General features: G+C 36.7%; 2 pseudogenes; both read left to right on the plus strand.

Annotated features, from left to right (window-relative positions):
* The first annotated feature begins 14,648 nt into the window (after nt 1-14,648).
* LOC132309123 (pyrophosphate--fructose 6-phosphate 1-phosphotransferase subunit alpha-like) lies at nt 14,649-27,822 on the plus strand (annotated as a pseudogene).
* A 43,981-nt stretch (nt 27,823-71,803) lies between these two features.
* LOC132310846 (small nucleolar RNA R71) lies at nt 71,804-71,902 on the plus strand (annotated as a pseudogene).
* Nucleotides 71,903-72,089: the final 187 nt, after the last annotated feature.

Genomic DNA, 72,089 nt, shown 5'->3' on the forward strand with positions numbered 1-72,089 from the left:
CCATGTTGGATATTTGACCTCACGGACAAACCCTACTTCAATCAATTTGTTGAGTTCTTCCTCTATCCTTGGAACTAGCTCTGGACGGAAGAAACGTTGAGACTGCTTAATCGGACGTGTCCCACGTTTGACAGCGAGATTGTGCACTGCAATTTTAGGATCAAGACCGGGCATCTCTTTGTATGTCCAAGCAAAGACATCCTTGTACTCAGACAATAATTGAAAGTAATCATTTTCTTCTGAGGGGTTTAGGAATGCATTAACAAAAACTGGTTTGGGTTGATCGTCAGTTCCTAAGTTAATTTCTTTGAGTTGATCAACAGTAGCCTACCCCCCATCTTCTAGTGTTGGTGGAGCTTTCTTGATATCATCTGGTTGTTCACAGTCAGGTTCCTCTTCAACAGTGATGTGGTATGAAGTAACACAAGACGATTCGCCAGTGTCTTCTATTCTATCCACTTCTGCTGATTGATTAGTAAATACAATGGTTCGCCTTCGAGCTTTCAATGTAACATCATTGGTGACATCTATCTCTGTCTTACGTTTCATTCGTGAAGGCACTAGGCTCTGAACCTCACTATTATTCACCATGTCGATGTTAGCTTCTTCTGACTTCACAATCTTGCTGTTTTTTAGTGATGCATCATGGATAATACCAATTCGAGAAAATATTGACTTTCGAGATTGAGGTTGTGTAGATTTTCTTCCTTGGTCATGAAAGCTCATTCTGTTAAAAACAGAGTTACGAGGCAAATTGCTGATACGAGAACTTGAAACATTTGATTCTCGGCTTGACAACCTGTTGAATACAGATGTTCGATCGCATGGAGCTCTTATACGGTCAAAGACTGATTTTTGATGCCCAGTCTGCTGATCTTGTTCATCCTCAACTTCTTCAAACCCAATGTATGAGGTGCTTGACTTCTTATCCCTCTTTGTGATTTGAATTCGAAGTGGCTCAGAAGTTATGAAACCGAGACCAGACTTAGGTGAAATGATTTTATGCCCTTGATCTTTCAACTTCTTCTGTGTCTCATTGAGGCCGTGCACCTTCTCACCGGTGACCTCAGCATTAAGTTTTCCAAGGCTTGCAGGATTTGTAAAATCATACCCCGACTTAGCCAAGAGTTGGTATGCTTTAGGATCGAATCCTTCGTCGGTCCTTTGTTTTGGAAGTAATAAATGATCAACCATAGATTGAGAAGGCCGCACGAACCATTTTAACGGAGACTTGGAAGGCGAAGACTTCTGAATCTTAGGGAAAGGAAGAGTTAACTCTCCTTTAAGCTTTTGCATGTCTTCTTTTTCCTTAGTTTGTGACATCTTTAATTTAAATTCCTTAGTTTCAATTATCTCGATAACAGGTGCCTGCCCTTCTTGTCGCTAAGATTTGGGAACATACTTTAAAATAGGTTTCGTCCGATGTGCTTTTATCGAGACCCCTCGCGTTTTAGCTACCTTTACAATGTCTGTCACTGAAACGTCTAGTGGATCACTTAATGCTTCTTTTGCTTTTATAAATTGAATCTCTTGTGTAGACGGAGGGCTTGGGATGGGCACTTCCGAAGGTGTATCATGATCGATGTAGAACTTGGCATCGGCAAAATGAGATTCTGCCTCTGTAAATGGCTTATGATCCGCCACAACCGTTTGTACGCCATTTTTGTAGAATTTGAAGCACTGATGAAGAGTCGATGGAATGACACCATTACTATGTATCCAAGGCCTTCCCAACAACAAATTGTAGGACGTCTTTGCATCAATCACATGGAATAAGGTTTCTGCTTGGAGCTCGCCAATAGTTAGCTTTGCCCGAATCATACCGATAGCTCTCTGTCCTCCTTGGTTAAAACCTTGAATAATAAGACGGCTACGCGATAACTCATCAATTATGATGCTAAGATTTTTCATCGTAAATTTTGGCATTAGATTCACCGCCGAGCCACCATCAACAAGAATACGAGTAACTCTTCGTTCTTTTATGTAACCGGAGACGAAGAGAGGACAATTGTGCGGCTTCGAACCCAACTGAAGATCCTCGTTCGTGAAAACAATTGGTGCACAACATGACTCAAACGTACCTCTGACCACTTCATCATCATCAGATTTTTCAATGATAGCTGTATTATGGTTCTCTACAGTCTGGACTTCATCTTGATCCTCGTTCTTCTCATCATTAAGGCTTGTTTTCTTAGTTAAAACCATGTAAGTTGTTACAACTTCGTCATTTAGGTATCCTTTTGGAAAGAACTCTTGCAAAGTAATAGGCTTCTGACTTTTTTTGCTTATAGAGGTGTGTTTAGTTGACTGTGTCTTCTTGACCCATTTTCTGTTATGGCCAGACTGTTTATGGTGATATTGGGGTTTCTTCTTCCTTTGCCCTCTGTCAGAATAATTAGTCTGAAAAATATCAGCTTGTTGCTTCCGTGGTTTCTTTCTTGTCACCAGAGTCCATCCTTCTTCATCATCCTGAGGAAAAACCCTTCCAAATGTTGAAATGTCACGTACACTCCCTTGGCCAATATAGATTGGGATTGGTTCCAATGAACCAAACTGGATAGTTGTGCAAATACCTCCGAAGTTAAAGGTTGAGAACGAGCACTCCCCATGACAGAGGTTGTCAAAGTAGCAGTAGTATGATTTGAAGTTACAACTTCGTCTGTATCCAACAAGATTTTTCCTTGTTTTGCCAGATTCATCACCACCTCCTTGAAGATAAAACACTTCTCAATTGGATAACTGATAATGCGATGATATTTGCAGTATTTTGGATCGTTGATACGTCCCATCTCTGGAGGACGTTTGCATTCAGGGAGTTCTATAACTTTTCTTTTAAGTAAACATTCCAAGATGCCAGGAACATCGGAATCGGGGAAGGGGTATTCTTTCTTCTCTAACTCCTTTAGCGTAGGACGCTGTCTCTCCCTCTCTTGAAACTGGTGAGGCTTTTTATCATCCTTCTTGTCATCTTTAACAGATATCTTGATTGGGGTGGTTGAGATAGCCATTGAATCTTTAGCCGCATTTTTTGATGACTTATCGCCCTTCTTCCAGTCCTTCTTATCTTTGCGTGGTTCTATAGTCACGGGACTTTTGCCGTCATGGGATTTCATACTGATCTCCATGTCATGGGCACGCGTAGCCAATCCCTCAAATGTGCGAGGTTTTATACCTTGCAGAATGTAGAGCAGGCCCCAATGCATTCCCTGCATACACATCTCCACAGCAGATACTTCTGACAAACGGTCCTTGCAGTCAAGACTGAGGGCTCTCCACCGATTAATGTAGTCGATTACAGGCTCATCCTTCCATTGCTTCGTGTTAGTCAACTCTATCATACTAACAGTATGACGAGTGCTATAGAACCTGTTCAAGAATTCTCGTTCCATCTGGTCCCAACTATCAATTGATTCTGACTTTAGGTCAGTGTACCACTCGAACGCGTTTCCTTTAAGGGACCGGACAAACTGTTTGACTAGTAAGTCCCCCTCTGTTCCGGCATTGTTACAAGTCTCGACAACATGGGCAATGTGTTGCTTGGGGTTACCTTTTCCGTCAAATTGCTGAATCTTCGGAGGTTGGTATCCTACATACATTCTCATACTGTCGATTCTCCTTGTATAGGGCTTTGAGTACATGAGAGTGCTCTGTGAGACACCACCATATTGAGCTCGGATTGTATTCGTTATCATATCTTGCAATTGTTCGACAGATAATGAAGAGACTGAAGAAGATGTATGATTGGTTTGACCAGTCGCCTGTTCTATCCCCGGCGTCTGGTTTTGACTGGTCGCTTATTCTGTTACCGGCGTCTGTTTGGGATTCTCCCTGTGAGTACCTTGTGCTGTAGAATTAGGATTCTCCGTTAGTATTGCTGTGGAAGGTGTAGGTTTCCCAGACGGTGGTGGTGTGAAAGTTGCACGATTCCCAGATGGCATTGGTGTTTCACCGAAGGTCTGAACTTCCAATTTATTCATTAGTGTAGCGATTTGCAAGTCCTTTTCTTCAATAGTCTTTGTGAGGTTCTCAATGGAATGAGCCATAGTTGCTAGTTGTTCCTCCACCGTAGCAGCTCCAGTCATCATATCAGCAACCACATCTGAGTATGATAGGCCTTGAGAATCCACGTTCCTTGAAGTGATTGATTGCTCCGAAGTCCGACGTGGTGACTCTGGGGGTGAACCGACATTAGAGTGAGCATCATAGATAGAACGAAGTGAATCTGGTGGTGGAGCCTCCTCTGGAACAATGTCAAGGTTTTTGACATGTTGAGTTTTCACGTTCGCCAGTGTTGCAGGATTAGTTTTCACCACATCTTGCTGAAGTTTGAATGACGCCATCGCCTGGGACTTGCTATGTGTCACAGGGCCCGTCAAGGTACTTCCATCGCTTAATTTGGTCTTTGTGCCACTTTTCATGGTGGCTTTAGCGTCGACCTTTGCAATAGTGATGTTCATTTGGGCTTTCTTGTCTGTCTGAATCTTAGGGGGAGCCATAGAATCTGATAGAGAAGAAACTTAATGGTAGGAGAAAGAGATGAGAGGCAAAGGTGGTCCCACCGGGCGTGCCACAAATTTGTACACACAAATTTTGTAAGTCTTCAATAGAAACAAAATATGGAGCAAAATAGAATTTTATTAATTTATGAATGTGGAGTACAGTCCTTTGTAATATCTTTTACAAAAAGAATGGTCCTCTGATTCGATCTCCTTGTTTTTGGTTGGTTGGATCCAAGGGCTGCACGAGCTTGTTCTTGAATCACTGTGGAATTTGATGAAGAACGGCACGTTGTTGGATGTGCTTGATATTCTTTGCTTTTGCGTTTCGATTCTGAATTTGTGTCTGAATTCTGAGTCTCTGGATTTTTGAGTCTCTGAACTTCTGAATTCTGAATTTGTGTCTGAATTTGTAGACTTCTGAATTCTGAAGCCTCCCCCTTTTTCTTCCTCCAGGCCTCTATTTATAAGCTTCTTGGATTAATAGGATGATGACACGTGTCATCTCCTGATAAGGATAAAACTATAACTGGGCCGGGCCGGTTATATTGTGATAATTATCCTTCAAGATAATTATTCAAAATATATTTTATTAGGAATAATTATCGTTTCATTTAATTATCTGGGCTGGGCTTAATTAAATAATTTAAGTGGACCAAGCCTGGTAAATTAAATAATTTATTTAAACATTAGGCCTATATTTAATTGGTCCATTCGTTAAAACCAAAGTCCACTAAATTTTAGTGTCTACACTACCTATAAAAAAACAGTAAAGTTTGAACTGTCATTCATCCCTCTCTCTTGTTATCTCTCTAACCCCTTAGTATTCTGCCACTTCTTTTGTTTAATATTCTTAACATTGATTTGTGGTACAATTCTCATAACATTGTTTTCTATGGTTTTTAGTACATCAAATTTTATAATAGAATCGTTTTCATAACATAGAATAGATTATTGTTGAGATTAAAATAATCATATTTATATCTTTATATTATTTACGAAAATTTAGCCACTTGGGTGCACCTAACAATAAGTGCAGATGTTAAGTGGATCAACTAGGTAAGGCAACGCTGCTCCTTCTTTCTGTATTTTCTCATATATGTTTGGGTGATTTCTTCTTGGGTCATATTTTACATATGTATGTTTATTTTCCGAGCCACCACAATGTATGCATAATGTAGGGTGAAGTTTTGAGATCTTCTCCGTCCATTTGTTTTTTGGTTTTGAATTAGGTCATGCACCTTGCTTACATGTACAACAAAAGGACTTGCAAGTAAGGTCCATTGACATTCACAAATCACCAGCGAATTCAACCACTAATGGTTCTTTAACAATCTGGAATGTATGTGCTTTCGGTGATATTCAATGTATAAAAGTGGATGTAAATGAAAACTGTGCATTATTTGGAGGGTGAGTTTATATATGTTTCATAACTCTATATTATAAGCTTGTTGGTTGTTTACAAAGTGATACAAGAGAAATGATCATTCCTTGCTCTCCAACTCAGGAAGGGAGTTGAAGTTAATGTGTGGGATCTTGACAAATGTACTAAGATGTGGATTGCAAAATCTATAAGCTTCCGTGACCATCCTTCTTATGCATTCCCACCAGGTCTTTGCTTTGTGTGCAACATGGTGTAAACTTCCAACTTAAATGGACTTCTAAAGCTCACACAATACAGTGGAACATTAGTCAAGCCAATGGGCTCCTGTGATTCTGATATTGATGAATGGCCTTCATGGCTTGTAAATTTGTAATTGCAATTAACTCTGATTGTATGGCTTTTGTTTTTGAATAATAATATTATTAGTATTGATTTGTGGTAGAAAAAAATAATTAAAAAAAAAGAAGAAATTCTGTGAAGATTTTTCTGTCTTCTTTTCAACTATATCTAATCTTATGTCCCATTAAAATTTTCTTGTAGTCCATGAAAGACTTTTGTGAAGAACAATATAATAATATTTACATAGTGCAATCCTCAATTTGGCTATGCTATCAAAATTTTCTTCTTGGCTGTAAATTATGTGAAATTTTATTTATTTATTTTCTTAGTTCAGAAAACCATTTTCAATAAATACAACCTAGTAGTTTTATGAAATGTCAAACATTGATTTGATGATTTAAATATTTTTATTTATTTTTAATAAGGCAAACAAGCTAAATAAAATATAAACACTCACAAAAAAAAATAACAAACACACTTGTACACACATACTAATAAATCAAGGATCAAATCGGGTTAAAAGATAAATAAATAATAAATAATATTACTTACAAAAATAAAAATAAAAATAGATAATTGTTGGTTTGGTAGTTGGAAATAGTAGTTGAAAAAGAATGGTAGTTGAAAATGGTAGTTGGGAATGGTAGTTGAAAAAAAAATTGGTGATTGTGTCAAAAAATAGCATTTCGGTTGAAATGTACCATTGGAGCATAATTGCTAAAATGTAGTATTTTGACACTGTAGCACTGTCAAAATACAGATTTGGCATCCAATTTAGCATTTGACCATTGGAGATGCTCTTAAAATGACATAACATATGATTAAGTTATAAATGAAAAAGCTAACATGGCAATTGAGGATTGGTCCGGACCACATTTGAGATGGTGGGTACCCGTCCATCTAATAATTTCTGAAACAAAAGATGTAATGAGGACGCGGGGGCCCAAGGAGGAGAGATCTTAGGTATAGATGGAAGATTCTAAAAGGAAAATTGACTGCCCAAAAAGAGAAAAACACCAAACACAACACACGCACACAAAAAAGAAGTGGTGGGTAGTGCATGTGCTCAAAGTTAGCAAGACGAACTTGTCCATTCCCGGCACTAAAGAGAAATTGCAATGGATTCAGATTTCGGCATACCTAGAGAACTCTCCCCTCTGCAAAAACTTCGATCTTTATCAACCGGAACTTCTTCCGTGTCTTCAGGTTTCTCACACTTCCTCTCTCTCTATATATATGTTTTTCTGATTCGTTTTATTATAGTTATTTCCCATGCAGTTTTGGAATAATCTTTTATAGTATATGGTAATTTTTATCAATTTTTATAGCATATCTTGTTGGGTTTTAAATAAATAATCCATAGGTAGAAATCAAGAATATTATAATTAATTAAATAGAGAATTTAGACTCGTACCTAATTGATGATTAATACACAAACACTTTTAGAATATCCATGTAATCCTTTATAAGTTCCTGCAAAACATTAGAGCGCTTTACCCCCTTCTTAGAGTTGTCGATATAATAGGACTGAATAAGGGTTTTAAAACTCTTATATATAACAACAACAGGGGGGGGGGGGACGACTTCTCTACAAACAAGCATATCTAAGTCTCCCTTCCTATCATGGAAACTTAGATATCAATGGTTAGAATTAAATCACACCAAATAAGTTGGAAAACTACAATCCAACGGTATAAAACCATACTCCCAATTAGACCACCAAATTGGAAAGTACAACCCAATCCATCAAGTATCACTAATCACATTGTAATCCTATTTTTGAAAACGTAGTACATAGGACCATAAAATAATTTTTATTATTTATATATATATATATATAAATTCCAACAATCTCCCACTTGGTCCATACACTCTAAGTTTTATAAAATGACACTATAGATTGCAACACACTTTATAAAAGTCGAGTGGCCACTCATTTTTATTTAAAAAACACAATTATCGAAATTGATGGATTGAAACTTTAGAACACTCTCCTCCATAAATTTCCTCAATTGTGGATCATGAATGCGTAGACAAGTAATATATTAGTTTAAACAGTTCCATGGTCTCAAAACTGATTCCATCTAGGATTCAAGCAAATATAGTGGTTTTATTGTATTTCATGAGATGTGTAAACTGCATGGGGTCTAAACGCACACCTCACTATCTGTCCTACTTCATACCATCGCGGTATGTCACCTGAACATATTACAGCAAATCGCCAACCTTCTGTTCAGTGTGAGGGTTTACCGATATGGAGCCAATCCCATATCTAGCCCAAGCTATCCTCATGGAGTGTGAAAAAACTCCCACAAGCAAATTTTAATATTTATGTTTGGATTTACCAATGTGGTGTCAATCTCACATCTAATCCAAACAACCTCATGAGTGAAATACCACTCCTAGAAAAATCTTATATTTGGATTTACCGATATGGCGTCAATCTCATATCTAGCCCAAACAACCGTATGAGTGAATTATCACTCTCAGACAACCTTTAATAATTATTTTGTATTTATCGATGTGGTGCCAATCTCACATCTAACCCAAACAACCTCATGAGTGAAATATCACTCCAAGTAAACATAATAGCACGTGCATAAACCATATATATCAAGATAATAATAATTATACATCATAACTTTATTTTGGATGCAAATAACTGTCACCATAAGGCGTAAACTGGAGGAAAAATAACTGTCACCACAAGGCGTAAATAAACTAACTGCAATATAGCATATATAAAAGAAATACCGGACATCATAACATAATGACTCTCGAACACCTATCCGAATCACGTGCTTAATTTATAAATACTTTATTATCTTTGGCTGAAGACCTTTAGTGAGAGGACATGTAACAATCTTTCTGTAACCATATGGGGAAATCTTAAAGGCACTTAAACCTTAACTTTCTCATGCTTGAAAATGAACTTTATGTCAATGGGCTTACTACGCTTGGTCACCGTTAAATTTTTTCATATACTTAATTAATATAAGCCTTTTAAGAAAGTCCAAATATTTCAGTAGCATGATCTGTGTGGATTCTAAAGCCAAGGACATACTTTGCAAACCCATGTCCTTCATGTCAAAACTTTACATAAAATTCTTAATATCATGTATCACATGAATGTCATTGCTACCTTGTAAAATATCATCAACATATAGGACAAGGAAAACAAAATGACTCCCACTGAACTTGAGGTATATGCATTTATCCATAACATTCTCTTTAAACATACAATTAATAACCACTGTATCAAAATTTTGGATACTACTGCTGTAAAACTTACTTAAGTCATAAATGAGTGTTTATAAAAGAATGACTCTTAAAGAGTTCTTTAATGAAGCTGGAGAAAATCTCAAAGAAATCAATACTTAACATTTGCTTAAACACTTAGCCATCAATTTTTGTCTTATATCCACCAGACATCTCAAAATTACCAACTACAGCATACTTCCAAGCTCTAGAAAATCTCCTAAGCTAAACTGGCTTAGGAACTAGATTGGAAACTGAAAGAAAGGTCTGCAAAGGAGAAATAACTGAAAAAGTAGGAATATGAGCTTTAACTGAAACCATTAAAGAAAATGGAATGAAGCTTGGAATAAATAGAATAGATGCTGAAAATACCTTTCTGCAAAAAGAAACTACAATATCTTAAACTCCCACTAGATTCACCACTCTCATTAAATATGCATGACATATTCCAATAATCTCCATAGGTCCACAGGACAGTAAAATCTCTAATTCTTTAATCTTTCAAGATGTCTAATAAAATAATCATTGGTAATGTGAGTGTTAAGCTCCTTAATATCTGCATTATATAACTATGTCTCTATAAGATATCCCTACACTTTCTATTTTCTACAACTTTATTCTGTTCAGGAAAACTAGGAATGGTGTATTATGGCACAATGCCTTACTCTTTAAGTATGTATTGAAAATACTACTTTTACACCCTCCTTATCATTCTCCTATTAAAACTCACCACCTTCGTCTGATCTTAAAACCATAATCTTTATACCAACTACTTTCAACTTTAGTCTAGTAGATTTTACACACATCAAGTGCTTCGGACTTCTGGTGGATTAAGTACACAATCATACCTTGAGAACCAATCAATGAAGACAATGAAATACCTTTGCTGCAAACGAGCTACAATAAGAAATGGACCACAAATGTCGGTATAAATATAGTCTAAAAACCAAATGACAAACTAGCCTCAAAATTGCGTTTCTTTGCATTTGTCCTTTGACATAACCAACGTATAAAATTTGTGGCCTAATAATCTCATCCTTGACCAAGTGTTCAAATCTCTTTTGAAAGACATTCCCCAATATCCTATGCATAACATAAATGAATCATCTCTGACCAAAACACGATTTTATTCGGATGGTATCGAGTCAATTGAAAAACAAGAAGCAAGTAGGATCACACCCGAATCCATCCACCATGTTTATACCTATATTTTTACCAAGTTAGGCTCAAATATTAATATGGTAATTTTCTTTCTTACTTTGTTTTTCTTTTTACCACAATAACCTTTTCTTTTGATGTCCTTTTATTTCTACATGATCAACATTTATCATTGATCAATGTTTTTATTCTGTTTAGCTTTATTCACTTTTTTGCCGCCTAGTTTCTTCATGAAACTATTCTTACTATCACCGCAAGATAAGCTGACTCAGTTTTAACACCCTTGAGTCGTTTCCATTCAATAACATAAAATGCTAACAGCTGGTTAATGCCACATTTAACTTCTTGTGAATTATAATTTACCTTGAAAAGCTGGAAAAACCTAAGCAGAGAATAGATCACCATGTGGACTAATTAACATATTAGCAAATATGATTTTCTACTACCTCAGATCATTAACCAACTTGCACATCTTATAGATGTACTCCCTCACTGAACCATTACCATCATATCTCACTAACATAATCCATGTCAGATAATAGTATTGTAGTTACTTCTTAATACCCATTAACTCTTTCTTGATCAAATCAAGAAGCTCCTTGGCAATATCAAAACTAGAATACCACCCTGAATAGTATCACCAATAGAAGTATAAATTAATCTAATGGTATGGTAGTACCTGTAGTTCACTTAAAAAATGCAACAACTTTTCTACCTAAGAAGACAATGCACTAGGCATATGGGTTTCTTTTTAAAACAACAGACACGTAGTCCAAGAAATCCAATATAATATCAAAACTTGTCTTCTAGGCAATATAATTTTAACCATTCAATGGTTCAATCCCTATGAGCTATTTTTAAATTGCAGAAGTGTCTGTAACCTGAATAAATGTTATATTGAATAACACCACATAAACAACATATAAAATAATATGTCATACCTTTAGGGATTATTATTTTAATTCGTGCTTGGGGTTTTAAGCCGAATTTCTCAGGGTGTTTTACTATGTGCAAAAACTATCCACCCTGCGGGAACAAATAAAATGCCATCGAAAATCACCTTGTGGCAGAATTTAGATTTTACTTTACCTCCCCAACCTGGGATAAAATCACACATAAACCTATTTGATTATACTTGAATTACTGCTAAACACTTCCACTACCTTTTGACAAGAGGGTTATTTAGTTATAATTCAAGAACTTTCAAATATTCTACTCACTTATCCCACACTAAGACATTGATCACCTTTTGGCAGAACAAACGCCCTTATGTAAGTAAGTACACTGTAAGACCTCAATACGACCAATGCCTTAAAAATTTAATAAAATAATAACTTCCATGAGCGTGTCACCTTTTGGCAGGCAGCACCCACTTTAGCTATTACATTTGAAACGGTCACTTTACCGGTCTTCCTAAACCCCAAGGAAAAACCTAAACTGAAGTTCCATTTATTTAAGTTAAACAATTTCTTTATAATGCACATAAACTAAACCCAAATATTATGGAACACTTAATTTCACCGTAATATAAATAGCTTTAACATAAATAATATTAAGCCTCCTCAACATATCAAGAAATTACAGTGAACAATATAATAACATGTACATCAATCAAGATTTAAAATCTTAATGCTTTATATACTTTAATTAAAATAAAATAAAATAACAAAACTTGATGCATGTATATTATATATTCTGTAAACAATTTAAAATACTCGATTCTTTAAATCAATCAAGTTAATACAATTTGTTTATGTCACATAAGTCCTATAAGTTGTTTAATTTAAAATTAAACAAATATCATGAATTACTTAATAAAAGTACTCAACATAGAGCATGGCTAGATGGCCACATAACTTCATATTAAACTAAAATTTATTTATACATGTAATTCAAGATATGTAACTCATATTGATACAAATAAAATATTAGATTTTAGTAAATAATACTAAAAATATTAATCAGTCAATTCTCCTCCTCCTCCAAATCGTAGGAATACAACCGCGAATATACTACATGTATCACAACATACTTTAGATTGAATATTATATTAATTAAAAAATTCAATCAAACTTAACACTTGAAATCTTCTCAAATAAGATATTAATGAACATATGTAATCCTGTCTATATATAAATAGATATGAAAATTTATTCAACATAGATGGCAAATCCAAATTGGAATTATAAATTCAAATATTTAGAATTTTCTTTTTAATTTGGTTTCGAAAGAACAATTGGGTTTTGATGGTGAAGAGAAGCTCATTGCAACTCAGTCCAAGGGCTGCTAAAGAGAGGGCATAGTCCAGCTTAAGCCCTTAAGCTCTGTTTTCTTGTTGCTCTGACAAGCCAGCTAAACCTCTACGAATCATTTGGTCCGTGAAGAACTTTATGAGTGCCCACTCACCACCTGACCCAATATAGTTACTATTGGAAGTGGTCACAGTTATAGGGCTCCAATCAAACCATCAATTCACTACATCGAACTATACCCAACCTATTCAAACTTTTCTATGCCTTAATGCTCCTCCTTGGGTCACAAGCTAAAGTAACTAAGCCCAGCAAAAGTAAACATATATAGATATATGTTTCCTCATTCGGCGTGCAGACTTTATAAAGAAAATAACTTATTCACTGCAAAACAGATTATGGTATTTAAATAGAGCATATGATTCATTGTATAACAAAGACAAAGACAAACTGATGATGAATTGCAAAACAATTTCATCCAAAACCAAAATCTTGTTTGGCGTGCACACTTGATAACAACATACAAAGGAAACCAACTGATATATATATATATATATATATATATATATATATATATATATATATATATATATATATATTCACTGCAAAACAGATTATGGTATTTAAATAGAGCATGTGATTCATTGTATAACAAAGACAAAGAGAAACTGATGATGAATTGCAAAACAATTTCATCCAAAACCAAAATCTTGTTCGGCGTGCACACTTGATAACAACATACAAAGGAAACCAACTGATATATATATATATATATATATATATATATATATATATATATATATATATATATATCAGTTGGTTTCCTTTGTATGTATATATATATATATATATATGAATCAATTGATTGCTTAAAAACCAACATATACATTATTTATTTATCCTGCCCTGACTTTAAAATAATATATATAATGTGTATTTAATTCACTGATCTTGATTTCTACTAACCCTAACCTTGCTCTGATACCAATTGTTGGGTTTTAAATAAATAATCCATAGGTATAAATCAAGAATATTATAATTAATTAAATAGAGAATTTAGACTCGTACCTGATTGATGATTATTACATAAACACTTTTAGAATATCCATGTAATCCTCTATGAGTTCCTGCAAAATATTAGAGTTGTCAATACAATAGGACTGAATAAGGGTTTTAAAACCCTTATATATAACAACAACAGGAGGGGACGGCTTCTCTACAAACAAGCATATCTAAGTCTCCCTTCCTATCATGGAAACTTAGATATCAATGGTTAGAATTAAATCACACCAAATAAGTTGGAAAACTAAAATCCAACGGTATAAAACCATACTCCCAATTAGACCACTAAATTGGAAAGTACAACCCAATCCATCAAGTATCAATAATCACATTGCAATCCTATTTTAGAAAACATAGTACATAGGACCATAAATTTTTTTTTATTATTTAAATATATATATAAAAATTCCAACATATCTTACTCAAGTTATTTCAAAATTTTAAATGAAATAATGGTAGACAATGCTTTAGTCTCATGCAGTTGTTTCCTATAATACTTTAAAAGAGCTTGGCATAATATAGGTTTTGTGCTGAGTCCAACGTTTTTGCTATTGAATTGTTTTAGTTATGAAGGTTAGGTTGTATTAATTTTTTCCAAGTTTAAAGGAATTTTTGATGGCATGGTCAAATTTCTTGTTTCACTGTCCTTGATAATTGTTCTAAAATGGATATCAACCCTTGATCCTTTTATATTTCTTGTTGATGCCTTCTAATTTTGGCATTGAATGTGTTGTTTGTGCAGAAACATTGATTGATATACTTGGATCGTTTGGTCTGAATTGGGTTCTTTGATATTTTGATTTTGATGTGTTGGCATGTTTGCTGAGCTCTTATTCTTGTAATTTCATTTCAACAGGGAACCGCTGTCAGGGTAGAATTTGGTGATACAACTGCTGCTGCAGACCTGTCTGGTGCCCACACCATAAGTCGAACCTTTCCGCACACATACGGACAGCCTTTAGCTCATTTTCTTAGGACGACTGCAAAGCTCCCTGATGCCCAAATAATTACTGAGCATCCAGCAATTAGGTACACATTTCGTGATCATCTTTGTTTCTTTGCAAAACATGTTCCTGCAATGACAGAATTTGAAATTAAAAAGGATGAATCCATATGAAGATTCTGCTGAGCACATTTGAACCTAATTCAGTCTGCTATTATTATTATTTTTTGGTAATTAGGTCCCCATCCTTTGGATGAGATTTGTGAGAGCAGTTCCCTCCAGACATGTGGCAGGCCCCAATGCGATGTGCGAAAAATCCCTCTCAGGCTGACCTCAAGGGAGGGCAATTGAACTCAAAACCTCCACCTCATAAGTGTACTTCTTAACCAACTCCTCCACCCCTTAGGGCTATTTCTTAATGTTGTGCTAGATTTCTTGACTTTTCTTTTATAGTGTGCTCTAATTTGAGTGGACATCATGAGAAGCTAGTTGCATTATAGAAGCAGTTGCTTTACTCTTTGCAATATTTCTGCATTATATATAATAATATATTGTAGCAGGAATGAATTTTTTTCCTAATTTACAGGGGTAAAGAGGAACGTCTATGTATATACATGCAATAATACAGTTAGCAATAGAAATTTGTAAACATTGTTGTTTCTTTTGGTTTCAGGGTGGGAGTGGTATTCTGTGAGAGACAATCTCCTGGAGGACATGATGTCATATGGGGTCTCCACAATGCTCTCAAAATTTACAATCCTAACAGCATATTACTTGGATTTTTGGGTAAGTGGTTTTCTCTTTTTTCAGTTCTAACATTTAGTTTTCTGTTTTATGCATGGACCTGTATGCATTTACAATTTCATACATATATTTGTTTGTTTCTCTTGAAAATGAACCTTTTGATTTCTATGGAAGTCCAATTTTGTTTATTCATCTTATCACCTATCAGATGGGCACTCTGTGGAATGTGTTTACATATCCTAGTTTCTATGTTTAAGCTCTAGCTTCCTTAGGGCTTCGTTTGGTTAGATAGAATCAACCAGAAAAGAAATGAAATAGAAAATTTTACTTTATTTTATTTTATTTTTGTAGTTTGGTTAGATAGAAAATGAAAAGTTCTAGAAAATTAGGATTCTCGTAATCCTTTACTTCCTTTACTTTCTCTAAAATGTTTGGGAATTTATTTTCCCGTGAAAGCATCGTCTTTTTATTTGGTGTTCCTATTTTACCCAACAACTTCATTAATATTATTTTATCCAACAACTTCATCAATATTTGGAGACAACAACAATTTTTTACTGGGTTTTAAAGAATTGGAGTCCACCGATAACTTTATCATTGATAAAATTTTAATTAACTTGACTTCCATTCCTAGTTGTTTTTCATCATATATGAATAATAGTACTTTGGAAAGTCTAAATTAATTGAAAACTTTTTCATTTTTTTAATATATTTTATTACTAATTCTCTATTGTTTTATTATTTTTATAAAATAAGGGTAATTTAAATATTGAAACTATAATATGATATATTCCTACAATTTTCTTGAATAAATTTTTCATCCTAACCAAATACATACTAGAAAATCAATTTTCTTTTCATTTACTTTTTTTTTCTTTTCATTTTCTATTTCGTTTCTTTTCCCTCTATTTCCATCTAACCAAACGGAGCCTAGGTGTTTATAGCAGTTTACAACCCAAATATCATTTGGTTTACTTGACAAACAGCACTCTCTTTACATATATCTTAATATTGGCTGGCATCTAAGAACTGTTAGAATGTTATATATATATATGTTGGGCCGTTATGTAATTACATTATGTTAGTAGGGCCCTTGTGTTATTAAGGTAACTTGTATCCCTTATATAAGCCTATAGCCTATATAGGCTTATTAGGTTTGTATATGTGTGGGTGTGATATAGAACAAGTCCTCTTTCTCCTTCTTTCTGTCTCTCATGATAAACAATATGGTATAAGAGCGCTACGAATTCATGAGTGTGAGGGTCTGTAATTGTGTGGTTTAAGATCAGAATCACGATTGGAATCGCGATTGTGGTGTTGGTGTTTCGTTCATCGCCGGCAGCTCCTTGTTCACTATCATCGGATCTGCATCGTCATTCGTCGTCGTCAGATCTGCATCGTTCGTCATCGTCGTTGCCGGCAGCTTCTTATTTTGGTTATCAACAAGCTCGTCATCAGATCTGGTATCAGATCTGCCGTCTTGATTTATAAAGGAGAGATTCGTCAAATTTTTTGTTTTGGCCAGAAGTTGCAGAGGTAGCTGTCTCTTGATTCGGCCGTTGCTTGTGCCTGAGTCGCCATTGTCTCCGCTGCTTTGTTCACCGGCGTTTGTGAAGGTGTGAAGAAGAAGACCCTTGTTTGGCTACACTATTATGCTATTCCAATCCTGGTTTACTAAACCTGGAATAGCTATTCCGACCCTGGATAGCCCAGATCCGGCCCTTTTGACCAGATCCGGCTCGTTTGACTAGATCATGCCCATTTGCCAGGTTCGGATCTGAATACCGATTCTGTTTTTTTTTTTTTTCCTTCTCTGTTTTACTGAGTACAACATGGCATCCAGTTCAGATTTGTTTTCTCCCACCTCTGGTCTTCATTCTCCCATGACTTCTATTAAACTCAATGGGAAGAATTACATACTGTGGGCTAAATCTATTAAAATTTTTCTCAAAGGTAGTGGTCTCTGTACTCATTTGACTAAAAAGAAACTCAAGGAAACTGATGCTTCTTTTTATGCATGGGAAAAGGAAGATGCTCAGATCATCTCTATGATGATAAATAGTATTGAACTCCAAATCAGTACAAATTTACTTTATTTGGATACTGCCAAGGAGATATGGGATAGATTGCAGCAACTGTATTATGGAACAGGCAATATCACTCGTGTTTATGAGCTCTGTAAGTAATATTTTAGTCTTGAACAAGGTAATCACAGTATAAAAGAGTATTATTCTACAGTTATAGGAGTTTGTGAGGAGCTGAATATGTATCAGCCCATTACTGCTAATGTTCGAAGTATGTAACAACAACGAGATGACTTTAATGTTGTCCGTTTTCTTACTGGTTTGTCATCAGCTTATGAGTCTTTTCCTTCACAGATTTTGGGCAGTCCCATACTTCCATCTCTTGCTGAAGTATTTTCTAGACTTCAGCGTGCTACACTTGTCAGTGATACTTCAACTTTGAATACTGGGCAGAGTGGTGAGCGTTCAGCATTAATCGTTTCAAAGGGTAAAAATGCTGCTTTCCGTGGCAGTCGTGGGGGACACTCTACACGTGGCGGTCGTGATTCACGTGGAGGACGTGGTCGTGACAGGGACTTACGAAAATGTACTCATTGTGGCCTTTCTAATCATACTGTGAATTTTTGTTTGGATCTTCATGGCAAACCATCTAGTTTTGCAAATCAAGTTTCCTCCTCTCCAAATGATGTTGTTTCTGGATCTCATAATGTAGCTGAATCAGATACGGTCCCTGTCCCACGTGACGAGTATACCCAGTTTTTGTCTTATAAACAAGCATCTAATTCATCTTCCACAGCTACTTTTGCCCAGTCAGGTACTGCACACACATGTCTATTGTCTTCCACTCACAGTCCTTGGATCATAGACACTGGAGCATCCGATCATATGACTGGATGTTTTTCTCTTCTATCTGATTTTACTTCTGTACCTCCTTCTCAAAGAGTTACCCTTGCTAACGGTTCCTCCGCTAAGGTTTCAGGTTTGGGGACAACTCAACTTAGTGATTCCTTATCTCTCTCGTCTGTTTTATATGTTCCTCAGTTTCCCTTTAATTTAATGTCTGTCCGTAAGCTTATTAAATCTCTTCAGTGCTCTGTTACATTTTATCCTACTTTTTGTGTGTTTCGGGATCTCAAGACGAAGAAGATGATTGGTACGGGGTATGAAGCTGGTGGCTTATATTACTTTGATGTGGCACCTTATCCTGTGGCTCTTTAGTCTTCTCTGTCTCCATTCCAGTGGCACTGTCGTCTTGGTCACCTGTCACTTCAAGTTTTGCAGCGTCAAGTTCCTAGTCTTAGCAATTTGAAATTCTTGTTATGTGAAGTTTGTCAACTTAGTAAGCACCATCGTGTGTCTTTCAAGTCTAGGGTTAATAATCGTGTCTTTAGTCCTTTTCATTTGGTTCATTCAGATGTATGGGGTCCAATAAAACATTCTTCAATTAATAAATTTCATTATTTTGTGACATTTGTGGATAATTATTCTCGCCTGACTTGGTTGTTTATGATGAAATATCGTTTTGAGTTATTTTTAATTTTTCAAAAATTTCAAAAAAAAATCAAAACTCAGTTTGGCTGTCCAATTCGTATTTTACGTTTTGATAATGCTAAGGAATATTCTTCAACACCCTTTGATACATATCCTAGTGATAAAGGAATTCTTCATCAAAATTCATGTGTTTATACTCCTCAACAAAATGGAGTTGCAGAACGTAAGAATCGACATCTCTTAGAAGTAACCCGTGCTCTTTTGTTTCATATGCGCATGCCTAAACGGTTTTGGGGTGATGTTGTTCTTACTGCCTGTCATCTAATTAACCATATGCCATCATCTGTATTAGATGGCAAATCTCCACATTCTATTTTATTTCCTGATTCTCCTTTGTTTTCTCTTACTCCTAGAGTTTTTGAATGTGTATGTTATGTCCACAATCTTGGTCCAGGTTTTGATAAACTTGATCCACGTGCCACAAAGTGTGTATTTCTTGGATACTCTCGTTCCCATAAAGGTTATCGCTGCTATAGTCCTGTTTCTCAACGGTACTTTATTAGCGCGGATGTGACCTTTTGTGAGTCCATCCCATATTTTTCAGATAGTGATTCAATTCTTGATATTACTCCTAAGTCGCCTCTTCCTGCAATTTCACTTCCCTCACTTTCTCTTCAACCTAGATCTCCTTTGCCTGCCCCGTTACAGGTGTACACACGAAGACCAAATCCATCTGCTGTCGTGCCTCTTCCATCATCTTCAGAGTCTTTAGATCCAACACAGTCCACTGTGTCTGATTCATTGCCTATTGCACTTCGTAAAGGTACTCGCTCGTGTGTCATTAATCATCCCATTGCTCATTTTGTCTCTTATAATTCCCTATCGCCATCCTTCTCATGTTTTTCCTCTCAATTGTCTACTACATTTGTTCCTAAGACTGTGCAGGATGCTTTGTCTGATTCGGGCTAGAGGAAAGCAATGCAAGATGAAATGGATGCTTTGCATTTGCATCAAAATGGCACGTGGAATCTTGTTCCATTACCTCCAGGTGTCAAACCGGTTGGTTGTCGCTGGGTATACACTGTGAAGTACCTTCCAGATGGTTCCGTTGAGCGTTTAAAAGCTCATCTTGTTGCCAAAGGTTCTACCCAGACTTATAGTATTGACTATAATGAGACATTTGCCCCTGTTGCTAAGATTTCTTCTATTCGTGTTTTGATTTCTCTTGCTGCTAATAGACATTGGCCTCTATTTCAATTAGATGTTAAAAAAGCCTTTTTGCATGGTGACTTAGTTGAAGAGGTTTATATGGAGCAACCACCTGGGTTTGTTGCTCAGGGGGAGTATCTTCACACTGCTTGTCGCCTTAAAAAGGCTTTATATGGATTGAAACAATCTCCACGGGGTTGGTTTAGAACATTCTCTGAGGCGGCATTAAAATTTGGTCTTAATAGATGTCAGACTGACCATTCAGTATTTCACCAGTGCACTAAAACTGGCTTCATCTTTCATGTGGTATGTGTAGATGATATTGTGATCACAGGTGATGATTTTGAAGGGATTGCTAAGTTGAAGTTGTTTCTGCAATATCGATTTCATAATAAAGACTTGGGTAAACTTAGGTATTTCTTGGGTATTGAAGTTGCTAGATCCAAGAAAGGTATAAGTTTATCCCAACGAAAATATGTGTTGGATTTATTAGAAGAAACAAGTATGTTGGGTGCTCACCCGGTTGATGCTCCTATGGATTTAAATACAAAACTTGTGTCTGATGAGGGTGCTCTATTTAATGATCCGGGCAGATTTCGTCATCTTGTTGGGAAATTAATTTATCTCACTATCACTCGACCTGATATTTCATATGCAGTTAGTGTTGTAAGTCAGTTCAAGGGAGCTCCTAGAATGCCACATTGGATTGCTGTTCTTCGGATTATCCGATATCTCAAGCAAGCTCCAGGTGTTGGGTTACTATATAAATCAAATGGTCATCTCAGAGTGGAAGGTTTTACATATGCCGACTGGGTTGGTTCTCCTTCAAATAGGAGATCTACTATAGGCTACTGCACATTTGTAGGAGAAATCTTGTTACATGGTGAAGTAAAAAGCAAACGGTGGTAACTCGATCTAGTGCTGAAGCTGAGTATAGGGCAATGGCCCATACTACTAGTGAGTTGACGTGGATACAACATTTTCTAAAAGAACTTGGGTTGACAATTGAAGCTCCTACTCCATTGTTCTGTGATAATCAAGCAGCAGTTTACGTTGCCTCAAATCCTGTGTTTCATGAGAGGACTGAACATATTGAAGTTGATTGTCACTTCATTCGAGAAAAGATATTGCGTGGGAGCATCTCTACTTCATTCGTGAAGTTTGAAGATCAATTAGCTGATATGTTTACCAAAGCATTGGGTCATAACCGGTTAAGAACTATCTGTTCCAAGCTGGGATTATTTGATATATATTCTCCAGCTTGAGGGGGAGTGTTAGAATGTTATATATATATATATGTTGGGCCATTATGTAATTACATTATATTAGTAGGGCCCTTATGTTATTAAGGTAACTTGTATCCCTTATATAAGCCTATATAGGCTTATTAGGTTTGTATATGTTTGGGTGTGATATAGAACAAGTCCTCTTTCTCCTTCTCTCTGTCTCTCATGATAAACAAACCTTTTTATTTGAACTTTTCAATTTGATTATTTGTGTATTTCTGTTGATAAAAATGGTATTGATCTATTTATCTTAAAGGACTCTTTTATGCCTGTAACCAGGTGGTTCTGAAGGTTTATTTGCACAGAAAACTCTTGAGATCACAGATGATGTTCTTGCAACCTACAAAAATCAAGGTAGTAATGAGCACCATATCGATTTCAGGATGAGATTTCCATTTCTCCTATCTAGACAGAAATTTATGATGCTGTAATTTGTTAGGTGGTTATGATTTGCTGGAACGGACAAAAGATTAAATAAGAATAACTGAGCAAGTTAATGCGTCACTGGTTGCATGCAAAACTTTGAAGTTGGATGGTCTGGTTATCATTGGAGGTGTATTGATACTCTTATTTTTTATTTTTTCCTAATTCGTACTCACTCGCACGTCTCTTCTTAGACTTGAGAGGTAAGAGGCCGATACCACAAGGTCACTCGCCTGTTGGTTATTGATGCTCTTATTTAATGTCTACCATACACATTCAACCCATAGTAAAGGCTGTTAGTATTAGCACATATTTGTCCCACATATGTGGGGTAATAAGAGGGGTGGACTCGTTATATACCTAATTCTTGGGTACACATATAATATAGTATTTCAAAAAATTTAATATGAAGTTGATGCGTCACTGGTTGCACGCAAAACTTTGAAGTTGGTTGGTCTGGTTATCATTGGAGGTGTATATTGTTACTTTTATTTAATGTCTACCATACACATTCAACACATAGTAAAGGCTATTAGTATTTCAAAAAATTTAATATGAAGTTTGTTGCTTTTGAAGGTGTAACATCAAACACAGACGCTGCTCAGCTTGCAGAAATATTTGCAGAAGCAAAATGCCCAACAAAGGTACTTTGTGCATTTTGACAAATTTATGTTAAAAGAGATTTAGTTTATGAATTGTATGGAAGTCCCAGTTCGTAATGAGATATTTATTTGTTACGTCGAACTAGTTTTATTCAGATCCTAAATGTTTTTGTTAATAAAACTACCATGATGTTTTTGCAACTTTGTCCCGATATGTCTCATTCATGATAATTTGGATTTTCAGGTAGTTGGGGTTCCTGTTACTTTAAATGGAGATCTCAAGAATCAATTCTTTGAAACAAATGTCGGCTTTGATACAATTTGTAAGGTATTTAGTCTTATGGTCCTGACAGTTTGCATTTAATTATTAGTTTAAGAAATTAAATTTTGCAATTGAATGAAGTCACATGATCTCCATTGTTTTCTTGCACCCTGTTTTTTGATTTATCCAAAAGCAAATGCAAACTATATACTCTACTCCATCGTCTCTTCCAAACACTGAAAGAACAATGCTGGCAAATTGTCAAGATCTTTTTTAACAAGTAATGTGATCACTCTACAGGGCTGAGTAGGAATTACAACTTTGGAGAAGCCTATCATCATCTATGTTACATGGACTCTTCAAAAGTAGTTAAGTACCCGTGTTGGACACATATTGCTCGGACATGGTATGGAATATGTGTCCGACACTTTTTGGTTGGACATGTGCTTATAAAGCATTTCCAATCATTCAATTATATATTATTACTTTAAAATGAGTTAAACGTCGATATTGAACGCTAACGAATAAAAACTCCACTTTACTCTAGAAAATAAAATAAAATCATTAAATGGAATAAATATTTAGCAGTCATGTGTCCTTCTGTTTAGAAATTTGGGATCTCCAACACATGGATACATACCCGCATCTGACACACGTACCTGAGTACATGTAACATACATCATCATCATCTATATATATATTTCTCCTTTTGATTAGTGTACCTATCAAGTATCAACTTTTCAGTTTTTGTTTTATTCCACTGTATTTGTCGTGGAACATTAATACATTTTGCCAAATTATACACCACTACTAAATTTAAGAGTGGTGCCATAATATGCTTTGTGATCTAAAAGAATTCCAGACGACTTCTTGTTCGCTTTCATTTTTTTCCTCCTTTTCTGTTTATTATTGTTGTTATTATTGTTGTTGTTGTTGTTTGATTCTACATGCAATTCAACATTTTTCTGTCATATTATATTCAGGTTAATTCGCAGCTTATTAGCAACGTATGCACTGACGCTCTTTCAGCAGAAAAGGTAATTTTCTAAATTCATGTAATGCAGATACTCCTGAGAGGTAACTGCTCGTAGTATAAGTAAATTATCAAGATAACCTCATTCAAACTGTAGTACCATATGCACCTTTATCCTGCATATGAGTTTTGTGCCTTTTACTCTGCTTTTCTTTTCTTGTCTTTTTGTTTTTGTTACCTTTTTCACAAAAACTGATTTTTTTTTTTCGTTCTTCTAGTATTACTATTTTATCCGACTTATGGGCCGGAGGGCATCACATGTTCCTTTGGAATGCACTCTTCAGTCACATCAAAATATGGTTTGTATTCCTTGTATTTCATTCCCTTGATTTGATATTGCTATTAAGAGGTGCTGCCTCCTAGATATTCCTTCTTCCTGAATAGCTCTAGATGCATTCTTTGTAGGTCATTCTTGGCGAAGAGGTTGCTGCATCAAAGCTCACTCTGTTTGACCTGACAAAACAAATTTGTGATGCAGTGCAAAGCAGGGCAGAACAAGGTTTGGAATTCTAGCTTGATGCCCTTTCTTATCAAATCTTAATTATTGTTGTTATCCGATCCATTTTTGTGTTTATGGATCAGACAAAAACCATGGTGTCATTCTACTACCAGAGGGGCTTATAGAAAGCATTCCTGAAGTGTATGCGTTATTACAGGTAAGCTTTGCAGTTTATTTTCACAAGAAGCTGGCAACTTCTTGTAGTTGCATTTGATATAGAATGCTTTACTGTTAACATTTTCTGTATTTTCCAGGAAATTCATAGTTTGATCAGGCAAGGTGTTTCTATGGATAAAATTTCTTCTCAACTATCATCATGGGCATCGGCCTTATACGAATTTCTGCCACCCTATATCAGAAAACAGGTTATTATCCCACATAGTTTTTTAGACCTTAATTTAGTAAGAGTTCTCATCTAAAATCATTTTCTTCAATGTTGCAGCTACTCCACCCCGAATCAGATGACTCTGCACAATTATCTCAAGTAAGGGAACCTTCAATCCTTTTGGTTATGTAAAAGCTTCGCAAATTTGTTTTTTCCAATTATTATTTAGGTTTTTTTCCTTTTTCAGATTGAGACGAAAAACTTTTAGCTCATCTTGTGGAAGCAGAACTGAACAAGAGATTGGTAAGACGTGGTCATCTCTGGCTGTCCAAACTTCCATTTTTTTTTCTGACGTTAATTTTGTCTAATAATTAACTTTGATTGATAATTTCTTACAGAGAGGCCAATTCAGCTGTCATTAGTTAATAGTTAATACAACCACTGAAAGTCATGTTAGATGCTACATTTTCTATTTCAATCCCTAATGCTTTTAAATATATTATTGTAAATGGCCATAATTATGTTGCTTTTGGCTAAGCCAAAAAGGAAGTGAGATGAGAAAACTTGAATTAGCTAGCTCAGAACTTAGTTGACTCCAGTCAATATGTTGTACTTAATTCAGTAATGTTTTTAACATCTCTACTGTTTGAAATAAACAGAAGGAAGGTACATACAAGGGGAAGAAATTTAATCCTGTCTGTCATTTCTTTGGTTATCAAGCTCGGGGATCTCTACCGTCAAAATTCGATTGTGACTATGCTTATGTATGTATTTTCTTAAACAGTATCACCTTTTCTGCTATCTAGGTTTTATGTTACATAGCCCTTCTTATTATTAATATTCATGCAGGTTCTCGGACATATCTGCTATCATATTCTGGCAGCTGGTCTAAATGGTTACATGGCAACTGTAACCAACTTGAAAAATCCTCTAAACAAGTGGCGTTGTGGTGCCGCTCCAAATACAGTAAGTTTTACATTACCTTTCTATATTGTAGTGGTTTTTTTTTTTAATATATATTTTTTTAAGGAAGAAGAGTGATTCTGGTTGCTTTTCAGTTCTCTCAAGTCGTAAGCTCACTCTATTTTGTTTCTTGTTTGTTCAGAAAGTTGACTTCTTGGATTGTATCAATACATGACAGGCAATGTTGACTGTAAAGCGTTATGGTCGTGGTCCTGGGGCCTCATCGATTGGAAAACCTGCTCTATATCCTGCTACTGTTGATTTGGAAGGCAAAGCATATGAGTATGTCTTTATCATAATTTCCCAAAATATTTTTTGATGTTAGATCTGGTGAAGCACATTAAAATTGGACATGCGCTATCTTAATTTTACGTTTTCCATGGGTAGTTAACGTTCATGGTTCTCCTTCTTCTCCCACTTTTTCTTTCTTCCCTTTTTATTTATTTTTATTTATTTATTTTTTCATGGGGATTGTTTAGTTGTTCTTCATAATGGATTCGAACGACCTAACTTTAAATGATTTAATGATAATACAGCATTGTCTCTTTAACTGCTCTATTGCTGTTTGGCCTTGCTGCTTTCAGACAGCTGAGGCAGAATGCAACAAAATTTTTGGTGGACGATCTCTACAGAAATCCAAGACCTCGTCAGTTTGATGGTCCAGGTGCTGATGCTAAGGCTGTAACTCTGTGTCGAAGACCAGGATTACATGGGTCGTATAAAAAAAAGGTGCTGAAACTTTCCTATAGCTGTTGATTTTTGTTCTTCTAAACAAATGCAGTGGCTTCATTATGGCTGTTCTTATTCTGACATTGCTACTTGATCATATTTGCATGTTCATTGAGATTGATTTCTCCATTTTCTGTTGCCATCTTCTTTGGTTTCGTGGTCCATTTCATATATGAATTGTGATGAGATTGGCGCACAGCAATGCACCTCAGAATTAATGGATTGGATTGATTTAAAATACCACTATTTTTCACCTTGTTTTTAACAAATCCAATTTCTGGCATGTCTTAAGCTAAAAAGATCTTGAGGTTGTCATGCCATTAGTTGTTCTTTTATGGCTCCATTCTAGACAATAAATGTTGCCTGTTAGTGCAACGGAAAATAATTGAATTTCCGAAATGCATACTGAAATTTTATTTTATTTTGTTATTATTATTATTTTTTTTTTTTGACAAAAATGCATACTGAATAGAAATCGTTTTATTTGTACTCAATGAAATTTTGAGGATCCTTTCCTGTTTCCCTCTGTACATTAACTTCATCTTTTAGTGATTACAAAAATCTATTGTACAGGAATTTATTCCTTTTCTTCTGGTGTTACTGCTCATATTACAATTTTACCTGTATTTTATGCATATTAAAGTTTGTTTAGACAACCAAAATAATTATTATTAAAAGAAGTCATGGCATAGTGGTTAATGGTTATCTTAGGGGATAGAGTTTTTTGTTGTGTCGTAGTTTCACATATTTTCTTAGTGGAAAACAATATTTGGGTGTATTGGGTAAATTGAGAACGGGCTTCGGATCTGCCAAGTCAAGGCATGAAACCTGGATCAGCATTTAGTTTCTGTTGCAAATGAATAACTGTTTAAAGCTGCTCAAAAAATCTGATTTTCGAGCTGTTTAGGAGTAATTAGTCCCATGGTTGGACAAGTGGAAGATCAATCAGTTTGAGTTGCCTACAAGAATTGGACAATGATGATCTTCCTCCAATTTGATGTCTTACACAAATACAAAAAATAATAAATAAATAAATAATAGTAAAAGCCACCATTAGAATTTCTTTGACTTGTTGAATGATAGATATATGTAGTATCTATTTATATGACCAATCTCTCTTTGGTATTTATTATTGGGTTATGGATTGTTTCTTTTTCATGTAATACATATATATATATATATATATATATATATCCTTTCCCAGGTGCGGACCATTGTTAAACCAGGATGTTCACAGGATGTTCTCAAAGCTGCATTGAGTGCGATGGCTTCTGTGACTTACATTCTTTCTGTGATGTCCTCACCCTCAAACAGCGTGCAGACACCCTTTTGAAGTACACATTAATAGCATTTTATGTATAAAAATTAATTCTCAATTACATAAAGACGAAGGTTTTAGCTCCAAATCTAATTGCCACTTAAAGGGAAAACAAAACAGATCATCCCATTCACATTTAAGTGTTACATAATGCTAGAATGGCTAAGTAGTTAGCGTTATATACTATTGAGGTGGGCATACTATTATATACTATTATACCCAGAATGCTTTATTTTTTTTTAAAAAGAATATGATGGATCATGAATATTGGAGAGTTGCATTTCTTTTTCAATGTTAAAGACATTTTATAAATGTTTTGACTTCTTTTACAGGGCTTTTGTGTATGAAGTGCTTGGGTGTTAAGCTGTTGGAAAGAACTATTTCATCTCTACTTAGGTCCCTATGCCATATAAAAAAGGGTAAGTTCCTATATGTGATTAGTGTTGGATTCTCTGACCAAAAAAAATGTGGCATAATGAAATTTGATTCTTGAATCAAACTAATAGTGACACATTATGTAAATCCACAGAATTAAAGATTGCAAACTTTGTACATGAAGAATCAGCATCTTCACTCAATATTACCCATCTGCTGGTTGTACCATGCCCTTCAGATATCATAGAGGTACAATTATAGTCATCACTCATTTTCTAGTTGTAGTTGTCTTTAATTGTCTGCTAGTCTTCCTTCTGTTGAACTGTTCCTGGTGCTGCTGCCCCATATTACTGGGGTTTCAACTTCTTTTTGTCTCAATTTTTTATTTTTTATTTTTATATCTTAGGTGGACGTGTAGATGCTAATAACGAACTTGATTATTTCTTCCTTTCTTTTGGAATTTTTTTTTTCTGTACTTATGTTGTGAAATAGTTGAGAGAATTGTGTTGTGGTTTATGAAAATATGAGATTTTGTCTATGTTCTATGAAAAATGTTTTGACATTTATATGCACCCCTTCAATTCATCAAGAGATAAGGGATGGCTTTATGTTTCTTTTAAACCGTGGATATATATTTCTTTCTCTTTATATGCTTAGACTATACAAGAACTATATTTTAGCAACACTTAATATGTATATATATTTATGTTTGGTCAAATTGTAATTACGTATAATTTGTGGCCATTATGTAATTAGGCTTTTCTTATGTTTGTATAGAATCCCTTTCCTGTTTAGGGTTTACAGTAATGAGAATACAAAGATTACAGCATCCATCAGTACTCTCTCTCTTTCTCCTTCTATACTACACACACCCACACACATAACTTGGACATGGCTACTTTTTTTTTATTATCTCCATGTTATTTGTACTCAGCTGACACTAATGAACAAGAATTTAGCTGTTTCAATCATTTAGAATCCTCTAAGGCACATATGACCCCAAGATTAAGCATAATACATATGTGGTTCTGTGTTGTGTTAATAATTGCTTCTTATATATATAGTGGGCTTCAAATATGATTTCATTATCCCATTGTGCCTCATTGAATATGGAACTCGAAGTCCATGTAATTGGATTTCTCTTGCTCAAATTCTGTTGTGATGCATTAGACATATCATGTAGCATGTTGCATGCCCTCTTATGTACCTGGTTTTTTAGTCAAACTAAGAATGAAATCATATTCGGGAATATCACTAAAACAGTGCAAGGTATACAGAAGAGTGGATTGAGGGAGAGAAAATCAGCCCAATCTAGGGATTGAAAAGAATGGTAGAGAAGAATGATGCCTGGGCCCTTGACAGAGCCCGATTCTTCACCCTTATCCTTTCTTTCAGCCACCACTTTATAGCCCTAGGTCATCAAGATTGTATCCATTGGGCCTATGGATAAAGTGAGTTAGGGCCCATATCCTTCTACGGATCATGATGCCATAATCCCAACTTTTTCGGACCTGTTGCCAGATGTACATACCTTCCTTTAATGTCCTAATTAGATGGATGTGACGGCCCTGGTTTTTCAAGCCAGTGCGTCTTGTGATGAACCGAAGATTGACCCGATAGCAGATCCAGATGTGGAAGCAAGAAATAAGATAACGGTCTCCCAAGGCACAACACACCTCTAAGACATTTTGATGACCTTCCATGAGGTCATGGAATCCAATGAGAACCGACGCGGAAGCAAAAGATCGAAAAAATAACAATTAAGCCCCTAGGGGCAAAATAGTCATTTTACATGGAAAATGACGTCCCTCGAATGTATATCATTCCCGAGACACATCCGTAACTTCCCATAAAGTCACGGAACTCAAAAGAAAGTAGCGGAAGCAGAAAATAAGAAAAAAATCAAACAAAAATAACCCCAAGGGCAAAATAGTCATTTATGAAAATATGAATTCGAGTTCCACCAAGCATACTGCTGAAAATACAATGAAAAACTAATCAAGATGGACTCAAGAATGGCATGATTCGGAGTTTGGACGAAGGAGAAACGGCATGACGAAGAAAAACAAGCACTTAAAGCTAAAAGGGTAAATAGGAAATTATCCAGGAAGATTCGGGTGCTACCGAGCACACCGTTGGAAAGACAGTGAAAAATTAGTAAAGTTCAAAAAAAAAGTTCACTCGATTTGGAGTCCGGACGAACGAGAATGAGCGAAAACAAAACTCAACGAGACACAACGAGCACCCCACGAGCATCCTGACATGCTAGGAAAACAAAAAGGTTCAGCCAGAACTGTGAGCCGAAACTGTAATGACCCGGTCATTTTCTTCCTTTTCCCTTTTTCTTCAAATTTTGCGGATAAATTTTTTTTTCATTATCTTTTCCTTTTCGGGTTCGATTCCCGCCTCTTAGTGTCATCTCGAGTGCTCGGAAATGGTTTCTGAGACTCTTTCCTTTGGATTGACAACTTCCTTTGAGGACTGAGTCATTTTCACATTTTTTTGTTTTTTGACACTATTCATTTTTCGTCTTTTCCTTATTTCGTCCTCTTCTCGTTTTTCACTTTTACTTGCATAACCTCATTTTTTGTGCTCGGATTTGATTCCGGTTTTGCATACGTTCATGATATTTAAATTCCATGACATCTACATTTTTACTTTTGTAGAAATGCATATTAAATGCTTACTTTCTTTGTAAAAGTCATGAAAACAAGACTTTTTGCAATTATCCATAACTTGAGGGGTTTTTGGATAATTAAGTAAAGTAATTATTTTTCGTCTTAGGGACTATTTTGCAATTAAATTTGGAAGATATTTTTAAAAAGGACCTTTTTGTAATTTTTGAAAAGTGTGACATGTGTCACACTCTCATTGGTCCACTTGTTGACATTTGTGTGGAAACACTTTAATGCATTGGATGATGACATTTGGAGGGTGATGATTCACCCACTTGTTGTCTTAGGATTGGTGCACTTGTTGGCATGGATGGTTGACAAGTGTAGGGTTAATATTTAATCTTGGAAGCTTACTTGGATTCATGACAAGTGTAGGACTCACATTTAGTCTTACATTAGTGTGTGTGAGAGAGGTAGTGCAAGAGCACCTAGTGAGTGGAGAAGCCCACCAATTTAGCTTAGGGTTTACACATTTTAATTCATTCATCACTTTCCTCTCAAGAACCCTAAGGAAGCCACCATTGGAGAAAAGCTTGACTAGTAGCTTTGACTTCATTTTTGGTGCCCTTTCACTCACCTTAGAACTTTGAACTTGGAATACTTTTTGTTCCCCTCATCCTCCTCTTTAAAACCCTTGAAGGATCTAGCCTAACTCCTAGTTTTGCTTTGGTATCTAGAGATTCAATTCTCTAGTGAGGTATTGATCTATTATTTTGAAGTATTTTTATGTCATTATTGAGTATTTTATATGCATGGAAGAGAATGACTTGTATTTTGCCCTTAAACTGTTTTAACTTGAAATTAATCTTGTCAAATTAAATATAGAATATGAAAATATACTCAATTAGCTTTCATTTAGTTTTGGTTTCATGCTGTTCCATAAGATGATAAAATTGTAAAATGCTAGGTCGATGCATGCTCATCTCCTACGAGTAGCTTTATGTTACTCACCCCTACGATACTGGGGCATATTTCAGGTACAGGACTCAGGATTTGAAGATTCCATTGCTCCTTGGATGGCTTACAGTTTCTAAGTTTCTATTTTATGCAAGTGTTAGCATAAGATGCCTCTTTGTAGCCTTATTTGTTTAAACTTGTATTCGTTGATTCGTATATGTAAAGTGTACGTAAGTGCACTCTTTTCAATGTATTTAACATGTATGAAATGAGGCCGGAGGCCAATGACATGTATCTCGTTTTCTATGCACTTTTGTTTTTAAAGTTTATTATGAAAATATTAGAAAATGTTAAGTCATTGTTTCATAACTTTGGCATCGGGTGTTGGAATTTCATATCTTTTCTGCCCGGACTCAGAATCAGACGATTCTTGAGTCTAATTTTGTTCATTTTTCGTTGTCCTTCAAATGGTGTGCACGGTGGCACCCTTTTCAGTGAGAAATGACCATTTTGCCCTTAGTTCATCTCTTTTCGGGTTAGGCATTCTTGTTTCATTTGCTTGGCTCATTTGAGTTCTGTGGCTTCATGGAGAGTCATTTTGGGGCCTTAGGGATGATGTACATCTTTTGAGATCATTTGGCTTCTTTCGCTTCCTCATTTCGGGTCCGTTATCAGGTCAACTTCCGGTTCATCACTAACGCACCAGGTTGAGAAATCCGGGTCGTTACAGGTGGTATCAGAGCTCCTAGGTTTGAATACCTTGGACGACCGGTTTTGGGTGCATATCATGCTTATATTGCCATGCTCTATGTGTTTATATGCTTCATGATAATATGTTTTGGTTTGATAACATGTTTATGTGCTTACGTGTTACATATGGTATGCCGTTTGTTTAGCATGATTTAATTATTATGTAAAGAGTGTGATATATGATGTATTCTAGATCAGATTTGTATATGCATAACTGTGTTGTATATTTAGCATGACACGAGATTGGTCATTGAGGCTCGAGTTGAGGTTGATGGTGATTGTAGTCACGGTTGTATTGTAGTTTAGGTTGTTGTTGACCTAGAGTTGGTTTTGAGTTAGGTGGAAATACACCTTTTGTTTAGGCTCTCGTAGAGTGAACAATTGACACAACCATAGTACTGGATTTGTTGATTTTAGGCCATGGTTAGGTTTTGGACCTTTTGGGATCCTTGGTTGTTTTGGAAGGTTCCTCTGAGATTGCAATTTTCGTGGGCGGGTACGTTGTGGGTGGGTGCATGGCACTGTTATGCTACCGTACTGGCAAGCTACGAGTGCAGTTCGGATGGAATCAGCGTTGGGTTTTGTTTCGACAAGTGTAGTCTTTTTGATCGATAATGATAATGGTTGTTTTGGGGATCAGTCGTAGTGATCAATTTGGTTGTCTAATTATATGGCTAGAGTAGCCATTTCATTTAAGTTCTCTTTGCATGATAACGCTTTTGGGATCAAGTTGATTGATTGATGTTTTGGGTAGAGAGAGCATGGCACTGTTAGTGTCACTTGTGGTGTCACCTTTAGATTCAGAGATGGATTGTAAGAGTTTTACCATTGTGGTAAGGGCTCACGTTTGTTTTGAGACAGGTTGTTGTTGCATTGGTTTTTGGAGTCAGTGTATGGCTAGGACTGGTCCTTCCTTTTTACCTAGGCACTCTAGGACACGATGTCCATAGGGTTCATTATTGCATCACTTTTGTTTTCTGCAGTTTCATTTACTACCATGTTAGTAGTATGATTTATGATATTGTGATGTATGAGTATGTGGAGGTCTATCCACGTTTGTCTTCTTGTTATGAGGCAATAGCATGCCTTTCTTATATGCTTCGAGATGCCATGTTGTTACTGCGCTTTAATGACATGTTTTTGTGTTTATGTGGAGACGTGCAGCATGTGCTTTTGATTTTCATCTATGTAAGTAGATTTTCTTTCTGGTAGTTGCATTCCTTGTCATACGCATGACTTTCAGGTTTGGTTTTCCCATTCGTTTCCCTTGGTTGCACGTAGTCTGTATGCGGGTTTCCACAATGGTTTTGTGCTGGTTCGTGTTAAGGACTTCACAAGAAGTGAGTCTCTTCCCTCCGTTGTGTTGTGCACTGTTTTGGGGTTGGTTGGTCCATGAGGATCATCGTTGTTGTCTTGAGTCCTTGGTGAGGATTTGATAGATCTTGGTCGACTTACTTCCATGTAGGGGGTGAAGTCGTTGACTTTGTTGTCTTTCATTTCAGAGATGGAGTCATGGTGTTGTCCTTTTTAGGACTGGTGGTCCCCTTTCTTTCGTGTCTTCCCTTGGGGAGTTCCTGCTATGGTTGTTGACGGTTGTGGTGCTCAAGTGAGTTGATTGGTGTGAGATCATTTTATGGAGACTTATGTCCATATCTTTGAGGATTATTTGATTCGTGAGGTGAGCTCGATGCTCTTTTGAGAATGTCTTTTGGAGACTTGTTCCAGTTTTGGAGGCCTGGATGTGGTTGACTCTTAAGAGGAGTTTTGGAGGATCGTTGTTGGATATGGCTTGCTTGTGGAGTTTTCTCGTCCTAGTTATGGCTAGGCATATTTTTGAGGAATTGTAGTTCCAGTGATTGATTGTGAATTGAAATTAAAAAATTTTGATTTAGCTTGGTGATGCCAAACACGGTTTTGAGAGATTCATTTTGTGACTTTGGTTGTCAGGACTTGATGTGTGTACCACTTAGTGGACTTGCATTTCGAGGATTTGGTCACCCGTAGTAGGGATTGTGATCCGATGTTTGATTTCGGTGTGGTTTCGTAGTTGATCTGTTTCAGGATGATATTTGGGATTTCGGAGATGATGTTTTGTTTGTTAAGCTTTGGATTCGTGATTTAGGTTGTTAACAAGAGTATTTTGAGGCGTTGGAGTGGTTGGTTTTGTTATATTGAGGACTTTGGATCTTAAGCTTAGCGGTGCCTGTGACATTGTTGTCAGAGTTTTGGGATTAGCTACCCCAACTCTCACAAGATGCCTAGTTCTCGTAGTGCTTTTGGTAATGATGATTCACGACATTAATGTCAATTGTATCGAGAGGTTTCATGGGTAAACCTAGTGGGGGGCAGGTTATGAATTAATGCCTTATACTGTCATGCTACCTTACTGACGAGTAAGTGTAGCCGGGTTCTGGTCGCTATTCATACTGTCACGTTGTCCTTGTTTTGTACTTTGATTTGATCTGTGATGATCTTGGAGTTCTTTTTGGGTTATATTTGGATCGGTATGATGGTTCATCAGGAGAAATGCTTACGGTTGTTATCTTCCGTTCCTTTGTCTGGCGTTGGGTTCTGTGAGTGACCTTTGACTTATCGTGTGGCCATGCGGTCATTTTTCTTTTGAGAGGTTGTCCAGTCGTAAGCACGTGGGTGCAAATGTCATGGGCTTGAGCGTTGTCTTTCAGCCTTCGGGTTGTTTTCGTTACATATTGTTTGGGGTACTCGGAGATGTACTCCGTAGTTATCCTGGTGTAGCCTTTTTATTTTGTTTGGGCTGGATTTCGGGGACGAAATCCCTTTAAGGTAGGAAAGTTGTAATGACACGGTCATTTTCTTCCTTTTCCCTTTTTTTTTTTCAAATTTTGCGGATAAATTTTTTTTTCATTATCTTTTCCTTTTTAAGTTCGATTTCCCGCCTCTTAGTGTCATCTCGAGTGCTCGGAAATGGTTTCTGAGACTCTTTCCTTTGGATTGACAACTTCCTTTGAGGGCTGAGTCATTTCCACATTTTTTTTATTTTTTGACACTATTCATTTTTCGTCTTTTCCTTATTTCGTCCTCTTCTCGTTTTTCACTTTTACTTGCATAACCTCATTTTTTGTACTCGGATTTGATTCCGGTTTTGCATACGTTCATGATATTTAAATTCCATGACATCTACATTTTTACTTTTGTAGAAATGCATATTAAATGCTTACTTTCTTTGTAAAAGTCATGAAAATAAGACTTTTTGCAATTATCCATAACTTAAGGGGTTTTGGGTAATTAAGTAAAGTAATTATTTTTCGTCTTAGGGACCATTTTGCAATTAAATTTGGAAGATATTTTTAAAAAGGACCTTTTTGTAATTTTTGAAAAGTGTGACATGTGTCACACTCTCATTGGTCCACTTGTTGACATTTGTGTGGAAATATTTTAATGCATTGGATGATGACATTTGGAGGGTGAGGATTCACCCACTTGTTATCTTAGGATTGGTGCACTTGTTGGCATGGATGGTTGACAAGTGTAGGGTTAATATTTAATCTTGGAAGCTTACTTGGATTCATGACAAGTGTAGGACTCACATTTAGTCTTGCATTAGTGTGTGTGAGAGAGGTAGTGCAAGAGCACCTAGTGAGTGGAGAAGCCCACCAATTTAGCTTAGGGTTTACACATTTTAATTCATTCATCACTTTCCTCTCAAGAACCCTAAGGAAGTCAGCATTGGAGAAAAGCTTGACTAGTAGCTTTGACTTCATTTTTGGTGCCCTTTCACTCACCTTAGAACTTTGAACTTGGAATACTTTTTGTTCCCCTCATCCTCCTCTTCAAAACCCTTGAAGGATCTAGCCTAACTCCTAGTTTTGCTTTGGTATCTAGAGATTCAATTCTCTAGTGAGGTATAGGTCTATTATTTTGAAGTATTTTTATGTCATTATTGAGTGTTTTATATGCATGGAAGAGAAGGACTTGTATTTTGTCCTTAAACTGAAATTGGAATTGGAATTTTGAAAACAAAAAATATAAACTGGAGTCAAATTACCATTTAGCCCTTAGCCACACTTCAAACATGATTAATGAGACTCAATGGAAGAATAAAATTGGATTTCCAACACCCGATGCAACCATAGTGAAACAATGACTTGTGATTTTTCAATATTTTCATAATATTTCATGAAGTTAAAAGTTACATAGGATACAAGATACATGTCATTGACCTCCAGCCTTATCTTATACATGTCAAATACATTACAAAAGGTATACTTATGTACACATTACATATATGGAATCAAGGATACAAGTTTTGACAAATAAGGCTACAAAATGACATTTCATGCTAACATTTGCATGAAATGGAAACTTAAAAGCTACAAGTCATGCAAAGAATAATGAGCATCACCAACCAAGTCTTCGTACCTGAAAAATGTCTCCGATAACTTTGGGGTGAGTAATATAAAGCTACTCGTAGGAGATGAGCATGTATAGACCTAACATTTTACTGTTCATTAAGTCCATGCCACCTAGCATCTATGTCCAATGTGAGAGTCAAGAGCATCCTAAGCTACCTTAAAGCATTTCTAGTATAAACCACATCATGCATGTAATTTAAACAATGTAGAAACATGCAGTACACACAACAAGGTAATCAATATACAAGTATACATACACAAGTATACAATCAATATTGAAATGCACTTAAGACAAGTATACAAGACACAAGTATACTAGGTTATCTAGAAGGTAAATCATCTATATACAAATGTACACACCAAGTACGCTAAGCAATATTGAAATGGAAATGCAACATTTATATAAGTATACACTCACAAGTATACTAAGCATTTTTGATTTACGAGGCATACAAGTATACAAATCCAAGTATACTAAGTAAAAAATGAGGTATCATGCATCTTAGCACAAGTTAAAAGCAATCCAAAATTTCAACTAGGAATTGAATGCGAAATCAACAATTGGTGAAAATACAAAAGACAAAAAGTCTTAATGACTAAGCAAGTGGTTCCGGGTTACTACCCCGCAAGGTACTACCTAGTGCGCAACTAAACCCGGAATAAAACCGTTATATTAATGATTTTGGGTTACTAGCCCTTATGGTACCACCCCGTACGCACTATATAAAATAAAGGGAACTCTCATCCCCCGTACTAGAGCCATACCCTAGCCGTAACAATTTCCAATGTCCATACAAGCTTTCCAAAAAAATCATTAAGTTGTGCAACAAGTATATCACATATACACAATGCACCAAAATCAATTACCACGCACAACTAAGTTGTGGAATACACACAAGCCATGCTCTAGGCATTCAAGCTACAATGGCATATTAAATGTCATATAAATAAAATGTGAATACTTATAAGTTAAATTATAACTTCAACTCATGGAATACTATTATGTAATCATATTACAAGTTCCAAACTACAACTTAAGCTAGAATACAATATCAATGCCTAATTACCTCAATGGAAGCATAAAAGGGAATTTAATTATCTTAAGTAATTAAATTCTCAAGATTACAAAATAATTCCAAATATTCTACAAATCATATATGTCAAAGGTCATATCAAGGCCTATCTTAATTTCATGTTGCAAGTTAATTCTACACTAGGCATCACTAGGTGAATTAAATTTCATACAAGGAAATAATTAAACAAAGTATTCAAGGCTCATTCAAATATTCTCAATTCAAGGTATGTTAATGAACATATCAAGGACTACTTTAAAACTACATTACAAGTTAATTATACACTAGTTACAATTAGGTAAATTAAACTCAATGCCAAGAAAATAAATTAACAAAGTTCTCTAAACTTATCCAAATATTCTCAATTTAGTATGTATGATAGAACATGCCAAGCTCATCAACAATATCAAGTTAAAAATCCATTCAAGTAACTAAAACACTTAAAATAAAATTAATTAATCTAATTAATTAATTTTCTGTAGATTTTAAAACAATTTCAATTGCTCTCAAATTAACATAGGTTAATGTACATACCAAGGCCTGTTTTAATATCATAATACAAGTTATTTTCATGCTAGTTACAGCCATGTGAATTAAACTTTCATACAAGTGAAAGATTAAATAAAAGTTTCAATACTTATTCAAATGCTCCCAATTTAATATATGTTAACAAACATATCAAGGCCTAATTTAATAGCATGCCACAATTTAATTCTAAGCTATATACAACCATGAGAATTAAATCTTATATAAAGAAAATAATTAAATTAAATTCTAAATAAAATACCTAGGCATGCATTCAAGTTGTATAAGCTTGAAATACATTCAATAAAACATTTATATAAACCTAAAACATCCCTTACCTCAATTTGAGATGAAATCTCAAATCCCCACCGAAAAAAAATGTTCTGAATCCGATGATACTCCTAGGTTATGTCGGGGACAATGAGGCAAACAACTTTAACCTTTGAGGCACCATGAAAATCCAAACCTGAACTCAAAATTTGAACTAAAAAATGGTCGGAAATGGTTTCTAATAAGGGGGAAAGGTGCGTCTCGCTAAAGCCTTTGATAAACGCTAAGGCACTATGACATTTTACACGAGGGAAGAAGATGGAAAAGAAGAAAAGAATGTGGCAGCCCAAGGCTGGTCTGAAACGTGGGAGAAGAAGAGGAAAAATCTGATTTAATTTTATAACCCCTATTTATAGAAAAACCCTAAAAGTGCCCTGAAAGGGCCTGGCCGAGTCCGAAAAAGTGGAATTTGAGCAAACAAGCTCAAACAGCAAAACTCCATGAACAAAAAAGAACCACAATGAGAAAAGATGAACAACGGAAGAAATGACGTCGAAAACCGAGTCCCAAGCAGAGAGATATGTCCCAAACAAGTTTTACGCTAATTGGGGCCGAAAACCCGAAAACTGTAGGGTTCGACCACAAGAAAATTCTTAGAGTACCCGACTCGACGACATGTAAAAATGAATCCCGTATAAGGATCTAGGCTCAAAATGAGGTATTTTGCAATAACTTTCGTTAATTGTATAATAGCCCCTACAAAAGGGATAATTGTAAAACTGCCGAGAACAAAAGATATTTTCTTAAAAACCCCCGAAATAAAATATCTCCAAAAGATATTTATGAAAAATACCCCAAAAAACAAAAATGTTTCTGAAGAACTTTGCATCCATGCCCCTATGGACACCAGGAGCAACCAGAGTACTTTCCTACAAAAGTAAAGATACATATTTCGTGGAAACCACTTAGGATGAAGGTACATGAAGTCAAAACTCAACTTTGAACACAAAAAGTGAGGTTATTGCAACAAAGTGACAAACGGGGAAAAGACAAAAAGTGAATAGTGTCCAAAAAGTGAAAATGTGGAAATGAGTCGGTCTTTAAAAGAAGTTATCAATCCAAATGAAAGAGTCTCAGAAACCATTTCCAAGTACTCGAGACGACTCTCAGTGACTAGAAACGGAACTCAGAAAAGAAATTTTAACGAAAAAAAATCTATCCGTAAAATTTTGAGGAAAAAGGAAAGGAAGGAAATGATCGGGTCATTACAACTTACCCTCCTCAAAGAGATTTCGTCCCCGAAATTAGAAACATCACCGAAAGAACCGAACAAGGACCGAACACAAGGTCACACCAAGGAAAGGATCATAAATCCCTAAAATACATCTCCAGAAGGCTCAAGATCCAACTAAAGGGACGCGAAAGCACGAATCGAGAGACAACACCTTATTAAACAAATTGACATATAACCAATGTCAACTTCCCAAAGGAGACCAAGGCAATAACACACCGAAACCAGGAACATGACCAGAAGCAACATGGTAGCATGAATAGCCACTAGAACACGCATAATGCACTCAAGGTGCGGTAGCATTGATAACGTCTGGTGCCCGCCCACATTTACATTACTTGCTTGGTAATGCAAGGTAGCATCGACGGCAACTAGCACTCGCCCACCACACACAACTTGTATGGTAGCATGACAGTATAAAGCCCTAATTCATCACCTGCCCCAAACAAGCTTACTCGTGAAACCTACCGATACAAATGACATCAATGTCAAAACGATCATTACCTAAAGCACCATGGAAACCAGGCATTTTGTGAGAGTTGAGATATGGTCTAAGATGTCCGGCCGGACCATCCCGGCCAATCCCAAAACTCTGACAACAATGCCATAGGTACCGCTATGCTTAAGGCCTCGAATCCTTAATACTAGAAAATTGATTACCCCCAAGTCTTAAAACACAGTTGTCAACAACACTAGTCACGAATTCAAAGCCTGACAAGTCTGTGCCCTCAAGCCAATGGATCGAACTTTATAAAATCAAACAACATCAACATTGCCCTAGTCACAATGACTCTTAACAAGGAAATCAACCCAAAATCCTCTACGTCGTCCAAAAGCTGACCTACTACATGGCTACGCCTAGGAATCCAGACATCGAATCAAGCTCACACACACAATCCCGACAACCAAGGTCACAAAACCCCAGGCACAGTATAGGAATGAAAACAAGAACGAACTATATAAAAAAATCAGTAATAAGACATACATATATAAGGTGACCATGTCACGACTCATAAAATCAAATTATGTAGACCAGATCGCACCATACAACTAAACATATAGTGTACAAGGGCAATCAAATATGCTACATATCAAATAGAGGTCAATTATCAAGGGCACGTTACACATCATCTATGATGCTAGCATGCTAAACAGATATAGTAAATGAAAAACAAATCGTCTATGTCATCACATAACTATAGATGGTCACGTATCCTAAACATGTTTTTAAGGCATGTTCAAAACAACATGGCATACGTACGTGTAAAAAGTACTATGCAATTAACAATCCCGCAAGTCAAAAGTAAGAAGGGATGAAATGCCTCTCAAAAGGATGAACTCACTAAAAATGAATCCCAAAAACCCAGATGGTTCCAATCTCTCACCATGAGGAAATGAATCATCTCCCAGAGTGAACACTAAGGTTCTCGAAACAAAGAGTCTACAAGTCTTTCCTAAGACTAGCTCAAACCCAAGATAGAATCCGAACGCCACATAAGATGAAACAACAATGCAATGGATAGTTCTAACACTAGCCATTACGAGACATCAACAGGGAACTCAACTCAAGATGCCAACGAGTTCGATGAGAACTGAACAGGATTCTAACCGACAAGGGAGAGTAATTAATTGCACTAATGCAATTAATTACACGAAACCACGCACACCCTAACAGTAGCTCGTAAGAGCTATCCGGGGCAATACTAAAAGGATCCTAGGTCAACACATCTATCCAGATCCCGAAACCATCACCCTAAGAAGGCAAGACGCGAGAACCTCACCGTTGAGGCTCACAAGGCAACTTCCTAAATCCCCAAGGAAGGACTCGAGTCAATCCTGACTCATCGCCCCATGATGATAGAAACAAGACCCCAATGATGTCATCACATCCAGTTCACTACGAAACCCCAAGAGACGAAACCAATACCCCGGACACTCCCTGGCCACGTCGTGAAGCTACGAAGAAAAAAGGAAATGAAATGGTGCCTCCCTAGCCCACGTCTCACTCCTCCAAACAAGGACTATGATTCCACACTCACATGAGCCTTACTCGTATCAACCATCAAACCAAGGTCTCGAAACAACCAAACCAACAAAAGGGGCAAGAAGGTTCCCGTCGTGGGTTCCTTACAGAATGAATTTCTCCTACCCAAGGAAGAAACTCCTCAAAACAATAATATATCCAAGGGATACAACAGGCCCCAAGATCTCTACCAACCAAGCTGGAACAACAAACAATGTCAAAACAAGATATAAAAGTAAACGGCTAGTATACAACATAGCGACGGACTACTTACTTACACAGGTAGTAAAAATCACATAAGGCATGTCAGTGTATATGAAAGATAACGTAAAGCATGACGATATACTACATATAATCATGCTAAGATGAACAAGCATATATAACACGCTAAAGCAGACAAGCATATATGACATGCTAAGCAAACAAGCGTAAATAACATGATAATTCAGATAAGCATGGACAATGTACTAAAGCCTACAATCACATACAACTTGCTATGATAAACAAACATATACAACTTGCTATGATAAACAAGCATATATCATATGCTAAGATAGACAAGCATAAATCATATGCTAAACCGGTTAAGGTAAACTTCTAAACAAGTTGCCACATAAGCAAACATACATGTTATCAATTCAAAACATGCTATCAAGAAGCAATTAAACACATAGAACATGGCAACACAAGCATGATATGCACCCAAAACCTGTTATCCAAGGTATTCAAACCTAGAAGCTCTGATACCATCTGTGACGGCCCTGGTTTTTCAAGTCAGTACGTCCTGTGATAAACCAAAAATTGACTCGATAGTGGATCTAGATGTGGAAGCAAGAAACAAGACAACAGTCTCCCAAGGCACAACGCACCTCTAAGACACTTTGATAACCTTCCATGAGGTCGTGGAATCCAATGAGAACTGACGCGGAAGCAAAAGATTGAAAAAATAATAATTAAGCCTCTAGGGGTAAAATAGTCATTTTATAAGAAAATGACATCCCGCGAATGTATATCATTCCTGAGACACATCCGTGACTTCCCATAAAGTCACGAAACATAAAATAAAATAGCGGAAGTGGAAAGCAAGAAAAAAATTGGACAAAAATAGCCCCAAGAGCAAAATAGTCATTTCTGAAAATATGAATTTGGGTGCCACTGAGTACACCACTAGAAAGATAACAAAAAATTAATCAAGATGGACTCAAGAATTGCATGATTCAGAGTTCGGACGAAGGAGAAACGGCATGACGAAGAAAAACGAGCACTTAAGGCTAAAAGGGTAAATTGATAATTATTTAGGAAGATCCGGATGAAACCAAGCATACCATTGGAAAGACAGCAAAAAATTAGTCAAGCTCAAAAAAAAGTTCACTCGATTTGGAGTTCGGACGAAGGAGAACGAGCAGAAACAAAACTCGACGTCAGGACGTCGAGACGAGGCACCATGAGCACCCCATGAGCACCGAGTTTTCTACCTGACAGCGTAAAAGAAAATGAAAAGAACTCACTGTGATTCCCCAAAATGCCCTTAGATCAGAAGAGGTCAAGAGAACTAAAAAGCTGCTACATGATCTATCCATAACTGAGAGCAAAAATAGGCTACCAAACAAATTTTTCTGGAAAAACATGAAGAAGAAACCCCTTCCGAAATCAAATTTTTTACCCAGCTACGTGGGAGAAAACAAAATAAACACACTGTGAAAGGGCCAAAATGCCCCTAGATCAGTAAAGACTTAAAAACTTAAAAAATGCAACTTTGCACCAAGTATGCATTTGACCCTAAATGCATTTCTAGGTTGAAACGAATGTGCACACAAGTGTAATAAATGATTCTAAGCTTGCTGGAATGGTCCGCGGCTCTCGAGAAATCCTGACTCAAAATCTGAGCCCCCGATGGCCAAAAATGATAAAAATGAACTTGGAATCGGAATTTTGAAAACTAAAATTATAAAATGGAGTCAAATTATTGTTTGAACCTTGACCACACTTCATATATGATTAATGAGACTCTATGGAAGAATAAAATTGGAATTCTCACACCCGATGCAACCATGGTGAAACAATGACTTGTGATTTTTCAATATCTTCATAATATTTCATAAAGTTAAAAGTTATATAGGATATAAGATACATGTCATTGGCCTCCGGCCTCATTTTATACATGTCAAATACATTACAAAAGGTGTACTTATGTACACATTACATATATGGAATCAAGGATACAAGTTTTGACAAATAAGGCTACAAAATGACATTTCATACTAACATTTGCATGAAATGGAAACTTAAAAGCTACAAGTCGTCCAAAGAATAATGAGTATCACCAACCAAGTCTTCATACCTGAAAAATGTCCCCGATAACTTTGGGCTGAGTAACATAAAACTACTCGTAAGAGATGAGCATGCATAGACCTAACATTTTACTGTTCATTAAATTGATATAAATCAATATATAAGGTCCATGCCACCTAGCATCTATGTCCAATGTGAGAGTCAAGGAGCATCCTAAGCTACCATAAAGCATTTTTAGTATAAACCACATCATGCATGTAATTTAAACAACGTAGAAGCATGCGGTACACGCAACAAAGTAATCAATATACAAGTATACATACACAAGTATACAATCAATATTGAAATGCACTTAGGACAAAGTATACAAGACACAAGTATACTAGGTTATCTAGAAGGTAAAACATCTATATACAAATGTACAGACCAAGTACATTAAACAATATTAAAATGGAAATGCAACATATATACAAGTATACACTCATAAGTATACTAAGTATTTTTGATTTACGAGGCATATAAGTATACAAATCCAAGTATACTAAGCAAAAAATGAGGTATCATGCATCCTAGCACAAGTTAAAAGCAATCCAAGATTTTAACTAGGAATTGAATGCGAACTCAACAATTGGCGGAAAGATAAAGGACATAAAGTCTCAATGACCAAGAAAGTGGTTCCGGGTTATTAGTCCGAAGGGTACTACCTAGTGCGCAACTAAACCCAAAATAAAACCATTATATTGGTGATTTTGGGTTACTAGCCCTTAAGGTACCACCCCGTACGCACTATATAAAATAGAGGGAACTCTCATCCCCCATACTAGAGCCATGCCCTAGCCGTAACAATTTCCAATGTCCATACAAGCTTTCCAAAAAAATCATTAAATTGTGCGACAAGTATACCACATATACACAATGTACCAAAATCAATTACCGCGCACAACCAAGTCATGGAATACACACAAGCCATGCCCTAGGCATTCAAGCTACAATGGCATATTAAATCTCATATAAATAAAATGTGAATACTTACAAGTTAAATCATAACTACAACTCATGGAATACTATCATGTAATCATATTAGAAGTTCCAAACTACAAATTAAGCAAAAATACAACATTAATGCCTAATTACCTCAATGGAAGCATAAAAGAGAATTTAATTATCTTAAGTAATTAAATTCTCAATATTACAAAGCAATTCCAAATATTCTACAAATCGTATATGTTAAAGCTCATATCAAGGCCTATCTTAATTTCATATTACAAGTTAATTCTACACTAGGCATCACTCGGTGAATTAAATTTCAAAGAAGGAAACAATTAAACAAAGTATTCAATGCTCATTCAAATATTCTCAATTCAAGGTATGTTAATGAACATATCAAGGCCTACTTTAAAACCACATTACAAGTTAATTATACACTAATTACAACTAGGTAAATTAAACTCAATGCAAAGAAAATAAATTAATAAAGTTCTCTAAACTTATCCAAATATTCTCAATTTACTATATATATAGAACATGCCAAGCTCATCAACAATATCAAGTTAAAAATTCATTGAAGTGACTAAAGTACTTAAAATAAAATTAATTAATCTAATTGATTAATTTTCTCTAGATTTTAAAACAACTTCAATTGCTCTCAAATTAATATAGGTTAATATACATACCAAGGTCTATTTTAATATCACATTACAAGTTGATTTCATGCTAGTTACAACCATGTGAATTAAACTTTCATACAAGTGAAAGATTAAATAAAAGTTTCATTACTTATTCAAATACTCCCAATTTAATATATGTTAACAAACATATCAAGGCCTAATTTAATAGCATGCCACAATTTAATTCTAAGCTATATACAACCATCAGAATTAAATCTTATACAAAGAAAATAATTAAATTAAATTCTAGATAAAATACCTAGGCAAGCATTCAAGTTTTATAAGTATGAAATACATTCAATACAACATTTATATAAACCTAAAACATCCCCAACCTCAATTTGAGATGAAATCTCAAATCCCCACCGAAAAAAAAGTGCTCCGAATCCGATGATACTCCTAGGTTATGTCGGGGACAACGAGGAAAACAAGTTTAACCTTTGAGGCACCATGAAAATCCAAACCCGAACTCAAAACCCGAACTCAAAAATGGTCGAAAATGGTTTCTAATAAGGGGGAAATGTGCGCTTTGCTAAAGCCTTCGATAAACTTTAAGTAACTACGACATTTTACACGAGGAAAGAAGGTGGAAAAGAATAAAAGAAGGTGGTAGCCCAAGGGACTGCCATGGCTGGTCTGAAACGTGGGAGAAGAAGAGGAAAAATCTTATTTAATTTTATAACTCCCTATTTATAGTAAAACCCTAAAAGTTCCCCGAAAGGACTCCATCAGGTCCGGAAAAGTGGAATTTGAGCAAACGCGCTCAAACAAAAAAAATCCATGAACAAAAAAGAACCAAATGAGAAAAGATGAACAACGAAAAAATTGGCGTCGAAAACCGAGTCCCGAGTAGAAAGATATGTCCCAAACAAGTTTAGCGCTAACTAGGGCCGAAAACCCGAAAATTGTAGGGTTCGACCTCAAGACAATTCTAAGAGTACATGACTTGACAAAATGTGAAAATGAATCATGTACAAGGATCCAGGCTCAAAACGAGGTATTTTACAATTACTTTCGTTAATTGCACAATGGCCCCTACAAAAGGGATAACTGCAAAATTGCCCAGAATGAAAATATCTTCCAAAAGATATTTTATTAAAAATCCCTGAAATAAAATATCTAGAAAAGATATTTACGAAAAATACCCCAAGAAACAAGAATATTTCTGAAGAACTTTGTATCCATGCCCATATGGACACTAGGAGCAACTAGAGTACTTTCCTATAAAAGTAAAGATACGTATTTTGTAGAAACCACTTAGGATTAAGGTACATGAAGTCAAAACTCAACTCCGAACATGAAAAGTGAGGTTATGCCAACACAGTGACAAACGGGGAAAAGAGAAAAAGTGAATAGTGTCCAAAAAGTGAAAATGTGGAAATGACTCGGTCCTTAAAGGAAGTTGTCAATCCAAATGAAAGAGTCTCGAAAACTATTTCCAAGCACTTGAGATGACACTCAGTGACGAGAAACGGAACTTAGAAAAGAAATTTCAATGAAAAAAAATTCATTTGTAAAATTTTGAGAAAAAAAGGAAAGGAAGGAAATGACCGGGTCATTACAATGGAGGTTTTAAGGGTCTCTATACTTACTGCATACCGCCTTTCCATTTTTCCCCAAATTGGTTCTGTCGTTGTAGGACTAAAAGCTGATTCTCCATCCTCCATTCCAAAATCCCTTTGGTATTCCCAATGAGTTGGTCGGATCAAGGTTTTGTGCCTATCGATCGGCGGTTTGTGGCTATAATCGAATCGTGGTTCTAGGCCCATCGATCCAAAATTAATGGCTTGGTCGGATTAAGGTTCTGGGCCCATCGATCGACAGTTTGTGGCTTGGTCGGATCAAGGTTCTAGCTTGTTGATCGATGGTTTGTGGCTATAGTCGAATCGAGGTTCTGGGCCCATCAATCGACAGTTTGTGGCATGGTCGAATCGAGATTTTAAGGCTATCGATCGATTGTTTGTGGCTATGGTTAAATCGAGGTTCTGGGCCCACTGTTCCACAGTTTTTTGAATCTAAGTTCTTGATATAGGCTTATCAACTGGCTGCTAATGCTTTTGTTGAGCTGGCCAGAGTCCATGTATATCAACCAAGTGTTAAAATACTTTTGTTTTGTTCTTAATTTCTTCCAAAGTGGTTAGCATATACTGACTACTTTGCTAACATGGCATAACTTACATCCATATTTAGTCCCCCTGCACATGCTATTTTCCTATAAAATAGGTGCGTGCATAAAGTTTCATTTTTTTGTTGGGAAGCGTGGCCTTTTCAACTTTTAATGGTTAAAGGCAAAAAATTTAAAGGGACGTGACCCTTCTTCTTCTTCTTCTTCTTCTTCTTCTTTCCTCTTTGAAACTATTATATATGTCTTCTTTAAATAAAGACGATTCAGTGGAGAGTTTTGAAAAGAGAGAAGATGGTTAAGAGGTTTTCGAAATTCCCCGAGTGCTAGAAAAAATAGATATGTGTTGCTCATTTGAGGGGGTGTGTGCGTGGGTACTACTATTGCCAATTTGGTGTGATGACGAAGCGAAAACAACTAAGCAAGCCTCATGAAACAGTTCCGACGGTGCCACTAGAGTCGAAATGAAGAAGGGCCCCTTTATTTGGTCATTATGATATTTTGGTCATCCTCGGGGATGTTTCAAAAGATCTAATTGATGGTGATATGGCTCAATTAATGGAACTAGAGTGCCCCATTGATGAGGGGGCAAGAGTTTTGGCAAGCTTTGTTCATCGTTTTACCATTGAACAAGGTTATTATCCCTATTCGTGGTGGGAGGAATGGACCGAATATATCTTTTCACAAGACCATTATGTGGAGTTGCTGTGAAGGGATTATTTCGCAGACTGCTGGTGCCTATAGATGTGCAAGGGATGGAGTTGTTACTGTCCCGATGGTACAGTTCTACTCATTCGTTTGTTACTAGATGGGGGGAAATTTACACTTACTTTGGAAGATGTGGTATATCTGCTGGGGCTGCACATCCTTGGAGGCTACTTTTGTGTGCTCCTCGTTCTGGATGAGGCAGAGAAAACATGCTCGAGGTCCTTAAGGAAGGGCTACAGAAGACAAATAGTTATGGGTCCTATTTTGGTCCACGTGGTGTGATATGCAGCGAGAGGAATGTAGGAGGAAAAGTACAACTGACGCTTAGATAAGGTACTTTTCTAAGGATATGTAACCCTTTTATAAGGGTTCCGACAAATCAAAGCATCATTCATTCATTAGGGACAAAACTAGGTATCCTACCAAATTGGCAACTTATGTAATGTGTTAGTTGTCCAAGTATATATTCCTGTGAACACTGGATAATGCACTATTTGGTTGATGGTGTCAGGTAGCTATCAATATAGCCAGTGGTGTTCCCCTCCGTTTATGGCCTCTGTTCCTGGGGACACTCTATCAGTGATTAGATATGGTAGCGGAGGATTATATGCAGTCAATAGGTTGCTACTCGGTGGTGTCATGTGTATCTATTGTGTTCTTGCAGCTTTTCTTGTATGAGCACTTTCAGTCCTATGGTCCTAAGCCTTTAGTGATGGATAGCCTACGTGTGGCCAGGGGTGGGTGCTGGTCTGGTCAGCCGCGGAGGGTGCCTTTGTGTAATGTGATAGACTCAGAACGAGAGTTCACATTTATGCCCTACAGAGAAGTGGTTGCTGGGACATATGATGGTGGGCTATACTGGAGGGTGCTAAATGATTTAATCTAAGGTAGATGCCCTATAATTGAGACGAATGAGCTTATGCAGTGATGGTCACCCTGTACGTCCTTCCTGGACACTTGAAGATAGGTGATGTTTTGAAAGTATACAATCCTAGGCGCTTGCTTAGACAGTTTGGGTTTTATCAAGGTGTTCCTTTACCCTATGTTCTTGTGGAGTTTGAAGGCTGGTTGGGGCAAAGCTTGCGGTGTTTCTTTATGTTATATGATCTTGTTGAAGTGGGCCTTGGTGACATTTTAATTCCCTCTCGCCTTCGGATTGGGGATGTAACGGGGAATATCATATGCTTTGGTCATTGTGCTTGGATGCGTTCAAGGTATTCTGCTTGCAGGAGCCTCCTCCTTACCTGGCCCTTTCTACAAAGATGATGTGTCACTACGCATGCCGCGAGAGGAAGTCCGAGGCAATAGGTCGATAATGGTTCCTTTAGCCTCTGAGATGAATAAGGTTGCTTATGCTGCTGTTCTTGAAACCCTTGTAATAGGGTCTCATACCGAGCCTCGAATAGATAGAGGGACTACTAAAGAGACTCCTTCAGACAAAGAGGGCGACAAGGAGCCTATCGCTAGCCTAATTCGGAGAAAAAGAAAAGCTATTATGATTAAAGTTTCAAAGGGGGAAAGCTCTGAGAAAGTGATCGATGCTGACGAGGAGGAGTCAAGATCAGTTGCTGACTCGAGGATGGATGATGTGTTTAGCATTGAGGAAGTGTTAATGGAAGAGTTAGTTCGGCGCTGGCCGCTGGTGGATTAAAAAGAGAAATTATAAAGTGCCTGATGACTATTGTCTCTCCTCTTCCGCGACTGAATATGGTGATAGGTGAGTGTGTTATCTTGTTAGAAGGTTAATGTTGTATTTGACTTATGCTTTGTAGTAACTGATTTACTCTGGGCAGGTTATCAATCTATGTGGGACTCGATTCGCTATGGGGTAGTCATTCGATTGCCCCTACTCTAGTCAATCCAGTGCCTAGGGTGTCCAGGTCAGCTATTGTGTCTATTGGCAGAAAGCCTTTAGCCAAAAACAATCTAGTGATTTTGATGATTACAGACCATTAATGGTATTTATGGACTAATATTTACATTGAGTGTTATAGATAAGTCATATTCCAAGAATGACCTCAATGAAGCAATAAAGATTATATCAATGGAAAACAATGGATGCAAAGAGATATGAAATTGCAAGGAACCAAATGCAAGTACATCTAAAGATAGCTTGGACTACAATGAGCAAACAAGTAACTTAAAGAAAGGAAGAAAGCAAAAATACCTCCAAGCCTAAATGATCATAGACAAAGCTTGAAGAAAGAGGTAGATAGCTTGGTGAATGTGTAGGATTTAATGTCAAAGTATTTATGAATCCATTTGAAGCTCATCTCTTATAGGACCATACATATCATATCATCATTCATATGTTCCTATATCTATTAGTAATAGACTATAAACTTCATCATATATATTTGTGATATAAAGTCATTGCTAAAGAATGAGTTAGTTCAAGCTTGCATAAGCTTTGAAATAACTCATTACAAGAGTTAGAAATGCTAGGACCATGCACATCAATCATATGATTCATATTGGCCACTAGAATGTAAAGGTTAAGGCATATGAAGCCTTTATTACCATGACCTAGTAAAGGACATTAGGACCCATGAATGCGCCTCATAAAAAACAGTGTTCTTGGCTAAGTGTGAAAAATGAATTTTTGAAATAAAGATATTTTCAAAATAAATTTTCCTAGTAATTACTCCTTATACTTCAAATAGCTTAAATTGATTTTATGGGATTTTTTCATCATTTCTATATTGGCCTATACAGAGGATCAAGTTTTACAAAAACTATTGGGAACCCCAATTTGTCCTAAAACTGATTTTCCACATTTTTATTTAGTTTGATTTCAATTTTCTTATATTTTTTATTGAATTCAAATAGGAAGGTACTTCATTATTTACATTGTAAACTTAAAGTAAATGGATATTTACTTAAATGTTTTCAATGAAAATATGGTATACAAAAGTGACTGTAGAAGTAACAGACTATGATGTCTGTCAGATGATCAAAATAGAGAAATATTATTTATTTTTCATCTAACTGATCAGATCATCATATAACCGATTAGTTGTTGTCATCTAACTGATCAGATCACTCATACAATCGATAGGATGACCAAAACAGTGAGCAAACATCTTTTATGCATTTCATTATGTAACCGATCACTTCACTGGTCTAACCGATCAGATGATCCAAGTGATTGATTAGATGATCCAAGTATTCAATCAGATGACATTTAGATCTGAAACTATCAATCAGATCAGTCATCTAACCGATCAAATGACTCCAAGTGACCACACAAATTGCTTATGTGACCGATCAGATGGACGAAAATTTCAGATCTGGAAAACAATTTCACCCCTAACGGCTATATTTTTCAAAGGGGTTATAAATACACAATGTTTGGACATTGTGGGTACGCATTGGAGAGAAATAGAGAAATTTCTTGAGTATCAAAGAGCTTTCGTTCTTCATCTTCTCATATATATCATTCGTAGAGTATTGAGCTTCATTTGTATTCATACTCTAGTTGTGAGCTTTAATTTGCATATCAAACTTTAAGAGATATATTATTGTGCAACAACTTTCTATCTACAATCAATTGTAAGGGTTGGTGTGACCTAGCAAAAGTCTAAGAGAGGATTGTTCTCTTAGCAAGAAAAATTAGAAGCGGAATGCTTCTCGTACCGGTTTGCTCTCCACCCGTAAGGAGGTGCCATAGTAGGATTGGGAATGTCTTAAAAGGGATCTTAAGCCGAGGAGTAGGAGTTACCGAATCTCGCTAAATCGTTGTGTCAAGTGTTTACATTTCTCTTCCCTTTTCTCTTTTTACAATTGTGCTATTAATTGCTTAAGTTTATATCGTGATAATTGCATAATTGTTATAAGGTGTTTATTAGAATTTGTTAACAATTAAAAAAAAAAAAAAAAAAAAAAAATTGGCCATTGTTTGCCATAGACTCTATTCATCTCTCTCTAAAGTCAATACTTGGGTAATAATTAGTATCAAAGCCTAAACTCTATTTAAAGGACTTAACCGTCTTAGAGTACGATCATGGCCAACAATGGCATATTCACACACCTAGAAGGACAATGTATTGATATACCTCCATTGTTTGATGGAAACAACTATAGCTATTGGAAAAACATGATGATAGATTTTATCCAATCCATAGACTATCAAATACGGCTTGTCATAGTTAATGGACCATGAAAGAAGTCTAAAAGGAAATGGTTCCTAAAGAAGAGAAAAAATGGGATACAAATTACAATAGATTAATTCAATGCAATGCTAAAGCCATAAGTAAACTGTATTGTGCATGGTGGGTGTCGACCACCAATTACACAAAAGTGGTGTGATAAAATGTGGCCAAGTTTGAACTTATGGAATGCCACTACCACTACTAACTATTAATGTAGCTAGAGTAAATAGGGATCGTCCCAAGGGAAATGGAGCGTATTTTTGTTTGGAATCAATGTTGGATTAGTAGGTCGAATGATCAAAAGATGGTTTGTTGATTGAATTAGACTACAATTTAAATTAAATAAATGCAATGTAAAACAACTAAAACAAATGAGGTGTAGAGAATATAAGAGAGGAGTCTTGGACATAAAGTTCACCACTAAGCATTACCTTCCTAGACATTCAATATTTGATGGATTAAGGGGATTATGTGTTGTAAATGAAAGTGTGTGCCATTAATTGAATATCAAGCATGGATGGCCAAGTAAACATATATTGTCTAGCCAATCTAGTGAATAGTACAATATATCAAATTAAGCCATTAATCCTTCCATAAGTCCACAATTAATGCACACTCATTAAATTAGAGAAATATACTCCTTGCATTCATAAGCATGGAACATCAACAACAAGCATGGATTGTTCACCTATCTAAGAAAATAAGGCAATAACACTACAACTAAGCTAGTGACATGGAAATTAAACTAATTAAACTAAGGAGGTGGCACAATCTATCAAAAAACAAGTATAAACCATCAAATAAACCACAAGAGCAATCTATTTAAGCATCATGCCTCGACCATCACTAGATTCATAATATCAACACATATAGACATGCATTAATCTCACAAAATCTAGAGATAAGCATAAGAACATTCATTCTAGCATACATAGACTTATTGATAGAATTAAATGATCAATTGGAAGCATTAAATCACACAAATCATTGGTAGAAACAAGATTTTTATATATATATAATATGTCAAGACAAGAATTACAACACAAATCCCCATTAATTACAAAACATCAAAATCTAGGAGGCATGCGTAGGGCTATCTCTAGCCCCAAGATAATAGTTTAGCCACTCATTGATGTTGTCATCCTCATGGGTAATCTCCATGGTAAAATTCATCCTCCTCCTCTTGTGTTCTTAGTAGAAACCCTAGATGAGTAGAAGAACTTTCCCAAAATGTGTATTTCTCCCTCTAATCTTTAGCCTCTTGCCAAAACTAATCAACCTCCTTTACTCAAAATAGCCAAAATCCTTATATAGGTGGCTCAAATGTCACACCCAATAGTCAGACCTCATGCATTAAGACCTCCAAATGATTACACCACGAGCATACCTTTAATTTGGCTAGAACTCTATTTTTCACTCACTTGAGGCAGATCGATCGATCACAAGGTTGCTTGGATCGATCGAACCATGGCGGCTAAGATATTTTTGGGAAAAGGACAAAAGTGGTAGGTAAGGATAAGATCAAAAGGGTTCGATCGATCGAAAGGGAAATTATCCTGAGGATAGGGACAAAAGGCTCGATCCATCGTGGCATGGTTGGAACGATTACAATGTGATCGATCGGAGCTTGGTTTGATCGATCGGAGAAGGCTTCTTTCACTACTTTGCTTACACTTTGCTCCTTTCTTCCATTTAGCTTAAGATTGCTTCTCTAAATGCTCTAATTCAGCTGAATTGACTTATTTTAAGGATAAGTGCCTGAAAAGGGAAATAACATGAAATTAGACTAAAACAGGAAAATAAGATAGAATAAGGTCCTCAAACATTCAAGCTTAAGGGGTTTAAATGTGCACTTTTCAGCGCTTATCACACCCCCAAACTTAAATATTGCTAGTCCTTTGCAATGAACTACAAAGAAAATAAAGAAATGAAAAACTATACTTCTATGAACTAGAAAGTAATAAATAGATAATGCCACTTTCGTAAGGAACACTATTGCATTTAGCACATGCAATAGGCCTTTTAAACCCCTAGGTTACCCCTAGTGGACGAGTGAAGTCTAGTGATGGTTTCCAAAAATAATACCCACAAACATTAAGCTCTTTTTCACTAAAGAGACACCAATATTCTAAACAAACATCGGGAGAAAACTACCTAAAGTATGCAATTTTTCAATCATTTCTAAGCAATCTGCCAAAATTTCAACATCAAGCAAGCAAATATGGTCCTCCACACATCAAGACAATGATCATGCAAATCAAAACAACCAAAGAATCCTTTTTAAGTGAACCAGTATAAAAAATGTTGTTATCTAAGCCAACCAAAGAAATGATCACATCCGGCCTCAAGATAGCACACAAATCTAGTACCGATCATCAAGATAAAGAGTGAATCTTTTATTAAAGCTTTATTCAACTAGGTGTGCTTATTCTTTTCACACAAATTCTTTTTTTTTTTTTTTTTTTTTTTTTTTTCCAATCCTAAGGATAAAAAATGGAAGCATAATGCAATGTGTTGATCTAATAAGCTTTCTAGGGATCCATGAGGTCGAACGTTTGGTCAATGACTCCCAAACCGGACGGCTTTAGGGCATTAGGTGTTTAAACACCCCTAAGGACTTACAAGCTCAAATCAACTAGGCTACAAATCAAAATAACCTCCATCTAATCATTTCCCACTTCCCACCTTTTAGAAGAAGTCCTAACTTTTTAATTTATAAATTTTTTTTTTTTTTTTGGTCAACTTATTAACCTAGAGTTTAGGCCTTCCACCTTTCGGCGCGAGAAATTCAGTGCTTGATGAGGCTAGAATCCCTGCTACTTAGTGAAAGGGGATTGTTATCCACCTTTATCAAGAATGAAAGCTTTCAACACACTACTAGCTCAATTGGGATATAATCAAATCAATAGTCAACAAAGCATATACCCCATAAATGACTACTAGTGTGTGCCTGTGCAAGTGTAGAATCCTAAAGTGAATTTCAAAACAATCGCAAAATCAAGATGATGTGGACCACAAGTGCAAGCAAGATATCAATCTTTAAAAAAATTTACTCATAAATGGTATCCACAAGGCGTACAAGGAATATTGGACTTTCAAGTCAAGCAATTTTTATATTTTAAGCAATATAATCCTCAAAAGATTAAAATCATAGCTAGTCATGGACCAATCATAGAAAATCCCTCAAATACACAAGTCATACTCAAAATCTTGAATTGAATGCAAAGAACACACATTACCCCCCCCCCCCCCAAACTTAAACTGCACAATGTCCTCAATGTGCAAAGAGAACAAAAAAATGAGGAAAGAGTATGGCAATGCATGGTCGGGACACAGGTATCCGAAGTGGGTGGTAAAACCCCCCCAAACTTAGGATTAACTGTGGTCCTGAAAAGATAGCACTAGAATAAAACCTCATCAAATAACAAATGGGATAATAATGGTGCACAGTGGGCATGCAAGTGTAAGTAGGATAGTAAATAAAATAGAGAGAGAGGGATAAGGACGGTCCTGAAAAATATAGGCAGCACTCTCTCACTGAAGTCACTTGGATGCACTTGATAATGGAGTCAATCATCAATGGCTATATCAATATAAGATCAAAACATCCATAATATCTAAAAATAAAAACAGTATAATGTACATCACAGTAATCAAGCCAACAAACTGGCCGTAAAAATGGAATAACAGTATCAAAGTACCAGTCTAAGAACACAGGTATATATATGAAATAAAGAGAGAGAGGTCAGGCAGGGGATGACGATCTGGTAGGGTAGGAACCCCGGATATATTTAAAAATATCCTGCAGTGCTGTCGTGACATCCGTGCAGAGAGTGGCCACCTTTGCTCTGAGGGAGACGACTGCATCCTCTAGTGTCTGGATACGCTCCCCTAAGTGTGTGTCTGAGCCTGAGTGTTAGGAATGACTGGATCATCCCGACGTAGCAGTCTGGAGTCATCAGAAGACTGATGCTTATCCTGGCTTTGCGAGTGGTGACTTTGATCTTGAGAGTGATGTGGTGACCCCACTAGAGGCTCTTGCTCCAGGTCAATGTCCATGAAAGCTCTTTCTGCCGCTGGTGCCTCTACTGCATCCTTTGCTGCTGCTACCTCCTCCTCCTTTGCTGCCACATCCTTCACTGCCTGGGCAGCCTCTACCTCCAAACTCTTAATAAGAGCATTGTAGCTCTTATTCCAGTCCTTCTTGTCGTAATGGCAAACCCCAGTCTTAACGGCCTCCTCCGAGTTAAATGGATAGTGTTGGTCCTGGAGGATCTGTATAATCAAATGTGCAAAGGGGAGGAACTTGGGCCCCTTCAGGTTGCTCTTACTGATGTAATCAATATACAACTTCATCATGACACTCTAGTAGAGTGTAGGAACTGAAAACCAATGCCATGTATAGATGGCATATAAAGCTGCAAGGAAATATTCCGGCCTCTAGATTTTTTGTCTAACTATATAAACATTTTGGAATAGAACCAAATCAAAGAACCACATGCTGTTAGGCAAGTAAGTCCTAGTGGTATAAGTGTCGGCGGCAGTAATGGTGCCATGAAGAGCTGTGGCCATGTCTGCAAATGAGGGCCACTGTAAAATCAGATAATCAATGCCTGGAGGGCAGGCATGTGGGCACTGAGAAGTTGTCGCTAATGTCTCGACAGTAATGCGGATGAGATGCCTGTCGATGGTAGTCCGCAGCTCATCTAAGTTACTCGGAGCTGGCCGGAGGTTCTGGTAAAACAGCCAAACAAGCCTCGGGTAAACTGGATTAGCCATTAGGGCCAAGATGGGAGAAAGATGGAAGCGGTAGATCTCGTCATATGACCACTTAGTCGTGATCGATCGTGCAAAGAAGTCCTTATCAAAAATAGACTCATGCGCCATTGAAAGGGGCACAAACCTCTGAGCAACCCTGTCTCTTACAAGACCAGGTTGTGTCGGTGGTGTCACTGGAATAGGTGAAATAGGTGGTGTATGCTCACCCTCCTGAGATGAAGAAGAAGAAGAGGAGGAATGCTCAGACTGAGCAGGAGCTGGCTCTTCCGACTCCTCTATCCGCTACCGCACTCGGCGGTCATAGGTCCGGTTAGCCGTGGTCTTGAACCTAGTCATGGCCTGTAAAAAGAAAAAACACTTGCAATTGTAGTCAGTAACAGGAAATAGTATATGAGATACAGAAATGAAAGCACAACAGATAGAAACATGTTTGTCAGATTAAGATTGACAACTCAGAATATACACATGAACCTATCTATGTAAGTGGTAATACAACCAAGTATAGACAGTAAATGATCAAATAATGCGAAACATGCTAGACGAGACAAGTATATAATGAAACCAATGTGGAAAACACAGGCATTGGGCATGAGTATAATATCATGGGCACAAGAGAGGGTATAGGAGCATCAATATGCAAAATAGTAAAGTTCGAACGATCATAGAAAAATGTGATCGATCCAAGTTGGATCGATCATAACATACATTGGATCGATCGTACCCTGATCGATCATGGCACTAGTGTGATCGATCGAACTTGCTGAGAAATGAACAGTCACCCGATCATGACGTGGAAGACATGGGGCGCATCGGAATGGTCACTTCAAGACTTGTGACCCCCTATACACCTCAATAATGCAAATACGGTCACTTAAAACAGCACGTGACCCTCGATTCAACTTCGAAAATAGAAATAATATATAAACACACACACACACACACACACACATATATATATATATACATATGCTTGCAATCCAAAAATGGAAACAAAAACGACTTTCAAACATTCTAATCTAAACATGGCAAGTAAAATCTTCATAAAACAAAATCAAAAATGAAAATGAAATGAACGGATTTACCTAAAACCAAGGAGAGAAGTGGAGAGAGATGAGAAACGAGAAGATCAAGATCTGAGATGGAGAAGATGGAGCTTGGGACCTTCCCGGAGTCTTGCCGGAGATGGGGAAGACGAATGAGAGTGTTGGGAGAGAGAGAGAGGGCTTTGGATTGATGTAATGAACGATCCAAATAACCCTTGGGGCATTTTTTAAAAACCATTCCTGACATGTGTGATCGATCACATGGTTCATCAGATTGATCGAACATGGATCGATTATGAAGGTGCTCAGATCTATTGAACCTACAAAACAACAAAATATTTTTGAAAATTTTATTTATTTATTTTTTTAAAATTTGAATTTGAATTTTGAATTTTAAAAAGTCAAAGTCAATGGAGGGAAAAACAAGGAACTTTGATCAATCAGAGAGTGATCAATCGATCGATCCAAGATGTGAAAAACCTACAGACACATTCGAACGATAGACATAGATGATTTTTTCAAAGATTAAAAAATTTTCTAAGTATAGAACTAAGATCGATTGAAGAAACTTGGAATAATTATAGAATGAATTCGATCGATAGACAGAGACATGAAATAAGCAAAGAATCTTTAAACGATGGAACAGAGAGATGAGAATATGCAGAGATGATGTTCGATCGATCGAATATCTCTTGCGATCGATCGAACATGCACCATGTGACGACCCTGGATTTTTTAACCCAGTGTGTCCTGTGATGACCCAAAACGGATCAAAAATGCTGAAGCAAAAGATAGAACAATGGTCTCTAGAGATACAGCACTCTTCTAAGACACCAATGTGACCCTCAACGAGGTCACAAAACCCAAAGGAAGTAAATGCGGAAGCAACGTTTCAAAAACGGATAAGAATGAACCTAGGGGAAAATGGTCATTCCACACTAAATTGGGTGCCACTGTGCATACCATTGGAAAGAAAACAAAAAATTAATAAAGATAGACTCAAAAATCACTTGATTCGGAGTCCGGACAGCAAATATATCAAGTTCTGAAGTCGAAGGAAGGGAAACCCTATCCCAGTTCGAACCAAAAACAGACACTACTTCCCTAAAACTCAAATATCTTAAGCTACAAGAATAATCTGAATCTAAAATTAGTACCATTGGAAATCTTACTTCAACACGGTCAATTTAGACTCAAGAACGGACCAATTCGAAGTTAACACAAAGAAGATATGATAGTTTGAAGTCGGAGGTGTAGTGCTGAACCAAGACACAAACACACACCCACATGAACAGTACCTCGAAAGCCTGAGCATGGGCTTCGAGCGCTTAAATGGCACATGCCCAAGGACCAAAACTCTCTGTCCCAACTTTGAGCGCTCCAACCCCTTTTAGAGCACTGTAGGCTGCACCTAAAATGCAACCTTGAAATGAAATTTTGAGGACTTTCTGGGCCTTTTCGAAAAAAACACAAAGAAGAAACTACCCTCAAAATCATGTTTTCTATCCAACCATGCCAAAATAAAACTTTATTTTTCATGTGAAACCAAAATGCCCTTATGCTCAGTTTAGGCTCAAAACGGCGAAAATGCAACTTTGCACCAAGTATACATTTGACCCCAAATGCATTTCTAGGCTGAAACGAATATGCACACAAACGTAATAAGTGATTTTGAGCACGCGGGAATGGTCCGCGGCTCCTGGAAACGACCGATGCAAAATCCGACTCCCCGACGGCCAAAAAGGCAAAAAGGAATATGAAATGGAAATTTTGAAAACCAAAATTTACAAATGATTGGAAATTACCATTTGGCCCTTGGCCACACTTTATGCACGATTAATGAGATCCTACGGAAGAATCAAAATGGAATTCCCACCCCCGATACAAACGTAGTGAGACAATAACTTAACATTTTTCAATTTTTATAATACCTCATGAAGTCAAAACTACATAGGATACAAATACATGTCATTGGCCTCCGGCCTCATCTCATACATGTCAAATACTTTGTAAGGAGTGCACTCATGTACACATTACATATACGGAATCAAATATACACATTTTGTCAAATAAAGCTACAAAAGGCATCTCATACTAACATTTGCATGAAATGGAAACTTAAGAACTACAAGCCATCCAAGGAATGATGAGCATCACGAACCAAGTCTTCGTACCTGAAATACGCCCCAATATCGTAGGGGTGAGTAACATAAAACTACTCGTAGGAAATGAGCATGCATCGACCTACGTTTTACAAGTTTGCATGATTTAATTATTGTGGTTCATTCCACCTAACGTCTATGTCAAATGTGAGACTCAAGGAGTATCCTAACTACCTAAGATCATTTCTAGCATCAATCACCTCATTCGTGCAATTTTAGCAACATAGGGTCATGCTTACACAAAGCAACAACATAGGAGCATGCTTACACAAAGCAACAATATATTCCATAAAGAAAACATGTTCTCATGAATATAAATATAACAACAAAGTTGTCCAATGCTCAAAACACAACAAAGTGAATACATAACAAGTTCAAGTCCATGATTTGAATATAGAAACAACTTCTAAAATACCAATAGATCCATGGAGCCATTAGATATAATTTAATTAAACAAGATAATGAAGTTTTCTAGATTTCAAATCAAATTCGAATAATCTCAAATTAATATATGTTAAACAACATAGCATGCTCATTACATATATCAAATCAAAAGTGTCAAATGAGCAAGATACCATCATATAGAATTTAATTAACTTAAATTAATCAAATCTCTAGATTTCAAAGGTTATTAAAAAGATTCCAAATTGATATATATCAAACGCCAAATCATGGTCATACCATATCTCAAGTCTAAAATGGAATACAAGTAAAATACAACTTACTAGAATTTAAATCAAATTAAATCCATTTAATCTTTAGATTTGAAAACTCATCTAAATCATCCCAAATTAATGCATATCAAAGATCAACTCATGGCCATGCCATTTACCAAGTCTAAAATGATTTATATGCAAGATATGACAAATCACTAATTTCTCAAATTAGCAAAATACATGCATACTACTTATATAAGCATCAATAGCATTCAAGAAACAAATAAAATAAAATAAAATAAAATAACCCTATAACATCCCCTACCTCACTAGAGAAGTGTCTCTCTAGAATCCAAGGCAAATCAACACAAAAAGGTAAACCCTTCAAGGGTTATGAAGAGGAGGGTGAGGGGAACAAAAAGTATTCCCAAGTTCCAGCTTGGAAATCAATGGAAGGCTCTCAAAAATCAAGGCCAAAGCTTAAGGCTTTAGGCTCCATCCATGGAGGCTAGGGTTTTCTTTACAAGAGAGGGAGGAAATTGAAAATGATGAAGATGATATGTGAGTGGAGGGGATAGAGATCCTCCACTCACTATGTGCTCTTACACTACCTCTCACACACACACACTAATGCAAGATCAAATTGTGAGCCTACACTTGTCATTCATCCAAGCATCTATTGTAGGCTTAATCCTAAGCCTACACTTGTCAACCATCCAAGCTAACAAGTGCACCAATCCTAGGCCAATAAGTGGTTAAATCTCCACCCTCCACATGTCCTCATCCAAGGCCTCAAAGTGTTTCCACACAAATGTCAACAAGTGGACCAATGAGAGTGTGACACTTGTCACACTTTTTTAGAAATTGCAAAAAGGTCCTTTTTGAAAATATCTCCCAAATTAAATTGTAAAATGGTCCCTAGGACGAAAAATAATTACTTTACAGTAATTACACAAAACCCCTAAAGTTTAGAAAATTACAAAAAGGTCATGCATCTATACCCTTTACAAGAAAAGTAAGCACTTAGCATGTTTTTCTACATAAGTGAAAATACACATAGCATGGAATTTAAATATCGTGGATGCATGCAAAATCGGAATCAAATCCGAACACGAAAAGTGATGTTATGCTACCAAGTGACAACCGAGAAAAAGACGAAATGTGAATAGTGTCACAAAAGTGAAAATGTGAAAATGACTCGGTACTCAAAGGAAGTCATCAATCTAAGGAAAAGAGTCTCGGAAACCATCCCCTAGCACTCAAGATGACAAAATGTGGCGAGAAACCGAACTCAGAAAGGAAAAGATCAACGAAAAAAAAATATCAATGAAATTCTGAGAAAAGGAAAAGAAAGAAAATGACCGGGTCATTACAACCTTCCCACCTTAAAGGGATTTCGTCCCCGAAATCCAGCCCCAACCAACAAAAGGCAAAACCAGGAAAACTAGAGAGAACATCTCCGAGTATCCCTCACAACGCGTTACACCAGCGACCTCAAAGCTGAAAGGAAGACACAAACCATTGTCAATTGCACCCGCGTGCTCATGACAAGACAACCCTTCAAGGGAAAAGTGACCACATGGCCACCTGACAAGTCTGAACTCACACAGAGAACCCATGGTCAGACAAAAGAATGGAAGACAACAACTGTAAGCATTCCTCCTGATGAACCTCCAAACCGATCCAAAAACAACCACTAAAAGAACTCTAAGATAACCACAGATCAAATCAAGGTACAGAACAAAGACAACGTGGCAGTTCGAATAGCAACCGGAACCCGCCCATGATGTACTCAAAAGTGTGGTAGCAATGACAGTGCCTAATACCCGCCCACCCTTACTCATCAGTAAGGTAGCATCGACGGCAACTAGCACTCTCCCACAACACAACTTAGTACGGTAGCATGACAGTATAAGGCACTAGTTCATAACCTGCCCCCCACTAGATCTACCCATGAAACTCTCGATACAAATGACATCAATGTCGCAAAACGATCATGGCCAAAGGCAATATGGGAACCAGGCATCTATGAGAGTTGGAATATAGTCCAAGGATGTTCCGAACCATCCCAGCCAATCCCAAACTCGGACAACAATATCATAGGCACCATTATGCTTAAGGCCCCAAATCCTTAATATAGCAAAACCAACATCACTAATGTCTCAAAATGCTATTACCGACAACGTCAATTGAGAATCCAAAACCTGAAAAGCAAATCAAAACCTCCAAAAATCAAAATGAACCTCACCACAAGACATTTCATCGAAAGTCCTTCATATCTCCCTGAAACAGATCAATTACAATATCACACCGTAACCAAACATTAGATCCATATCCCTATCATGGATAACTAAATCCTTGAAATACAAGTCCCCCAAGTGGCACACACATCAAAATCCTGACAACCAAGGTCACAAAACAAATCTCTCAAAACCGTGCTCGGCAACACCATGCTAAATCAAAATTCCTTAATTTTTTATCCACCACCAATCATCAGAACAACAATTCCTTAAAACTACGCCTAGTCATACTAGGACGAGAAAACTCTATTAACAAGCCGTAACCAATAACGATCCTTCAAAACTCTTCCTAAGAGTCAACTACACCAAGGTCTCCAAAACTAAAACAAGTCTCTAAAAGACATTCTCAAAAGAGCATCGAGCTCACCTCACGAATCAAACAGATCCTCAATGAAATGGACACAAGTCCCTGCGAAATGATCTCACATCGATCCACTCACTCTGAGCACCACAACCCGTCAACGACCATGGCAAAACTCCCCAAGGGAGGAAACAAAAGAAAGGGAACCACCTGTCCTAAGCAGGACAACACCACGACTTCGTCTCTGAAATGAAAGACAACAAGGTCAAAGACTTCACCCCCTACATGGAAGTAAGTCGACCAAAATTAACCAAATCTCACCAAGGACTCAAGACAACAATGGTGATCCTCACGGACCAACCAAACCCTAAACCGTGCACAAGGCGACGAAGAAAAGAGACTCACTCCTTGTGAAGTCCCTTACTTGAACCAAGAAAGAGAAGAAACCCTATTCTCCCACAAATGTCAACACGACAAACACGAAAAAGGGAACAAAAGGGAGAACCAAATATGGAAGTCATGCATATGATAAGGAATGCAACTACCAAATAAATAAATCTACTCACATAGATAAAAATCAAGGGTACATGCAGCAAGTCTCCACGTAAGCACAATATCATATCACTAAGGCACAGTAACAACATGGCATCTCAAAGCATATAAATAAGGCATGCTAATTCCACACAAGGAAATAAATGTGGATACACTTCCACCTACTTATGCATCACAATATCAGAAATCATACTACTAACATGGTAGTAAATGAAACTATAGAAAATAAAATGATACAACAATGAACCCCATGGACATCATGTCCCAGAGTGTCTAAGAAAAAGGAAAGACCAGTCCTAGCCATAACTGTCTCCAAAAACCAATGCGACAACAACCTATCTCAAACAATCGTGAGCCTTTACCACAATGGTAAGACTCCAATAATCCAATTTCGAATCTAGAGGTGACACTATAAATGACACTAACAATGCAATGCTCTCACCAACCCAAAACATCGATCAATCGACTCGATCCCAAAAGCATCATCACACAAAGAGAACTCAAACAAAATGGCTACTTTAGCCATACAATCAGACAACCGAATCAATCACAAAAATCATCCTTAAAATGACCATTAATCACCGTCTCAACACCAGACGCTCAAAATAAAACTCACATCATTGCCAACCAAAAGGACTACGCTTATCGGAACAAAAACCGACACTGATTCCATCCGAACTGTGCTGGTAGCTAGCCAATACGGTAGCATGTCAGCGCCATGTACCCGCCCACAAACGTACCCGCCCACAACAATTGCAATCCTAGAGGAATTATCCCGAACAACTAAGGATCCTAAGAGGTCCATAACCTCATCGTGGCCTAAAACCAACAAATCCAACACAACGGAAACGCCAAATGACTCACCTCATGAGAGCCTAAACAAAAGGTGTCTCACCACCTATCTTAAAGCCAATGCCAGGTCAAAAACAACCTATACTACCACAAAACTGTGACTACAATCACCATCAACCTCAACTCATGTCTCAATGACCAATCCCATGTCATGCCGAATATGCAACACAGTTATGCATATACAAATCTAATCTAGCATACATCATATGTCATGCTCTTTACAATGGAATCCAAGCAAGCTATACAGTTAGCATACCACATATAGTACATAAGCGCAAAAACATATTATCAAACCAAAACATGTCATCATGAAACATATAAGCATATAGAGCATGGCAACATAAACATGATATGCACCTAAAACCCATCATCCAAGGTATTCAAACCTAGGAGCTCTGATACCACCTGTGACGACCTTGGATTTTTCAATCCAGTGTGTCCAGTGATGACCCAAAATGGATCCAAAATGCGGAAGCAAAAGATAGAACAATGGTCTCTAGAGATACAACACTCCTCTAAGACACCAATGTGACCCTCAACGAGGTCACAAAACCCAAAGGAAGTAAATGCGGAAGCAACATTTCAAAAACGGATAAGAATAAACCTAGGGGAAAAATGGTCATTCCACATTTAAATGGGTGCCACCGTGCACACCATTGGAAAGACAACAAAAAATTAATAAAGATAGACTCAAGAATCACTTGATTCAGAGTCCGGACGGCAAAGATATCAAGTTCTGAAGTCGAAGGAAGGGAAACCCTATCCCGGTTCGAACCAAAAACAGACACTACTTCACTAAAACTCAAATATCTTGAGCTACAAGAATAATCTGAATCTGAAATTAGTACCATTGGAAAGCTTACTTCAACGCAGTCAATTTAGACTCAATAACGGACCAATTCGGAGTTAAAACGAAGAAGATATGATAGTTTGAAGTCGGAGGTGTAGTGCGGAACCAAGACACAAACACACACCCACATGAACAGTACCGCGAGCGCTTAAGCAAGGGCTTTGAGCACTCGAATGGCACACAACCAAGGGCCAAAACTCTCAGCTCCAACTTTGAGCGCTCGAACCCCCTTTAGAGCGCTCGAACTGCTGTAGGATGCACCTAAAATGCAACCTTGAAATGCGATTTTGAGGACTTTCTAGGCCTTTTTGAAAAAAACACAAAGAAGAAACTACCCTCAAAATCATGTTTTCTAGCCAACCATGCCAAAATAAAAATTTATTTTTCATGTGAAAACCCCAAAATGCCCTTATGCTCAGTTTAGGCTCAAAACGGCGAAAATTGAACTTTGCACCAATTATGCATTTGACCCCAAATGCATTTCTAGGCTGAAACGAATATGCACGCAAACGTAATAAGTGATTTTGAGCACGCGGGAATTGTCCACGGCTCCCGGAAACAACCAATGCAAAATCCGACTCCCCGACGGCCAAAAAGGCGAAAATGAATATGAAATGGAAATTTTGAAAACCAAAATTTACCAATGATTGGAAATTACCATTTGGCCCTTGGCCACACTTCAAGCATGATTAGTGAGATCCTACGGAAGAATCAAAATGGAATTCCCACCCCCGATGCAAACGTAGTGAGACAATAACTTAACATTTTTCAATTTTTATAATACCTCATGAAGTCAAAACTATATAGGATACAAATACATGTCATTGGCCTCCGGCCTCATCTCATACATGTCAAATACTTTGTAAGGAGTGCACTCATGTACACATTACATATATGGAATCAAATATACACATTTTGTCAAATAAAGCTACAAAAGGCATCTCATACTAACATTTCCATGAAATGGAAACTTAAGAACTACAAGCCATCCAAGGAATGATGAGCATCACGAATCAAGTCTTCGTACCTGAAATATGCCCCAATATCGCAGGGGTGAGTAACATAAAGCTACTCGTAGGAAATGAGCATGCATCGACCTACGTTTTACAAGTTTGCATGATTTAATTATTGTGGTTCATTCCACCTAACGTCTATGTCAAATGTGAGACTCAAGGAGTATCCTAACTACCTAAGATCATTTCTAGCATCAATCACTTCATTCGTGCAATTTTAGCAACATAGGGTCATGCTTACACAAAGCAACAACATAGGAGCATGCTTACACAAAGCAACAATATATTCCATAAAGAAAATATGTTCTCATGAATATAAATATAACAACAAAGTTGTCCAATGCTCAAAACACAACAAAGTGAATACATAACAAGTTCAAGTCCATGATTTGAATATAGAAACAACTTCTAAAATACCAATAGATCCATGGAGCCATTAGATAGAATTTAATTAAACAAGAGAATCAAATTCTCTAGATTTCAAATCAATTTTGAATAACCTCAAATTAATATATGTTAAACAACATAGCATGCTCATTACATATATCAAATCAAAAGTGTCAAATGAGCAAGATACCATCATATAGAATTTAATTAACTTAAATTAATCAAATCTCTAGGTTTCAAAAGTTATTCAAATGATTCCAAATTAATATATATCAAACACCAAATCATGGTCATACCATATCTCAAGTCTAAAATAGAATACAAGTAAAATACAATTTACTAGAATTTAAATCAAATTAAATCCATTTAATCTCTAGATTTGAAAACTCATCTAAATCATCCCAAATTAATACATATCAAAGATCAACTCATGGCCATGCCATTTACCAAGTCTAAAATGATTTATATGCAAGATATGACAACAAATCACTAATTTCTCAAATTAGCAAAAGACATGCGTACTACTTATATAAGCATCAATAGCATGCAAGAAACAAAAATAAAATAAAATAATAACCCTATAACATCCACTACCTCACTAGAGAAGTGTCTCTCTAGAATCCAAGGCAAATCAACACAAAATGGTAAACCCTTCAAGGGTTATGAAGAGGAGGATGAGGGGAACAAAAAGTATTCCCAAGTTCAAGCTTGGAAATCAATGGAAGGCTCTCAAAAATCAAGGTCAAATCTTAAGGCTTTAGTCTCCATCCATGGAAGCTAGGGTTTTCTTTACAAGAGAGGGAGGAAATGAAAAATGATGAAGATGATATGTGAGTGGAGGGGATAGAGATCCTCCACTCACTATGTGCTCTTACACTACCTCTCACACACATACTAATGCAAGATCAAATTATGAGCCTACACTTGTCACTCATCCAAGCATATATTGTAGGCTTAATCCTAAGCCTACACTTGTCAGCCATCCAAGCTAACAAGTGGTTAAATCTCCACCCTCTACATGTCCTCATCCAAGGCCTCAAAGTGTTTCCACACAAATGTCAACAAGTGGACCAATAAGAGTGTGACACTTGTCACACTTTTTAGAAATTGCAAAAAGGTCCTTTTTGAAAATATCTCCCAAATTAAATTGTAAAATGGTCCCTAAGATGAAAAATAATTACTTTACAGTAAATACACAAAACCCCTAAAGTTTAGAAAATTACAAAAAGGTCATGCATCTATACCCTTTACAAGAAAAGTAAGCACTTAGCCTGTTTTTCTACAAAAGTGAAAATACACATAGCATGGAATTTAAATATCGTGGATGCATGCAAAACTGGAATCAAATCCGAACACGAAAAGTGAGGTTATGCTACCAAGTGACAACCGAGAAAAAGACGAAATGTGAATAGTGTCACAAAAGTGAAAATGTGAAAATGACTCAGTCCTCAAAGGAAGTCATCAATCCAAGGAAAAGAGTCTCGATAACCATCCCCGAGCACTCAAGATGACATAATGTGGCGAGAAATCGAACTCAGAAAGGAAAAGATCAACGGAAAAAAAATATCTGTGAAATTCTGAGAAAAGGAAAAGAAAGAAAATGACCGGGTCATTATACACCAAATGCCTAATTTGGAGATGAAAGGTCATGCATTCCCTGTCCAAGTCTCAAACAGCATATATAATCCCAGAGTATGTCTAGACGACACAAGAAAATAAAATAGAAATGATGGAGGAATAGGGTTGGAAACCTTATAAAGCACTAGTGTTTAACGTCTCTAGCAAGACGTTGGGCTCTTTTATCCCGGATCAAATGTCTTAGTGTGTATCCCCTCCTTAATGGGGTTAATGGATTTTTGAACCCCACCTAACAAACAATTCCCTAATGAACTTGTTGGATTTTGTTCAAATAAAATTGATGGCCATTTATCAATGAAATTCTTGGGATTCCATGCCCTTGCAATACTTGGTTTAAAAATAACATCTTTTGAAATCATTTTAGAAGATAAACCATTTGAAGTTTCAATATCAAGCAAAGACTCATTTTTGGCAAATTCATTTCCAAGACATTTTTCAACAACACATACTTCTTCATGCTTATCCATAGAATTGGGGGTTAGATTGAAAATGTTTAACTTCACCTTCATGTGGCCAAATGAAATTTTTATTATCCCCGTCTTATAATTAATGTTGGCATTAACGTTTGCCAAGAAGGGATAGCCAAGGATAACGGGATTTTGGCTCTTGGGATTTGAGACCGGTTCTGTGTCAATGACAACGAAATCAACCGGGAAGAAGAACTTATCAATTTTGATCAATACATCCTTAATGATACCCTGGGGCTTTTTGATGGATCGGTCAGCTAGTTGCAAAACTACCAACATTGGTTTTAAATCTCCTAAGCCCAGTTGAACATAAACTGAATATAGAAGAAGAGTCACACTTGCTCCTAAATCAAGAAAAGCCTAGTTAATGACATGATCACCAATGGTGCAAGAAGTGGTAGGTGAACCGGGGTTTTTGAATTTTGGGAGGGCATTGCGTTGCAAAATTGAGCTTACTTGGTCGGTCAAAACAACTCTTTTTGGTGCTTGGCTCTTGTTCTTCCTCTTAAAGGTGCAAAGATCTTTCAAAAATTTATAATAAGCCAGAATTTGTCTAATTATATCTAAGAGAGGAATATTGACCTTCACTTGCCTAAATACATCAATTATCTCATTTGCCTTGCTTTGTTACTTTTCAAGTGAAGTGGATCCTTTTCAAGCATCCGAAAATGGAGCTTTGGGCTCAAAAATTTTTTTAAAATTATTTTTTAAATCTTTCTCAACAAAGGTTTCTTTCACATGCAATAAAGGAGGAATAGAATGTGAGACGGGATGGGTGTTAACTTTTGGTTGCACTAGTTTACTCTCTTCATTTTGAACACCAATTTGATTATCAGCAACTCATCCACTTCTCAAGGTGGTCACCGCATTCACATGCTCAATTGTGTGTCCTTCTAAAGAAGAATTGGTCTCCACAACAAATTGTTGCTTGGGTGGTGGATTCAAAAGCATTTTCCCTTTTTCCCTAGCATTCAAGGTACTAGCTATTTGCCCAACTTGGGTTTCTAGTTTTGAAATTGATTGGGAATGAGAATGAAATAATTGGGTATTTGCCTTTAAAGTACCCAAAGCGGTTAAGACTTCTTCCTCAAATGCAGGACTTCTTGAATTCCTTTGAGAATATAAAGATTGATTTGGAAAGTGAAAGTTTGAAAATTGGTTTCCATGTGGTGCTTGGTATGATAAGCAATAACCTTGGGAACCTTGGCTTTGCATTGGGGGCGGAACATACCTGCCTTAAAAACCACATTGGGGAGGGTTTGAGCCTTCCCCTTGGCTTTTCCAAGAGAAGATTGGATGGTTCCTCCACCTAGCATTATAATGAGTGCCATAAGGATTATTCCCTTGGTTGAAAAATGCAGCATTCACTTGTTCATGGTGTTCACTATGTGCATGTCCGTGGGGACAATTGGAAGTATAATGTAAAACACTAGAACACGTCATGCAAGATTCATTGGAAGTATAATGAGTATGACTAGGGGAGGAAGACACTTGATTCGCCGAATTTTGGTTGATCAAAAATTGATTTAACCTTTGGGATAAAGACTTCACTTCGGCGGCTATATCATTAGAGTGGTTAACTTGATACAAGCCAATATTCTTCTTTTAATCTAGATTCCTACCATTTTTTGGACGATAAAGATCGATGCATTGAATTCTCACTCATGCTCCCATATAGGCGCCATACATCATCTTCATGCCTAGCGAGATAAGAACCACTCATAGAGGCATCAACCATTCCTTTATAATTGTTCGACAAACTTTCAAAGAAAAGTTGAACCAATTGCCATTTGGGAATGTCATGATGAGGACACTTCCTAAGCAAGTCATTTAAGCGCTCCCATGACTCATAAAACATTTCCCTTTCCCTTTTAGAAAATTCTCGAATTGAAGTTCTCATTGCATTAGTCTTTTAAACAAGATAGTACTTTTTAAGAACTCTTGTTGCATCTCTGCCCAAGAAGTTATCGAAAAAGATCTTAAATTGTTGAACAAATATTTTGCTTTATCTTTAAGGGTGAAAGGGAAGAGTTTTAACCTCAAAACCTCTTTCGGCATGTCCGTGTATTTCATGGTGGAGTA

This window comes from Cornus florida, unplaced genomic scaffold, assembly GCF_030987335.1.
Source record: "Cornus florida cultivar Cherokee Brave unplaced genomic scaffold, ASM3098733v1 CherokeeBrave_3.0.0_Hap2_Chr05, whole genome shotgun sequence".
Classification (NCBI taxonomy): Eukaryota; Viridiplantae; Streptophyta; class Magnoliopsida; order Cornales; family Cornaceae; genus Cornus; species Cornus florida.